The sequence below is a fragment of the Gobius niger genome (genome assembly GCF_951799975.1).
Source record: "Gobius niger genome assembly, chromosome: 1".
Taxonomy (NCBI): domain Eukaryota; kingdom Metazoa; phylum Chordata; class Actinopteri; order Gobiiformes; family Gobiidae; genus Gobius; species Gobius niger.
In genome coordinates this window covers 47,306,555-47,378,643 of record NC_136852.1, presented here as the reverse complement: position 1 = coordinate 47,378,643, position 72,089 = coordinate 47,306,555, and the positions used below count along the sequence as shown (strand labels likewise).

Genomic DNA, 72,089 nt, shown 5'->3' with positions numbered 1-72,089 from the left:
TTATTCCACAAAACCGGAGCTTTTTAGCTAAAGGCTCTGCCTCCTACAGTGATTTTGGAGACTCGAGGAATCACTAGTTGCCCTGAGTTTTGAGAGCGGAGAGCTCTGGTTGGCTGATGTGGAATGACAGCGTCTTGGAGATAGAGTGGAGCTAAACCCTTTATGGATTTAAATGTGAGGAGCAGGATTTTAAATTTTAATCTAAACTCAACAGGAAGCCAAAGGAGAGACTTTAGCACAGGTGTAATGTGTTCTCTTCTCATTGTCCGCGTTAACAATCTTGCAGCTGCATTTTGAACTAATTGAAAACTTTTCAGGGAGCTTTTAGGGCACGCTGCCAGCAGGCTGTTGCAGTAATCCAGCCTTGAAGAGACAAATGCATGAATACGTTTTTCTGCATCGCTCTTAGTTAGGATATTTCGTATTTTAGCAATGTTGCGCAGGTGAAAGAACGCTACTTTACAAGCCTGGTTTATATGTGTTTTAAAAGAGAGGTCTTGGTCAAACAGAACTCCGAGGTTTTTTACTGTTGTGCTCGTTGATATGCTAACATTATCCAGGGAGATGATCTGTTGAGATAAAGACTCTCTCAGTTTTTGAGGGCCTAATATAATAACCTCGGTTTTGTCCGGGTTAAGAAGGAGGTAATTTGCTGTCATCCATGTCTTAATGGCTTTTACGCAGGAGCTAAGTGTTTCTAATTTATCTGTCTGACCTGGTTTTATTGATAAATACAGCTGTGTGTCGTCAGCATAACAGTAAAAATTTATATTATGATTTCGGATTATGTTACCAAATGGAAGAACGTATAGTATAAATAAAATTGGCCCGAGCACTGAACCTTGTGGCACCCCATAGCACACTTTGGAACACGGTGAAAACTTTTGGTTTACATTAACGAATTGTTGCCTGTCAGATAAGTAAGATTTAAACCAGGAGAGGGCTGTTCCCCTGATGCCCACGTCACATTCTAACCTTTGCAGGAGAATATTGTGGTCCATTGTGTCAAAGGCTGCGCTGAGGTCCAACAAAACTAGGATTGAAGCTAGTCCGGCATCAGCTGCTAATAACAGGTCGTTGGTAACTTTGACTAAGGCGGTCTCTGTGCTATGATAACTTCTGTACCCTGACTGAAATTTCTCAAATAAGTTATTGTCCCGTAGGTGACGGCAAAGCTGCTTAGCCACTACTTTTTCAAGGACTTTTGAAATGAAAGGGAGATTAGATATGGGCATATAGTTGGCTAAAATGTCAGGATCAAGACTAGGTTTTTTCAAAAGTGGTTTGATAACAGCATATTTAAAGGGCTTTGGCACATAACCGTTTTCTAAAGACGAGTTAATTATTTTCAATATGGTATCCGAGATTTCAGGAGTAATTTCTTTAAGGAGTTTAATTGGAATTGGATCTAGAAGACAAGTTGAAGGTTTTGAGGACATAATGATTGATAATACCTCAGCCTCATCTACAGTTATAAACCTGTCTAAGACTTCAGATGGAGTCAATGATTCAACTGGGTTTAGATCGGGGCGAGATGAGGGAAGCTTATCATTTATTTTATCTCTAATGGTTTTGATTTTGAAAAGGTAAAGTAGGTGCAACATGCCCACAGATATTATGTGCTATTTTCCAGTTTGCACTCACTATTTAGCACATGTCTTGATAAATGATCTGCACTCTTAGTTCAGTTTATTTTATTTATTTGAACAGGGACAGTGTACAATATGCATTAACCTCAAAAGGGAGAGATGCATTGTAGCAGGTTGTAGCAAATACAGAATAATACATTTCCCCAAAACAGCATTAAAATCCACTCACACTTCATTCCAAAGCATTAATTTGCACACTCTTGCATACACACCAATTACCGTACATTATGTGAACAAGTTTGTTTTAAAATAAGCAATTTTTTGGCTGGTGTGAAAAAGTGTTAACATTTACACATGTGGTCAGCTCTGTTGGCAACATATTCCACTGTTTGATGGCCACACTGGAGAAAGCTCTGTTTTACAGAGTGAAATAAGCTTTTTTAACGGAGGAGCTGCAGTGCCATTAATTATCAGACAGAGATTTGAATATATGATTATGTTTTCAAAACTTACTATGTTTTTTAAGAATATGACAGTGGTGATACAGCCGAGATTTCTTGTCATGAACTTGAAGAGAACTTTTGCACAATGATGGGCTGTAATGCTGTTTTATAGGCCTGCGACCATCTCGTCATGCAATAACGAAAGTGCGGGATCATCATTGCATTTAGATATAAATTAGAAGCATCTATGGTCATCATAAAATTTGCTATGTTAAATTTCAACGTATTGGTTGATTTTTAAATGTTTTTTCAAATTTAAATTTGGGTCAAGAATGAAGAATGAATATTTAATTTGGTCGACATTTGAGATTTCCTGACCTTCATGATGATTTTTGGTCCAGTCTCACATAGCGAGAACTTACAGTAATTTGTGACAAAACAGAGAAACAGTTTGTCAACATTCAAAGTTAAATAAGAGAATTTCATCTTCCTTCTTGTTGTTGCAATTCTCCTACAAGTTGTATGGCAATTGTGCTGGGCTGCGTAATAAATGATGTAATGCCATCAATCACCACTAGAGGGCAACACAAATCCTACATACAATGCCCTGCCTGGTTGCCACATCTCTGTTCACCTCTTCTGGCCCAGAGCAGCTGAGGCACCAAACTGTGAAACAACTGTAATCTATGCAATGCATGTATTTTTTTAAATTCTGATTTCAAGATGAATTGTCTGCCTGAGGGATGAGAAAATTGCTGCAGAAATTAAGGCTTATTGTATTCCTGGATTGCTGGACAGTCTTTGGTAGTTGAGGTCGAAAACTGAGCTATTTCTTGTTGACGTCTTGCCGGTCTCTGTCATGAACTGGATCCTTTGTGAACATGTTGACACTCGTTCAATAAACTCCCTTCTCAATGGCACTTTAGAGAGAACGGTCCACACCAAAAACAAGCCAATAACAACTCAGACATTTCTTCTCCTGTTTTTCGAAGAGAAAGTGGTCTTTTCCGTTTGGACCGGATCGGGAGCTCTTTGAACGTCTGTCCGTTTCCGGCACATTTCCTGTTCCTCTGCCGGAGTCGTGTTGAAACTCTCAGCTCCTCGTGAGGCCCTTCGTGAGACACCTGCAGCTTCCAGCCTGGGTCCGACGCCAAAACAAACCTCGGCGGAGCATCAGAGCTGAGCGAGAGAAGGATCAAGAGCTGGGAGTGGGATGTGGAAAGAGAGGGCCTTCGCATGTGGCCTATGACTGGGGTTCTCAAACGTTTCACACAAGCGCCACCAAAACTACTGACTACGAACCTACTAACTTTAGCCATAAGATCTGGCAACCCAAAGCATGGAACAATTGGCGATGGGTGTGCTTGGAAACCAAAGCATAAATGTACGTTTACATCATGTACACATGTTAAATGAAAATGAAAGATGTTAGTAAAATCATTGTTTAATCGAAACATGTTTACCTCAGATCTGGGGACACGACAATGTTTGTAAAATATCTGAAAAGAATTCTACGTACGCTGCTCAACTGCATAAAGGTAGAGCACTTGAAGCCTGCAGCACAGTGGTTCTCAATATCAGCAGGTGACTCAAGAGATAAAAAGTGTGTCCCGAGCATTTTTCATTTGTTTGAATATCTAAAGAAAATCGTGATCATGATTGTATTCCTTATTCAACCTGGATAGACTCAGACAGACACAAGCAGCGATTAGGAAGATTTATTGACATGTGTATTAGTTTTGGCGATCAGACCCCGGCGGTAACATCGATGTATGTAAGTCAGTGTGGATGAACAGCTTGGAGTTAGGGATGTCTCCCCCGGAGCCTGGACACTGGTGGTGGTATAGGAGACCAGTGAAGGAAGCAGCAGGGAGAAGCCGCGGGCAGAAGAGGTGGAGACGGGGCGGAGGTGGGTCGCAGCATAACTTGGAAGCAAATGAGCCATGATTGCTGTGGCTTAAAAGCAGGACAGAGGGCGATGATTGGCTGCTACAGAGGTGCGGCTCTTACGCTGACAGCTGAGGTGGAGGTGTGGCCCTCTGAGAAGCGATCATTGGTTGGAGGTATGTGATGCTGAAATTAGTCTCCCAGGTTGAATTAACGCCAAGGCTTCTTTAGGCTTATTCACACTAATTTGTGGGGAAATTGTTGGAGGAATTTCATTATATATAGTTACATTTACTCAAGTACATACATGCAACTTTTTGAAGTAGTTTGCAAGTTTTCACACAGTACTTTTTACTTCTACTTCTACTTACAATAAAGTATCTGTACGTGAGTTAAAAATAGTAACTTGCGTGTAAAAAAGATGTATTCTGTGTTTTGTTTCTTAATTCTTCATAATGATTCCTTTTTATTTGTTTTTATGGTATTTTCTTTGAAAATATGAAATGTGTTGCATTATTTCATGTTTTATGTTTCATCATTTATGCCACTACTGAAACATGAATCAAATGAGTAAATGTCTTGAGTAAATATGTTACTATACCCACCTCTGTATATGACAAATCAAGTCTTATTAATCATCATCATTCTTTATTCAGACTCTAGGTCCATAGTATAAAAAGACATATATATAGACAAGACTCACATAAACAATCTATAACAGAAACCGCCATCTCAATGGCCGCCGCCTGGGCGCCGCCATGTTTATTTCCCATACCGACTTTGAAGCTAAGCAGGGACGGGCCTGGTTAGGACTGGGATGGGAGACCGTTCCTCGGAAGCTAAGCAGGGAAGGGCCTGGTTAGGACTGGGATGGGAGACCGTTTGGGAACACCTGGAAGCCTGACGACAGTACTGAGTTTGTGCGTGGTTGGTGCTGACCATATTCCGTCTCCAAAGCTTTGTCTCAGAAAAAAAGTACACGCAAAACATTGCCCAAAACCTGCTCAAACACGAGCCTCTAATCAAACGCGCTGCTCCGAGTGATTTATCCTCCGTGTGAGTAAAAGCGAAAATTAAACTACCGCTTAACGAGCGCATGGCCTGCACTGCGTAGTTTTTTTCTTTTTTTTTACTTTGCTGCTGTACCATTTGTTTTCTATTTTGCTTTCACGTATTGTGAGCCCAGAGGTACATTTGATTCTAAAGCAGCTTTGAAAGCATTGCCAATTTTATTGTAAGGTTATGAATACTGTCTAACAACGATCATTAGGCTATTTCATTTCAAAACCTACTCATTATTTTTTAGATTGCACACTACCGTGATGCACCAAACCGCGGGTCCTGCACCGTGACACAAACCGTTAGAGCTGAACCCCTAATATTATAATTATTCCACTGTCTCTTGAATTCTATTCCCTGAGTTTAGCGAACATATTGTCGTTGTAGTTTATAAGAAAGGAGTACGGGTGCATCAAACACTCCAATTGCTGTTTGTTTGAAATTATTTTTAGCATTCATTATTTTACACATTTGTAGTGGCCATAGTTTTTGGAATGGGTTGGGAACCACTGGTCTACAGCTGAACTGTGTGACGGGTTGGACATTTCTTTGTAATCACTCATAATCTCAGAATATCAAATGTGGAGACTAGCGAGGCCCGGCCGAAGGCCGGGTCTCAGCTAGTACATACAAGATTATAAAAGACAGCTATACCAATGTTCCCATAAAGGAGACTGGTACTGCGCAGCACAAGACCTGGGGTTCACCAGAGCCACCACCAAAGAGTTCACAGTCGTTGAGGCGACAAATGAATTTAAAATACAAAGTTCTCATTAGTGCCTGAAAGCTGTTGACACGAGCCTGGCAGAACAGCAGACTGGCACTACTGGACCTAGGCTTTTTTAGTAGCATCCTAAAAGCATCATTAAATGAGACTTTGAGCTTCTGTAACGTGGCTTTTTTATATTTACACCACAGAGGAGCTGTGTACAGAGGTGTGCAGAAACTTGTAAACAGATTAATTTTCACACTGTCAGAGCACATGGGAAATTTCCTGACAAGAATATTTGCTTGGGCATAAATTCTACGACACTGCCGATTAATATCATCATCGTCACTAAGGCGGTCTGTAATAAAGTGACCCAAGTATTTTGTCCTGTTGCACACAATAAGACTTTGCCCTGACAAGTAGAAATGTGGGAAACAAAGGTCCTTATCTCCTTTAGACCGACATATCAGCACAGCGCTCTTTTTCGCATTGTACTGTATATGATGTCATGTTTGAGTCCATATTCCGGGCAAACAGCAGTTGTTGTTGAAAGCCAGCACTGCTGGGAGACACAATGGCCAGATCATCAGCGTACATGAAATGATTGACCAGTGTATCACCGACCACACATCCTGTTTTACAGTGGTTTAGTTGATGGGACAGTTCATCCATGTACAGATTAAATAGAGCCGGGGACAGAAGCCCACCCTGGCACACTCCATCGCTGACCCCAAAGGAGGCGGAGATGGTATTCCCCCATTTGACCTGCCTCTTCTGCTTAGAGTACCAGTAGGCCAGGAATCTTGTAATGCTGTCAGGTACACCCCTCTGCTTAAGTTTGACAAAAAGCGCATGGTGGTTTACTCACAATGTCATGTTGTCTTAGGTCGTGACACCATATTAGCTGAGACCCACCAGTGGTGCCTGTACCATCGTGTGAGAAACACTGGTCTACGGATGAATCAACGCTGTTAAAAGAAGACCATATATAAAGCTTTCAGATCCATCCTGTCAAAAGAGAAATCAAACCAATTATGAAGTTTCACGCAGGGCACCTGAAGAGCTCATGCCACTGACGACGGTGCATTATGCAACTTCTTATGTGGAAAAAAAAGTTGACATGTGTGTGTATTTGACATGGCGTATGCATCAATACGAAGCTTAAAGTATATAATTGTCATGGATGCAATAATCACAGCCTGCAAATATTTAGGCAGCATTAAGAGCTACACTGATTTTAGTTTTTGGGTTAAATGTTTTGGTTATAACTGCCCCCTAGTTACTCAAGTGTCCCCAAAGCCTAAGTATTTGTTTGCCTTTTTTTTCTTTTTCATGAAGTAGCTCACTTCAGTAAAAGGTTCACCCGCTCTTTGCTGAAATGCTGAGTTGGCATCACGCTCAACACAAGGACAAACAGTATTTTAAGTGCCCTAAATTGCACCAAATTACCCAAACAACTCACTGTGAAACCAAAATGTTCTCACGTCACGACACAGCACCTGCGACCAACAGTTCAAAGACAAACAGCGTCGTTTGAGAGCCACTTTGTCCCGGGGCAGAGAGTGACGAAAGCAGAGGCATTAGTCTCTGTGCGCTGTGTGCTCAGGGGCTGCTGTGTGGCGGTCGAACAGGGCAAGAATCCACCAGGACTGACGGAGGACGCTGCTGAAAACTACCTTAGTTGCTATAGGTAAATGTGCAAAACCCACAGGCATTTCGTTTTCTCAGTATTGTGGCTGTTATGTGATTATAGTTGTGTATAGTTGGTTTCGGTCCAATTTGCTCTCTTAATGTTTAAAAACTTGTAAAATACTATAAAACTATTAAAAAAAACTATAAAAATCATCTTATATGTTGATAAGAAAACCAAAGAAATGATGCAAATGCAATGAAAAGGACAAAACAAACCTTCCCATTCGTTAGTGTGGGTGCCGGGCTTTCCTATTGATTTGTGTGGTATTCCCTGATCTGTGTGTTTTCCTAAGAATAAGCTACTAACAACAATACTTGAGCTGTCTCCTTTTTATCACTTTCTAAAGTTGCATGTTATATTGTTTGTGACAGCAGGGAGTTTGTGTGTTTTCTTTGTACTTTATCAGCCCATCATTGACCTTTCAACGAATTCTCAAAAGATGCGTGTTTGAGTGATGATACACACAGTGCCAGTAAGAACAAAACCTGGCTGACAGAGGAAGTAATGAGTCACGTTTGGGTGGACAATTTGCTTTGGAAATCAGTGTTTGTTTTACGCCTGTACCAATTCATTGGAAAAGAGATTGGGAAAAACGTGAATCATGGTCATTCTACTAAAAACTAAAAACATGTGCAATAGGTGAATCCTCCAGCCAGGTGATTCTGACCATCAGCCTGGCTCCACATCATGGAGATGGGTCCCCGGGCGCGGCAGTGCCGTCGACCACTGCTCCTTACGGGTCGCCCCAGCGGCACCGAAGGATGGGTTAAATGCAGAGGACAAATTTCCCTACGGGGACAATAAAGTATACAAACAAACAAACAAACAAACATTCACATACTGACTGAATTTTCTTCAAATACCTGTTATTTTTCACTTTTTAAATTTGCTTTTATCTAACGATTTGTTATTCTTTTTTTGGCTGGGTAAATGCATGACTGATGAGGCAGCCTGGAGTTTGCGTGTTTTCCACTGCCACAGCTGCTTCCTCTCATGTACTTTGCTTAATTGGCTACTTGAAATTATGCTAACGTACGGTTTAAGTCAGCATTTTCAAAGGATTTCGTATTTACTTTCAAGTATAGAATGGAATAAAACCAGAGGTGGGTAGAGTCAAAATACATACAGTGCTACTAGCACTACTTATCAGTAGCGGCAACGCTGGTGGTGTTGCGTGGCGACCATGGGGACATGTCCCCACCAATATTTCAGGATGGCCAAGTTGTCCCCACCTACTTCATGTGGAGATCTTCACATTCTTTCACAAAGACTTGACTCAGATGTAGCACTTTAGGGGGCGGGGTAAAGTGTCCTCACCTTAGTAACACCAAACCTACGCCCTTACCTACCTTATATATACAAAGGTGCAACATTTTGATTGTGCAGTGTTCCAAATCCTCACACCAATTATAAATCTATGGCCCAAACAGATCCAGAGATTCTCAGTGGGCCCCACCCTCGTCTGTCGTCCCCCAGACCCTGGATATTCTCAGTACGGGCTAACTCTGGCATTTCATGTGCAGTGATCAAGTCAACCTCTCGCTGCTGCAGCCGGTAATAAACACTCAATTTATTATCATTATAGTATTAGCATCATTAACTAAAAAACTCCATTCTAGGCCTTAATGTAAATCTGTCCTTTATGCAGACCAAGTCAAAGACTTTAATCAACACTCTTTTTACATATTTCTTTTATCACTTTTAGGCTATTCAAAAATACACTCCCTGTCCTGTCTTTAACCGATGATTGTGGCTTTTGTTCTAAATCAAGATTAAATTGCGTGCAAAAGTAGCATCTTTTCAAACTAATGAGTGGTTGATGCTCTTGTCATGCAAGAAGAAGGCTTAATTCATAGATTCATGGAGACTTTCTTCATTTTTATATGATATTGAAATGATGTGCTTCAGTAAAGCATTGGTGTTTTCCTGCTTTGTACATGCTTTACACACTTAAAAACATAATTGATGGCCCTCGTAAAACTATGAATTAACCAATTGAAGTTCATCTTTGATTTGTGCTATTGGAATAAAGAATGGGCTCTATGCACAGTGACACCACGTGATTTCCGCCTGGACAGTAAACCAGACTCTGTCCTTCCTGTCCGTTATCTCTATTAAAAATGAGCAGGGTCCCACAGAAATGAAGCGATAGCTCAAGAAGGACAGCGAGTAAAAGCGAGTAAAATTTCGGACGTGACTGGAGCAGGATAGAAAGTATTACGTGAGACGTAACGACTTCACTGGAGGAAACCTCCGTGTTCATAACGGTGGATGTTTTTGTCTTGAGGCTAACGCGGCTAACAAAATAAAAATTAAATCAAGTTTTGAATGAGCCAGCGCAAAAAAGGATCGTCCTGTTAGTAGTTTAAATAATATTTACTTGTTTACATGTTACATTATCATTTTTTAACACTAGCCTTTAGCTAGTGCTTTAGCTAGTGCTCTGCCCTTAAGACAGCTGGCGTTTCCTTTTGGTGCTGGTTTCACAGTGAACATGATGTTTGTAACACGTTTCTATGACTGTCCATCAGTAACTCGTTGTCCTTAACCAAATCCTGAGCTATCTCTTTATTTGTGTGGGACCCTGCTAGTTGTGAATGTAAACGATCGGCGACAGGAAGTACAGCGTCTGGCTGACTGTCCAGGAAGAAGTCACATGGTAAAACTGTGCATATAGCCTATAAGACAGATTTCTCGTGACATATAAGATAAAAACATTTTCATTAGCTTTATCTGATGTAATAAATCAAAATAAGTGTAGATGCCCATTTGCTCTTGATAGAAAACAAAATGCAGGACACTGGTCTACTGATTACAGCTGGAAACCAGGGTTCTTGAAGTTTACTATTTAACCACTATCCTACACAGACTGTGTTTATGCTGCTCTGACCATAACATTAGCTGCCATCTCTGTCTGTGCCTGGTGACTTCAGTCAAAATCAGCTGGAGTTTGCATGCATCATGTCCACGATATAAAAAATGACAACATGAGGCAGGTCAGACAGGCCCGGAGCGGCCACAGACACCAGCGGGATTCGAACCGCCGACCCTCCGGTCATAAGACGACCCGCTCTACTTTCCGCGCCACTGTCACTGTTAGGTCTCGCTGTTTTGAAGTGGAAGCCGCCATGAAAGGAACATTAAAAATAAAGGTATAACATAAGTAAATATAGCATAAGTAGATCATAGCATCAGTGTTTGATAACTTGAATGAGCCTGCATGAGAAATCAACATCAACAAACATTAATATTCATACAGTGTTATGTTAAGTGGTTTTGACAGGAGACAGGGCTGAGGACATTTCAGTCTTGACAACAGAGCAACTAAAAGGTGATGTGAAACTTCTTAAGCAAAGGGAAAGGGGTGAAAGACTGGGGAAAAAACATATGGACACAAAAAGGGAGCAAACCCTTTTCAGCAAGAAATGCACAGTTCAAATGGAGTGCGCTCGGTCTTGCTGGTTAGAGGGGGAAGCTACCAGGGGTGGACAGGCGATGGCCGAAACGGTGCCCAGATGAAAGTCTGTGGGCAGAAGCTCGACGCACCAACAGGTCTCTGGGACTAATTTTCTGATGCAGCACACAGTGTCTGCGTGGGCGTGCGTGTCGCTGGTTCAGCCAGGTCGGTTGCACCGTGACTTTAGGCTATGAGGCTACACTGTGAGGACACCTAAGAGTCAGGAGCGCCCACAGACAGCAGAGGCTGGTCAGGATCGAGGGCAGAGAGCAGAGGCAGGTACAGCAGGTCAGAAGCGCGTCAGACATTAGAGGCAGGTCCCGGAGGTCAGGAGCGCCAGTAGATAGCAGATGCTAATCTGGAGCGCCCGCAGAGAGCAGAGCCAGGTCAGGCAGGTCAGGAGTGAGGGCAGACAGCAGAGGCAGCTCAGGAAGTTCATGAGCGCCCAAATAGTGCAGAGGCAGGTACGCAGCTTCTATTGACGGAAGTGAGCGGGGGAAGTCTTTAGGAGTTACTGCGCGGACGTTTTGCTCCTCGTATCATTACGCCTCACAATATAGTCCCCCTTTTTATCTGCTTATAAAATCGACATGTTACATTTCTGTGTAAATATACTTCGCATAAAAACACTTCACGTAACTTTATTTAAATAGGGAACACGTGGAAGAGCTTGGTAGCTTCTATCGTGAGCTTTTTTGGAGCTATATGACATGTGGGAGAGGCTGCGTATGTGCTCCGTTTGCGTGACAGAGCGCACGGAAAAAGACCAGACGGGGATATATTAACTCGGCTAAGGTTAGGTAAGAACATATCTTATTATGTAAAAATGGTGGCCTTTTCCTTTAAATGGTAGAAGATTATTTAAATGTTGGTTGAAAAAACCTCCCAGTTATAACAGTATTTTTTTTCAAAAATAAATATAGTAAAAAAGTCCAAATCTACTGTTCCAAATTATTATGCAACTCATCGTTTCAATACATTTTAAAGCTTGTAATTAACTGAAAATGGTCATTTGTTGAATTTGTAGCATTAGGAGGTCATATTTACTGAAATCAAAAGCTATTTAAAAAAAAATCTTCGTAGGTCAAGTTATATTTGATAGCAGCTTCAAAATTCTTAAATCCATTAAACTTGTGAGTTTTTGGACAGTTTCTGCTTGGATTTCTTTGCAGGATGTTAGAATAGCCTCCCAGAGCTGCTGTTTGGATGAAAACTGCCTCCCACCCTCATAGATGTTTCGCTTTTTGAGGCTCCAAAGGTTCTCAATAGGGTTGTTGTCAGGGGAGGAGGGGGTCCACATCATGAGTTTCTCTCCTTTTATGCCCAAAGCAGCCAGTGATGCAGAGGTTTTCTTTACAGGAGGACATGGTGCGTTGTCATGTATGAAGAGGATTTTGTTTTGGAAAGCATGGCTCCTCGTCATTTTCACACCTTCAGGAATCCTAAAGGGGCCAACCAACTCTCTCACCGTGATTCTGGCCCAAAACATGACTCCGCCCCCTCCTTGCTGATGTCACAGCCTTGTTGACCATCCAGGGTCACACGGCCTCATCAGTGAACAAGACTGAAAATGAGTCTTCATGTATTTCTGAGCCACTGCAGCCATTTCTGCTCGTCAGCTTCAATTATCAGTTTAGGGGAGGCCCGGATAGAAGGTTTATGCACAACTGCAGCCTCTGGAGGGTCCTACACCTTGATGTTTGGGAGACTCCAGAGGCACCAGCAGCTTCAAATACCTGTATGCTGCTTTGTAGCATCTGTGCTCTTAATCTGATATATTTGTCTGGCAGAAACCGTCCTCATTGTGCCTTTATCTGCACAAACCCGAGTGTGCTCTGAATCATCCACAAATCTCTTATCAGTACGATGATTACGGTTAATCTTTCATGAAATATCGAAGGTTTTTCAACCATTTCACGCTTTTCAGCAGCAGAGAGATCCTTTTTCTTTCTCATATTGTTTGAAAAATGATGATCTGCTTAATAATGTGGAATGCCCTTTTTCAGTAGTTTTTCCTTTAACTGGGCTCAACCTGAAAACTAATCATCCCAGGTGTCTGACATTGATGTCAGTGATTCAAAGAGCCCTGAGACACAACACCATCCATTTCATTTTCAGGACCTGATCTTACATTTCTAAATACAGACTGTAGACTAGACTTTAGCGCAGAGGCTCTGTGAGATATTCAGCTTCATACCTGCCGCAGTAATTGGGCGATGTTATGCACAGCAGTGGCCCTTCTCCAAGCTTTTCCGCCTGTGACGTACGTACCGGACTGGAATATTTCCGCTTCTGTGATTGTGGTGCTGGTGTTTTGACCACATTTCGGCGGCATAGAGTCTCTTTAATACTGGTGCTAGAGCACGACAATCAATATTTTCTCTCTCGGGACACGGACAGTGTTTAACTCACAGTGGGCGATGTTAATGTAAAGAAGAGGAGAGTGAAGGGGACACAACAAGTGCTCGTTGTAGTCAGCACTGCTTTGTAGCACACCGACCTCATATTTGAGTGATGATACACACAGTGCCAGCCAGAACAAAACCTCGCTGATAGAGGAAGTAATGAGTCACGTTTGGGTGGACATTTTGCTTTGAAAATTAGTGTTTGTTTTACACTGTGTGTCATATATATCTTGTCCCAAATGCCTCCACCAATTCAGTGGAAGAGATTGGAAAAAACATTAATCATTCATTGAACTCAACAGTAATGGGGTAGCACAGTAGCACAGTGGTGAGCGCTCGTGCTTCACAGCTGGAAGGTTCAGGTTCGATCCTCGGCCAGACGGGGCTTTTCTGTGTGGAGTTTGCATGTTCTTCCCGTGTCTGCCTAGGCTTCCACCGGGTATACTCCGGCTTCCCCTACCACTAACATACATACAATTGGCCAGAATTAATGTAGTGAGTAAGTGGTTGGTGGTGGTCGGAGGAGCCAGTGGCACAAACTGGTTGCCTCGCTTCTATCAGTTTACCCCAGGGCAGCAGTGGCTACATTGGTAGCTTACCACCACAGAGAATGGATTGACTGAATAGTAGTAGTAGTAGTAGTTTATTTTCTTCGGTCATTATGCACATTTAGATCTTAGGTCACATGTTTTCCAAAGATCCATTATTATTATCGTTTTACTTTTTAGATTTGTTTTTAATCTCACACTATATATTTTTTGTCTGGATAAATGCATGACTTATTGGGCAGCCTGGAGTTTGCGTGTTTTCCACTGCCACAGCTGCTTCCTCTCGGGTCAAGTACTTTGCGAAATTGGCCACTTGAAATTACACTTACGGTTTGTTTAAGTCAGCATTTTCAAAGGATTTATTTATGTTTTTAAGTACAGGGATAGAATAGCACCTGTACCTGTACTCCTGAGCAACAGCAGTTTAATGGGTGAGAAATAAATACCTTAAATCATGGGGAAATATTCATACCACATGTTGACTTTTATTCATATGTTATTTCTTTCATAATCTGACACTGATTCCCCCAAGTATTTCTAAATCTACAGGAACAAAAAAAAAACGTATAACGCACTGTTTTAAAGTAACGTATTTGCAATTTCCGGATGGTTCAGCCAACCAGAGCTCGTCCCTCAAAGGAGACAGAGGCTGGAGTGAGGAATTTAGTATTCTGTCGTGATGTTTGAGCTACAGCGCTGTCGAAAGCAGCAGCAAGACTGCCCCGACACAACAGGCGGATGGAGACAGAACGACCCAGGCATAGAAAATGCTCAGTTACATCACTCTTGTACATTTACTTGACAAACCTTTTGGAGAGTAGTTTTATCACACAGTATGATTTTTTTTAATGTATCAATACTCGTATGTGAGTCAAAAATAAGTCACTCTTTCCACTTTGATGTATTTTTATAATGTATTCTTTGGAAGAATCAGAATTATTTCATCGATGGACCAGACTCAGACAGAAACAATAGTTGCAATTAAAAAGCTTTATTTCTACATGAATATAGCCTAGGCTTTGGCGCGCAAACCCCAACATGCATGAGCAGGTTTAGATGAGCATGAGGGGTGTCTTCTCCAGGAGCCTGGACGCTGGGGCTGGAATGGGGGGTTGGAGAAGGATGAGGGACAGTTGCTTGACGGGCAGAGGCGGTGATGGGGCGGAGGTGGGTTGCAGCACAGCTGGCAAGAGGCCGAGGCCACGGAGGAGAAGGGTTGAATTCGGAATCCGAGGCGATGATTGGATGAAGGCGGGTGACACTGTAATGAGTCCGAAGCAGTGGTTCTCAAATGGTGGGTCGGGGAACAATTTTCAATGGGCCGCAAGGAACATTTCATTCAATACCTATCGTTGTAAAGATGACAAAAATACTACCCGTCTGTTAAATGACACTGCTGAGATGTTTTGATTATTATTTCAGATTTATAGGTTAATTTAATGCTTATTTAACAACTATTTGTGGAAAAAATTACAGTATTTTACATGTTGTTGATTAACCCAACATCTGATCTACGCAACTTGGTTGTACACTGATTAATTGTATAATTGTAAAGTTCTCGAAGTCACACCAGTGGAGAACCACAGGTCTAAAGGATTGAATTTACAGTTATGTTTCATTGCTACTAGACTCTGGTGCTTAAACAGTTACTCAGCACTCAAGTACTTTTTTTTGTTTTACTGATTATCTGAATGACTGTGTTCACTTCTAATTAAGGAAAACAAAAATTAAAGTAATGTTAGGCCTGGGTAATATTTAGGTAATGTCTATGTTTCTTCTAAATCACATTTACTTGGAAAGCCCAATGTGCTTTACAGCACTCTACCTCTGGAAAAGCTCCATATAGAAAAGTTAATAAAATAAAAATAAGCAGATTTAACTTGTAGAATTGTTTTATTACATGCAGTGACTTAAAACATAAAAAATAATACCTTAAATATATAGAAAGTTTACATTCATCCATCAATAAGGCACTATTTACACTAAAACAACACAAAAAAATCACACCCCGTAAAATGAGGTGATCCTAAATTTCCACTCCACAAACAAGAGTGAAGTTTTAAAGTATTTCACTATCGTTGGAAGTTTAATGTACAGTTTGTACATTTGTCTGAAGGTTTCTGTCTTAATCTAACATTGATTTGTGATGAAGAAATGTTATAATATCAAAACCTTTCCTCAAAATGAAGAAAAAAAAAAGAGTCTATATCTCGCTCTACATCGCCTCCTGTCAACATGGAGGGCTGTCGCAAATAAATAATAGTAGTTTGAGTCATTTTGTGCCATCATAGTCCTCGGTAAAGCCCTTAAATTGGATACATCTCTTGTCTGGGCTCACTGAGTTTGTGGCAGTAAACGTAAAGTGCAAGCAAACGTATTTTGTTGTTGTTTTTGGATGGAGTAACGTCGAAAATCCCCATATTGTCTCACTCAAACCTGGTGCATTGGTTTAAAGTGGACGTATCATGCAAAACTGAGGCTTAAAAACATTATTTTGGATGCCTCTGCATAGTCATTTTACGCATGAAATTGTAAAACTGTCCTGGAGCACCCTCTGAAGGCAGCAGGGAGAAGGAAACTTGATAGAACAGTGAGAACAAGCTTTCTCTTTTAGCCAACAGGCTATCGATAGTGTCTTCATGAACACACATTTAATTGTTCAGGTCCGGTGTCTAACTATGGGCTTTAAACAGAATCATGTTCCAACAATGAATATGAAATCCAGGAAATACAGATCTTCAGCTGCAGAAGAAACAAGCAAAGTGAACCAGGTTTGTTTGTCTGACGTTGCAACATGGGTAAAAGCTCAAAAGGCTGTTTTTTTTTTTTTTGCATGATACGTCTCCACTAAAGCATTTCCCAGACAGATCCTTCCTCAGTGAGTGAAACTGTGGATGTCGTTGTAGATGCTGAGTAAGGGGATGCCGGGGCGGGGGTGTGAGCACTTGCAGCGTAGGATCCACATGACGTTTTGGTAGAAGTCCTCTCCGTCGGGACACTGGAAGCGCAGGCGGACAGTGCGGGACAGAGACGGGGTACAGCAGCGCCCGTCCACGCACGACCCGCAGGAGCGCGGCCGGTAACGCTCAGCTGTGGAGCAACCGGCGAACGTCAGGCTCACCGGGTCCTGGGGGCGGCTCGTTCGCTGGCACTTCTTCCCTCTCTGGGAAAATAAAAAAATACGGCATTTAAAATACAGTAAAACAACGTTAATGGCACTGAATTTGATTTGCTGCTGTCTATGTAAATCCCATTAAAGCACTTTTGGATTGGTATTTGGTGCAAAATTGTGTGTGTGTGTTTTTTTTTTCTTTTTCAATCGCAAGGATTTTGGTTGCTCTGCCAGAAGGAGTAGACACTGTGCATAAATCATTTTGCCACAAGACACAAGTAGGCACTGGTTCAAGCTGTGCTGCCTCTGGCATAAAGGCCACCTGTTTTCACACCTGCACAACTCATCCATGTCGCTATCACTGTCAGGTCTGGCAAAGTTATTTCCTTCCTTTGCACAGACTTTTTACGGACGAATAATTTGCTTGACTGTTTATCAGTTTACATTAGTCTATGAAGTCATGTGATCTCAGTCTTTTAAGTATCTAAAGATTGGTTCAGTTTTGTAAGCAGAACTGACACGGACCAGACTTATCCTTCTTATTGATGAACAAAGTAGAACACAAATGTAAACATATATCTTCAGCATCTTGGACTTCGTACCTTGACGGCAGTGGGGGGCTGGTCACAGGGCCTGATTTGGCAGAGCCGGGTCTCTCTCAGCGGCTGGCACTCAGGGCTTTGGTTGGAGACTCTCGAGGACAGGCCCATCCCACAGGTCACAGAGCACTCGCTCCACTGGGACGTCTGCGGGAAACACCTGGATTCAGCCGCCACCTCTGACACCGGGAAGGACAGCATCTCTGCAGGGGACAGACACACATGGTCAAATCTGGGCATTTGACTGAAATATACGGCATTGTGCTTCTTGCGGGTAATTGGTAATATTTAATGTTTAAAAGGTTTGAAATAATGTCAATGTAAAGAAAAAGAGTAAGAATTGGTTTGTGTCCAGGTGAAAGCTAGCATGTTTAGAGACCTGTTTGGCCCCAAAGCTAAAAATGTAAAAATAAAGAAATTGCCGTTATCCCTGGGTGGACATCAGTGTTCAGGGGACAGGGAACAGGTTAAACAGCGTGAGGATTGACTGGTAGGACACATTTTGGTCACAAACAGGTTTGAACGGGACGTGATCCAGACCGACTTCTCGTAAACGACTTTGACTTTGGCCTGAACAGTTTTGATGTCTTTTCCTGTCTTTTGTACACAAACATAAAACGTTGTGGTGGCCCATTAAGGCTTAGCAAACATACACTGTGGTAGACTTGGTATTTGATGTACCTTTGTAAGTCTTGCCCCCGGGCAGCCTCAGCGGGGCCTGGTCGTGCCCCAGTGGACTGATGTGGTTGGGCAGGGGCAGTGCGTCTGGCAGAGTGGTTAGCCCCGGCCCGTCTGGCTCCTCACTGATGTGGTTGTCGTCCTCACAGACCCACTGGTCGCAGCAGCTGCCCTCGGGCCGGAGCAGCTGGGGCCGGAAGCAACGCCAGTTGGGCAGCGGCACTTGGTGCGGGCACAGGGGCATGCAGCCCACCACGCGGTTCATGCAGGTGCACTGATGCAGGCAGCTCGGCTGGAAGTGCTCCCCGTGTTGGTACATGCGCCCGTCGAACTCGCAGGGCAAACCCAGGGCCTCCGCTATCAGTCACAAGGCACGATGCAAAAGAGAGAAACAAAAGCAGAGTCAGGGAGGATCAGGAGAGACAAACAGTGCTGACGCTGCAGTAAATGTTGCCTCTGTGAACGTGTTTTAAAGCAGTACTAAGTAACTCATGCCCCTAGAGGCCATAAACGCCACTGCAGGTGTCGTAGCAATGTAGCAGTATTTTACTCATTAATTGTCCGTGAGAGTTAATACTACGCTGACAGAAAAGACAAAGGGAGAGAAGGATATTGTTCATCCAATTACACAATGGAGATCATTTTTTTCACTCAAACTTAGCTGTAAACACTGCTAAAGTGGCGCTAGCCCACAATTAGCTTTGCCCGTTAGCCTGTTAGCTTCTTCTTTGTGATTCCAATAGTGTGTATTGCGCCTCCAACCCAGAGGCAGGAAAGTTGCAATTGGGGTTTTCTGGACAGAGACACCAGAGGGAGATGAAAGACCCCCAATCATCCCATCAACACTTGTATTACCCCCAGAGAGACTACGGAAAGGATTTATTAAGGTAAACTTACTTTATTATTCTTTAAATATATTGGTTCAAATTCGCAATCTATCGCCAGATGATTGTTATTGAAACATTCGGAGACACAATATCCACTTAAGAATGTACAGAAGTTTAGTTTTAATCCTAATTTTCCTAATTTACTTCCATTTTCTTGATCCTGGTTTAGATGTTTGTTTTCACACAATTTGATGAATAAGAAAATGTAAAAATTAGTTGTTTTAGAAAGGGGCTAGTTTGCACATCCCTTGCTTGGAAGTGAAGTTAGATAGACCAAAACTCTCAAACACAGTGATTATAATGATTATAATGTAATCATTGCGTGGGCTAGTAGTTCCTGCACTGTCTGAAGCATTGTTAACTCAAGTCAAACAAAAGTCTATGTATAGCCTACTAGTTTGAGCCACTCTGAAACCATTTAAATTCTACGCCATGTGTCACCATTGTTACCGCACTCCAAATGGTATCAATGAAAAAAAAATTGCATGATGAGGAGACTGACCTCTGCAGAGGCCTCTGTGGGGGTCTCCTCCGGCCCCCAGGTGGCAGCGCAGCCCCTTGATGTGGTCGCAGGGCTCGGAGGTGCTGCAGTCCTCGTTGAACTGTTTGGCGCAGACTTTACAGCAGCCGCAGTGGTCCAGCACCCAGCTGACGCCCCGCGCACAGAGGGGTGGCGAGGGCGAGCAGGAGCACTCCGCGGGACATGCGCTCTCGGCCTGTGGACATGCAGGAGGTGGACCATGAGGAAAGTCACAGTGATAAAAGATAGTTTACAGCTTGGTACAGTATATAGGGCACCTCAATACATTTCATAACTCAACATTGACACTCATTTAGTTTCTGTTGCCTTAGTAACTGTGACATCATCGCTCACAATGAAGAAAAAGTGGGACTAGTTGAGCAATTTGGTGGGTCTTGGACATACAGGCATGAGAAAGTAAAGCATTACATATCAAACTAACTGAGTGCAATAGGTAAAGATTCGCTTAGCAACTGGTCAAAAACACATTTCAATTACAATTATTTGCTAGAATAGCAAAAAGGTCGAGAGACATTATTGAATCGATCAGTCAGGAGCCAAAAAAGGGTATAGTTCATAAAAAGAAGGCACATTTCTTGTTTCAACTAGAGTTTGAAGGGAACTAATGAAAAAGTGTGACATCGTCTGAATGGGAGTGGGAGGAGGGATACAGGCCTAAAGTAACGGCTGCAACATCCCAAATGGGTTTGTCACATTGGTTGTGAGATAATGAGATTGACTTAAATTGAAGGCAATTAAAAGGATTATATAATTTTGCCTATGGACATACAATTAGCATTAGTAAACAACAACAATAATTATAATCTATCTATCTATCTATCTATCTATCTATCTATCTATCTATCTATCTATCTATCTATCTATCTATCTATCTATCTATCTATCTATCTATCTATCTATCTATCTATCTATTATAATATAGATATTACAGTCAAATACGTGTTCAAATACAAGTGTAAAGCAGTCCTCCATAGTAATTAAGTACCTGTATGGATATAATATAATAATAAAGGTTTGTGTTGTGAAATTGAACTAATGTCAAGCTAAAACACGTCATTACAAATAATTACATAAATATAACCCACCCTGATTATGAATTCTCGCCAATGTACAGGCAGTAGAACAGGGACAGTACAGTTCACGATACCCCTTTGCTGCATCGCAACACTTCGATACCTCATATTGTAATACATGCAAATATACTGTCAATGAATACATGTGATATATTATCATAATGTCATAGCACAAAGGTTGTTATTGCTGTTGGTGACTGACACAGAGACAAAACAAATCAAATGTTTATGACTTTAAGGGGAGACACTGCAAACCTCAATAGTCAGTATCAGTCTTGTTAAAACTGACTGAGGCTTGTATTACCAATTTCTTATGAAAATGCTATACTTATTTGCAATATGAATCATATCGGCCTATGTACAGTATTGTGATACATACTGCATTGTGGCAAAAGCTTATTGTGCCAGTCCTAATAGAAAATACGTGAAACTAAAAATGTTACCCAAATAGCATCGTGGATTCAAAAAGTATTATGTCTACAGAATAGAATGGAGCAGCGTTTGGTTCAGTTAATTCAGGAAGTTAAAGTGAATGTAAATAAACTTACCAGAACTGCTGCGCTGCACAAGACAACCAGAGATGAAAGTATCCTCTGCAATGTCAGAGAGAGCAGCATTTTGCTATGAAGGCAAAAAAAAGTTTCTTTTTCTTTTTCAAAGTTAAATCCGTCACTGCTTTCTTGTGAGGAGAGATGTTTATTTTTTGTTGATTTTAGCAGCAGGATGAAAGTATCCAGAGTGGAGCGCCCGTGCTCTGAGAGGAAGCACACCGGTCTGGTTTGTAAAGTTTGTCAGTGTCAGCGCGGCTCTAAGCTCCACTTCACAGAGAGGTTTACCTACAGCCTCCTCTTATGGGCACACAGGCCCTGCCCACACATGACATCAACACATGCACAGCGCTCAAGAAGGAAAGTTGAGTAATAACCTACAAATGGTATTTAACCTCCAGACTAACATTTTGGGTTAGCTGCACGCGCCGGTGCACTTTCATGAACAAACTAACAACACTTCAGCTCAAAAACACCCTAAAAACAGGCTCCAAAACTTCATCATGTGGTTTGACAATCAATCTCCAATTTTACATAATAATATACTCTGACTATTAACTTATGAACGTATGGAAGTTATTCCAGGTGTATCAGGTTTTTAATACATTTAACACCAAGTTTTTACCTTAAACTCAGGTTCAGATCATTTTATTTTATTTTTGTTGTTGACATCTTTTGCAAGTTCTGTCTCTCTAAAGCCATAGAGCATTATCAACACAAGAACTCTGATCCTCTCTACAAAGTAGTAAGTGGCAGGGTTGAGGGCAACGTATCACATAAGTAATGAGTTACAAAAATAAAACATATGACTAAGGAATATAACATATTATTTTAACAAAATTCAGGAATATATTAGTCATTACAATTCAAGTAACTTGAGTCACAAGTGCAGTCAGATAAAATGCATCACCAAATCAACACTGTGTGACACTGGTTATAAGATCTGCAGTTGTGTAGCTAACGTTGTCAAAACAAAACACGAGACAGTGGGAAAGCAAAGGAAAGGGACATCTTTGACTCTACTTTTGCTCGATAGCATTATTACGATGCTCAGTTTTGTCAAAAGTAACAAGTAACTCAAAGTAGTGTAACTGAGTTACATTTTTGAAATAGTAATATGTAATACAAACATTTTTTAAAACTGTAATTACTAATATAGATTACATTACAATTTTAAAGTAGTAGTACTTATTTGAAATTAAGAATTAATTAAAATAGTAGCAAATCATTATTCATTCACTAGTCATATGCAACTAACAACCGTGAGTCTCTCTGACCTCAATTACCACAGAAGTGAAGCGTCTTGCTCAAAGACACAACAGCAGGATTCAAGCCACTGTCACCTGTCACACTAAAAGATTCATGGCCCAGCAACTAAAATAAAAGACAGTGTAGAAAACATTTTCTATGATGGATTTTACTGAGAGAAACATCATACATTCAGGTCTGTATTTCTATAGCAAGAGGTACTTGACCGCTGTCTTGAAATACGGTACATTGTGTAATTTTCAGGAGAAAAAAAGCGTCTCTCACATCTGAATAGTATAAATAATTATAATCCTAAATAAACAAATGAAAGATCTCCTCTGAGGGTTTACTCTCGGTTACACAAACAGCACTGGGACAATCACCCTCATTGCACAGCAGGTGTCACGGAGCTGCTGAGAAGGGAATCCCGTCCATTACTCTGGTGTTTGAACAGGGGAAGTGGCGCTCTGTTGTGGGGCACTGTACTCAGGACGTCCTGTTTCTCTCCATGTCTTTCCTCTTCGGCCGCGGTCCAGGAAATACAGGCTTCAGCTGGGATTCTCAGGATTGGTTGGAAAACACTGCACTGCCATTGTCGACCCGGGGACGTGTTTAGTGTGCAGGGAAACCTCGACTTAAGGAGATGAAGGATGTTGTTTTGATAAACATGACCATGAGTTTTCTCCCAGATGACTCATAATCAAATACATTTTTGAATAGTTGCAATTAGCAAATCGCAAATGCTGATCAGGCTGTGAAAATACATTTCGGAAACAATCATTTATCCTGTCTCATTAGTGCCCTGTTACTTAAGAAAACCTGTCGACCCTACTTTCGGAAACATGATTTGAAATGCACGTGATTGTCCTTAAATATGCACATACAGAAACATTCCAATTAACTATTAGACCCTAAACAATGAACATATGCAAATGCTATGAGCGTATCTGGATCATGTTTAAACATGCATGAACCCATTACAAATAAAAGCAAGGAGTCTCTAACATAATTTGGACCCTGTTGATGATGTCCAACTGTCTATGCATTTGCCTTTTTTCCTGATATATCTTTTCAATATAGCTAAAAGATTTCATTAAATTAGCCATTTCAACACCCAAACATAAGGTATTACGTATATCAAGCCCTAAATTACTATATATACGACCAGGAGAAGTTTGATAACAGAGGCTTTGTTCCACTTTGATTCTTTTCCATATTACATTCAGCTATATATGACATGTTGAAAGCACAAGGTCAAAGTTTAACCAAAGCACGCTCTTCCCAGAAGCAGGTGCTGCATGTGCACTTATACATTGGGTGGAGGGTGGGTGGTGGTGGTGGTGGGGGGGGGGGTTGTGTGCACCTTGTCGGGGCAGCGGCAGCGGGGCAGAGTCGGAGCGCGGAGCAGCAGTCTGGATTCCTGGGATTCCTGGCCCACAAAGGCAGGATGTGTGCACTGGCTGCGTCGGACTCTGATGGAGGAGTGGAAGGGGGGGTGGGCGAAGGGGCGGTGCTGGTAGGGGTGGTGTCTGGGGGGTTGCCAGATTGGACGGTTGCCAGTCATTGTTTGTGCGCCAGGCAAACACTTCCAAAACACGCGGAGGTCAGAAGTCTCCCAATGATCCATCACGCTCACACTGTTTGTTTTTGGAGCTAGGTGTCCGTCAGCGGCTATCGCTCAAACGACCATCGAGAAACCTATATCATAATAATTACTTTTCCTTTTCTCTGAATGTAGTCCTTTCAGCATCAGGCCAAATATTTTGCCCAGTTCCCCAATTAGTTGCACTTCTTGAATGCATCCAATCGAACAAACTGCAGATTTCATAACAGAATCATTCCTTCATAACTGACAAAAATGCACTCGAATTAAATACTATTAATAATATTATTAAGTGATCAAGATATACACTACTGGTCAAAAGTTTGGAAACAGTTTTTAGTTTCTATGGGTTAATATGCATCTGTCGCCCCCTACTCGCAAACACACTCTCATACACACCCCGCTGGAATGTAGCAATTGTTTGACTTCCATCTGTTCCATCTGCACTCAGACTCACAAGCTCTTTTATCCTGTATTCTATATGTTTTAGTGATAGGGCAAACCAAAAAACAGGGAATAACCTACATAGATTGGGAGAAAATGCAAACTCCACACAGGCCCTTTCTGACCAGTGGAGTGAATCTGGGACCTTGTTGGTGAGAGTTGACAGTGCTTTATATAGAAATATCTTTTTATCACAACAGACTTGAAACTTGTGGACTTCTACACGAGTCGTAACAGTCAGCACTTTCAGCCATCAACAAGCAAACAAGCAGATCTTTAAAGAAAAGAAAATGTTAAATGTAGACAGAAAACAAATGCCTAAAATCTAGAGTGATACGTATATAATTTAAAGTATGAATTGTACTGACAGACACAACAAGAACTGCACAATGAAACCAAAAGAAGCAAATAATAACCCTTGCAATTTGATCCTATCTCTCCACATCGAGCAATAATCCCAGCCATATCCCGGAGCTCAGAGGATAAAGCCCAATTATTATAATGACATGTGCGTTAGTTTCCCCTTGACCATCACCTCAAAAACATTCCTCTTTTGTCCTGACCCCCAGCGTTTCCGATAATCACAGCCTGGATACAGTTTCACAAGGACTTTACCGTACACTTACAAAGAGATTTCACAGAGTTACGATAAATGAGGCTCACACTACACATTTTCATACCAGACAGTGTTGACACAGACTGAGTCCTCTACATTTGACCTGTCCTTTCAATGCCACTTGTAGCAGAGGGAAAGCGCAGAGCAGCATCCAGAGACGCACCTGACCCTGGATCTTGGTCTGGAGTCCCCAGCTGGAGGAGGAGTGCATGTGTCATGTGCCCGAGTATTTAAAGGAAAAATCACAAACTCATAGGCCAACACTGAAAGGCCAGACTAGGTATTAAATCAGTGGGCGAGGAAAACGTTTCTCTTTGGTCCTCATGGTGGCAGGGGGTGACTCCAACAGACACTTGTTAAACAGCATTCCTATGTAGCTTTGGACCTTGTTTGCACTGCTTAAAAGCCTGACTCCAAAGAGTTTCTTCTCTATAATCAAGGGTTAGCAATGTCTACAATTATAACCAATGAGACGACAATCTGTACAGTCTTGAGAGGAAGGCAGTGGATTTGTGAACTTCTTGCCAGGAACCATCATGTGCAGCAGAACCCAATCACTGGACAAACTCTGATGGTCTATGGCGGCCTGCTGGTGGGTGTTTTTTGTTTTGCTTTTTACCACAGCTGAACCTTGCGCGCATGCCGTTAAATAACCAATGAGTGAAAGCCAGAGTGCGAGTCCTGATAGCCCCCCTCTCCTGGTTACGTCTGCCCTGCATTCCTCATACAAGTGTGTGCCTATGGTGCTACGGTACACTTTGCTCATCATTCATCCCACAGCACGCACACCAGCCTATCCAGTTCACCCCCTTATAACAAACTGTTCAGGTATAGGATTTCATAGAGAAGTGCGAGGGGATTATGTCATGCTCCCTGGTGCGTTCGGATACCCCTGACTGGCTACAGGCATCTGCAATAGGCCCTGATGGTTAAAGAAACAAGGATCAATTACAAAAGACTATGGCACTGCTCCTATGATTCCAAACTATCAAATAAAAGTAAACGATACAGTACTGTTGCATAAAAACCTGATTTAATACACTTTAAACATTTATCACAGCAGAGAGTTGAACAGTGTCTTAAAAATCATCATTGCAGTACAAGACTGCCAGGTTTGCAGAGGGCAGTGTGTTAGGTAAATGGCCAGTACCAAAAAGGCCTTTTGGAAAGGGATAGACTCATTCCATTGCTGTATCCACCTGGTGTAGAGTCACTATTGCAGCATTATACAGAGTGATGATTAATGCATCTATTCTCAAACACACAGCATCTACTTTTCTCCATCCATGAGTGACTGCCTGGTGAGTTTAACCATCAATATGAGCCTATATCATGGAATATAGGCCGGTTTCCTCCTGCAAGACCCTTTGGACCAAAGATCTGAAATAGGGGCATGGAGAAACCCTGCACTAGAGTTGTCTAGAACTACACATCTTATTACATCAAAAGAAGTCACCACCCTCCTGCTTTAACGACTACTGCCCAGTAGCACTCATTCTAATTCTCTAATGAAGTGCTTTGAGCGGCTCATCATGGACCACATCAAGTCGGTTTTCCCACCCACCCTGGACCCATACCAGTTTGCTTATCGGTCCAATCGCTCAATTGATTATGCCATCTCCCATGCGCTTCATACAGCCCTCACTTACCTTGAAACAAAGGACTCCTACTAGGGCTGAAACAACTAATCGATTAATCGACAACTAATCGATTACTAAAATAGTTGTCAACTATTCCAGTAATCGATTAATCGTTTTCTAGTAAACACAGACTAAAATAGAGCAAAAAAGACATGACAATTATGTATTTTGGATGAAAACCTACTTTGTTTTTTAAAGTTAGGGTCTGCAGTGTTTTGTACATCGTAAATTTCATAAATATCTGTCTTTGTCTCGTCCAATCAAAGCAGAATTAGCATAAAGAGCCTCCCACAAACGTTTACTTTAAGTTTACTCCATCCGCGTGTCCTCAAGCCGTGCCACTTTAGCTTTATGTGATAAAAAAATTGAAAAAAATACAATTTCCATGCACCTTTCACAGCCAAGCGATTAATCGATTAATCGTAAAAATAATCGGTTGATTAATCGATTACCAAAATAATCGTTAGTTGCAGCCCTAACTCCTACGTTAACTTTAGCTTAGCATTCAACACTATAATCCCACAGCAGCTAATACACAAACTGCTCCACCTGGGGATCAACACATCACTGTGCAACTGGCTGCAGGACTTTCTGACAGGGAGACCACAGGCTGTACGCGTGGGTGGCAAGTTCTCCAGAACCATCATGCTGAACACGGGGGCTCGCCAAGGCTGTGTGCTGAGCCCCCTCCTGTTCACTCTGCTGACCCATGACTGCACTCCAAAGTAGTGCAGTCAAAACTCTTCATCAAGTTTGCAGACGACAGTGGTGGGTTTCATCAGCAACAAAGACGAGTCAAACTACAGGAGTGAGGTGAGCAGTCTGGCCATGTGGTGCACACAATCTCAGAACAATCTCTCTCTAAATGTGGGGAGGGTGTCCAGCACTAAGTTCCTGTGTGTGCAGCTCACAGAGAACCTCTCCTGGACCATGCACACTACATCACTGGTCAAGAAAAGTAATCAGCGTCCTGATCAGCTGCATCACTGTGTGGCACGGCGCCAGCACTGCCTCCTGCCAAAGGAGCCTCCAGTGCAACGTGGGAGCAGCAGAGAAGATCCTCCATTAAGGACATGTACTCCACCCCTCTCACCCACAAAGGGGACCCTACACACCCATCACGCAGTCTCTTCAGGGAGGAGATTGCGAAATCCACGGACCAGTCCAGTCGACTGAAGAACAGTTTCATACACCAGGCTATCAGGAAGCTGAACTCCCTCCCTTCCCTGCCCTCCCTGTGCTTCCAACCCTTTACTGCTTACCCCCTGCTCCATACCGAGGACGAGAGAATGAGCAATTTCGTCCCTCTAGGGCCAGGACTACCCTATAAATAAGATTCTTAATCTCAGTGGGACTATCCTGGTTACATAAAGGTCAAATAAAATAAAATAAAATAAATAAATAAATAAATAGTCTCTGGATGAATGTATTGAGCAGCTCAGGTGCTAGATTATTGAGACATTTTAATATTATTTTGAAAAAGCATAAATTGCTAAAGCTTTCAAAGCTAAGCAGTTTATAACTTCTCAAGAATATTACAGTGATGTTTTTTTGTCCATAATTTTTATTGCTTGACATGCATAATGATCCAATTCGCTTAATGGCTGATGGGCACATGCTGTCCTGCACTATAACATGTGTGAAAACTGTACAGGAAGGCGGCCTGGTTTGGGATGTTTATCAAATTTTAATTGAGGGTCAATCCAATCCAAGATCTACAAAATCCAGGTACAGATTGTATGTTTTGTTTTGAAAATGTAAAGTAAAAACAGTACCTGAGATTCACTGCATAAAGAACAGACTTAAACAATATCACAATGGGTTATGACTTACAGTAGCTATAACAGATGTGGGGATACTGGGCGTGACAGCCATTTGTAAGCACACTTCATTCCCCAAAATTGCAACAACAAACCTATTAAAAACACTCTGGACAAAGCCATTCGTGTTCCCAGAGAAGAGACATTTTTAGAACGGTAAAAATAGTATTCCCAATTTAGGATGTGTGGACATAGCATAAGTAAATCCGGGGTGAACTTTTGGGCGTGGGGGAGAGGAGCATCCCACATTGATAACAGCTCCACCAAAGCAAAACTAACACAAACACATCACCCTGAAAACCGGAGGAGAGGTCGGATTAAACTGGAAATGACAGAGGGGCGAGAGGAGCGCACATAGATGCAGTCAGACCTGTGGCTCGGTAAACTGTGCGCCGCATATTTAGCAGCGTAGGATAAACAAACTGGTATTTCAAAGGGACTTTAGTGTGGGGGCTGCGCTGACAGAGGGCGTCCTGTTTGCGGGCCGGAGGAAGGTGGCACCGCTACAGAGCGATGCCTGTGATTCAGAGGGGAAAATGTTATCGCAGTCGGGTCGTAAACAGAAAACGTTCCAGGGCTCTCCGACGGGAACTGGGACGCTTACACATTCGAGCCACTGTGCCTGAACTCGACACTGCATGGAAAAGAAGGCAAGACTGAAAAGCATGGGAGTCACTTAATGATACAGCATTTATATTGCAGGCCTATGTGAGAACGAACCAGCTCCGGTAGGTGTGTGAGGGTAATCAAGGGGAAGCACGAAAATAAAGTGATAGCGATTTTACCCTAAAATACCAAATCATTTTTACAAGTGACCACATGCTAAATTAATGCTAACTCAGGTCAATGTTGTGTGTGTGTTCAATTTGTACCAAAAAGAGGTGGAACTAAGTGACTTTGAGTGTCAGGAAAAGATTAATGCATTTCTGTGAACACGGTTGTTCAATTAAGTGTCTTACCAGCAATTAGCCAGGTCAAAACAAATACTAATCAACTGAAACTAAACTACCGTAAAACCAGTGTTTACTGAATTTTTTTGTCATCAGTCTCAACAACCGTATTCTCACCTATGTTTCTATATCAACGGCCCTACACCGAGCGCATCACTTCTCGTTACCTGTCTACTGATCTGCTCTGCATCTCAGCCTCATTAGCATGACAGAGCCCTCCAGGCCTGAGGCGAAGGAGGCTGCAGTACACATGGGCCAGATTAAATCTTAGTCCTCTATTTCTGTCCTGTAAAGGGTTTTGTTTCTTTACAAAAATTGCTTCTTTGACCCCTCTTTCAAACCATCTTTTTTCTTTAACTAAACTATTTGAGCCTCACTGGCATCAGTCGCTAGACCTTTCTCTGCAGTGCTGGTAAAGTCTTTTCTGTAGCTGTTGTTTTGTTTCTCCAATATAATGCTATTTGCACTCTTCTTTGCGCCGAATAGAATAAACCACACTGCTCTGTTTGTGGCCAGAAGTTTTGACTTTCGGATGCACTAATGTGTGTTCACTGGTTTGAAGTACACTGAGATTCTAATGTTGTCTAAAGATTCTCTGAAGTTTTTCCGAAACGCCAGCTACATAAGGTAAAGAAACCCCTTTACTTATGGGCTCTGTAGTCTGTCCAGTTCTTTACTTCTTCCAGGCCTTCAAACTGTTGTAGGGACCAATGTGGGTCGTTGAGACTGATAACAACAAAGATTGTTTGCCTACAGCAGGGGTCCCCAACTGGCAGACCTGGGTCCAGATCCGGACCTCCAGAGGTTTTAGTCTGGACCCCAAAGTCTTTTCATCCTCTCAATATACTTAATTTCTAAGGCTGAATTAAAAATTATCTAAACAATTGAAATAACATTGAAATAAGATGGCAACATTTTTGATTCATGAATCTGTTCTGCTTTGTAAATAGACAACCTGCGTTCATGTTTTAACATTTTCAAGAGCAATGACTGCATATGTCCGGACATATATCGAAAGTAGTTGATCTCGAGCTGATTTAGTTGGGGGGACCCCTGATCTACAGATGGAGGGTAGCTTTTGAATAAAGAGGAGAGAGACCCCTTCCAGTGGTCTTTTCTAGCCCACCTGTGAGCTGAATTGTCCTACACTTCAACTACAGAGTACAGACGTTGATTCAGAGACTTTCATCTAGGATGGACTCCTTTACTCAGATCATTTTAGTCTAATTAATATTTTTGCGGACTAAAATTAGATACAACTATATCGAACATAGTTAAATATGGCTACAACTAAAAGTAAAATCTCTACATACTTAAGTCAACTGATAAAGGCTAAATAAAAATGAAAAGACAGGACAACAAACATTTTAAAAATTAATGCTGCTGAATCATGGGTTCAATTCCTGGGCTGGAGCCTGCCTCTGTGAATTTTGCATGTTCTCCAAGTCTCTGGGGACCCCCACACACCAATCACTGCCTTCTGGGCCAGGTCCAACTGACACAAGGACAGTTTCAGGTTGAAGCTCCTCCCTCCTTCAACCAGCATTCACTCCAGGCCATCCCACCTCACTTATGCACATATAGTATTTTCAGATGTTAGATCTTTCTCCGTGTAGTTTTTGCACTGAGGGTTTGATAAATAACATAAATTGTCTAGTATTTCAAATCCCTCACTTTGACTTCTTCAGGTTAATATTTGTAACTTGATGGCAAATGAACGTGTTTTATCAACCTCATATCATTTCAATTTAGTATCACCACGAGAACTTCTTACACTTACTTGCTTATTTCAGTTAGCCTCATTACAACATCATCTGGCCCCGCGGCCTGTAAAAACCAATGCGTAACTAAAACAACGTCTGAGATCAGCAGGTAGAAAACTACATCACCGTTGACCACAGCAACAGACACATCAACAGCAAAACTCATCCATTATCCCACTTGACAGCTCCTATATGTTTATATGTGTTTCTGCCAAGCCATGGGTCCAACTGCTTTTATATAGGCTACTAGGCAACAAGATACTAATTAGATACTAAAATGTGTTACTTATGCTAAAGCCTATGTGAGTAATTCAGGAACACCATCCACAGCAACGCCATTAGCCTTTATTCTATCTATCTGTTCATCCATAGAAAAAAGTGCCTGTTCTCCCCAAGGGTTTACACATGCTTACTAGGTCAATCCTCCAGCCAGGCGATTCTGACCATTTGCCCAGCTCAACATTTGGAGATGGACCTCTGCGCACTGTATGCAGCAGCCCACTGCTCCTCATGGGCTCCAGCAGTATCAAAACATGGGTCAAAGGCAGAGGACAAATTTCAACGTACAACAGTATGATGACAAATCAGCGCGTCACCTTTACCTTATTTGCTAACATGTGCTTTAAATGTTATGCAGAAGACCGATCAAAGCCTCACTGAGTTTAATTCCACAGTGCTCGATGCCAGGGAGCTCTGTTTGGAGTTTTGAGGTGGAGTGATGCCTCTGATGAATAGCTCTGCGTTATTTTGATCCTGTGAAGGGTAATATGTTTCACTGAACTGTGGAACATCTCTTGAGAATAAAGCTTTGGGGGGAAAGGTAACTTACCAGTCGTCTGGGACTTTGGAAAATCTGTCTCGAAAGTCTGGTATCAGTCTTCTTGAAAGCTCTGCGTTTTAATATTGGGTCCTCATGATCTTTTGTAGAAAACGAAAAGAGACATTACTTGTAGTTTATGGGCTTTTACGACAGGTTAGACCATTTCACAAAAATCCTAGTTTTCCCTGGTTTTACATTTTTTGTGATGTTTATCATTTAATTTCCTGATTGAAAACATTATGTAATTGCAATCATACTGTACAAAAGGGCCATGAGCAAGTCCCAGTTGTATCCATGTAATCTTCCCTTTTCCAAATTCCCTTCTTATTTAACTTTTATCCATAAAATTGCCATATACCACACACATTATTCGATCAATTTAATGTAACGTGTCTAATTAGAGAATCAAGAAAACATGTCATGTGCGCTTTAATGCTCCTACTGTATAGCGCTTTATTTGGACACTTTTGGAGCTTCCTGGATAGAGTAAAAGGCAGAAATCAGTTTCTGTTAAGCGAGGACCTCCACCTGTTGCTGCTTGAGCCGAGCTGCTGCGTGGGCTTGAGCTGGGCGTTGGGGAGTGTGTCTCTACAGGTGAGCGAGGGGGCATCCAGTCTTCAGAAGGAAACACCTGAATGGACAGGTTTTCCTGGGCCACTGCATCCACTGCAGCCTGTACACAGCCCATATTAAGCACACGACTGATGAACCAGGCTGAACACTGACTGTATATTTACTCAGCTTCAACAAATCCCCAGCATTAAATGAAATTTCTCTCAATTCAAATAACATTATTTATCCTCTGTGGGGCAATTTAAGTACAATGAGCTGTTAAAAAGTAAGAGTATGATCAATAGTAGGGGGTAATTCATTCATAATAAGTGCATTTTTTGTAATCAAATTTATGAGGTCATGTTTTTAATCCCAGGTACCTGGTTCAATTCCATGGAAGAGTCAAGTGCTTTGAGAATTGTCTCTGTGCATAACCTCAAATCATAAATATGCCACCCAAGAAGTGACTTCCTGTTTCAATTGAGTATGCCAAAATAAAAGCACATAGCTCGTCTCATTGATTAGTTCAGCAGGTGCTTGCAACATTACAAGAATATAATTCAATACACACTGTTAATAGTTAGGCAGAGTTGAACTAGTGAACTGCTGAACTAATGAATAAGATGGTGCTTTTATTTTGGCGTGCTGGATTGAAACAGGAAGTCACTTCTTGGGCGGCGTTTTTATGATTTGAAGTTATGCAAAGAGTCAATTCAATAAAAGTACCATTCATAAAGCAACAACTGACCTTTGCTGTCTTTTTGTTCTGGTTCATTTGTGCTGGCCTTTGTTCAGTGTTGGGAAGAGGTTTCCTGAAATGAGAGAAAGAGAATTTGCTAAATATGGCTATTCGCTCAGAGTTACAGTAAAACCTGAAACTATCAGAACTTGGGGGTAACTTGGAATCATTTGGTTGGACAAGTTCACGCACCAGTTTCTAGTCGCTTTCTGTGTAAATGCTGCCATCTTCTGTTCACAATAAGGAATGACTAAAGTAAAAGCAACTTAGAAACACAGCTAATAAGGCATCATTTCAGTAACCTGTAATGTAATGTGATGTAATCTATACTATTTGACATTGTGCAATATAGTATCACTGTACATCTTGACATTAAATCCACCTACTGTGATAATGTTTCCCTGGATAAAGCCATCCAGCTGATGAAGCCCTCTTCAATCCAGTTTGTCGCATCGACTAAAGTAAAGACCGGAAATCTGCATTCTGAGAGAAAAGATTGTTGTTTAAAACGGTAACTTCAGCCCTTTCCAAACATGCATCACCCAGACTCAAGGTGGCCCTGATGAAGAGTGTCTGGGCAGGTACACAATCACTCCATGTGCTGGAATCTCAGTAATAACAGATTTAGAAGTACAATGACCAGCGCCAAAAATAATCTACGTAATACAAAAAACTTGGACTGGAACTCAATAAAGTAAACGTATTTAAGTTTTCCCTAACTCACTCTGATAAACATTTAATTTTGTTATTTTGATAAACATTTTACCAAATATCATTACAGATATTTTAATGAGGCAGCTCAAAATATTTCAAATAAAGAATATACTTCTTTCTTCAGTAACTCTCAGCAAAATCAAGTGGAACATTCTTGTTAAAGCTTAAAATATCAGGATAGCACAACCGTGAGAACAGGGCTGTTGTTTTTAAATAATTACTAATAATCTTTACGGCTGACTGAAAAGGTTTGAAAATGTATTTCAAGAATTGAGAAAAAAAAAAAAACGCTTTTTTCCAACTCAAAGATAAAATGTCACACTTTCGATGTCAGGTCGTACAACCAATGTAAATATTGGAAAAAAATATTTTATTATAAAAGTATTTAATTAGTTTTAAAACTAAATGTTGCCCATGCTTACAAATGTTAATGCTAATGTAAGAGTCCACACAAAAGCCAAATTAATTTGAAATTAGTTGCTATTGTCAGGTGGTGCAACCAGACAGTCAAGTGGTGCAACTGCAAAATATGTAAAATTACCATCTAAAAATTGTAGGGACGCACTGATGGTATAAGTCATCAGAGTCAATGTGAGAAAGAAATATCAGATATCAGTTTAAAACATCCGATGCTGTTTGGGGCTGACACGAGCACTCCGTCTGTGGTCCTCTGGTTTTATTGCTGATTAAAGCATCAGTCAGTTACAAATTATAGATGAATTGTTCAGAGGAGAAAGGCTGTCTAAGATATACTTGGCAAAGATTTTACTTTGAACACATTTTTTGAAACTATTTAAATTGTAGAAAAAACTGCGACACCTGACACTTTTTATATAGAGAAGCTACAAATACAAAAAAACTACATTTAGATACTTTTAAATGTTATTTAACAAACCTAACTTTTCACATAACTATCGACTAAAAAATATGCACGCAATTAGTTTTGAAAAAAACTTTTTGAAAGTATGTTTTTAGACCCCTTATTGAGCCAAATACAGCAGATGGTCACCTTTCTGGGGTACAGGCGTGTTTACCTGTGCATGACTGCTTGAGGGGCTTGTTATTGGGGCCTGTCTTCAGTGTTTTGGGGTGTCCCTCTCGGATGCGCTGCTCGGACTGCCAGCAGCAGGAGTGACTGCACGAGGGCCACAGACAGTGCACCTCATCCAGGACCACGGCGCCAGACATCCTTTAAAACACAGCGTGGCTTTGAAGACTATGTTCCGATAGTCAGATCCTACACCAACCACCAGAGACAAGTGAATTTAAATTGTCAATCCATCCACAACTTATGATTTTAATTCAATGCAGTCTTACCGTACCTTAATGTGGGCTTATTTAAAGTTTAGCAACTTATTTCTTCTGTCTCCATCCTGAACTGACATATTTGTGTTGCTTGGCGACCAAATCAACTTCATCGTGGCTGCACTACAGTCCAATGGCGCTCTAGCGCCCCCTGCTGCTTACACACTCACATTGTGTTGTTAAATGACAATAATTCGAGATTTGAGAACATGTTTGGAGTTGAGATAGCAGCTTTTCTTCATACAAACAATGACTGAGGGAGCGTGTGTAATGTATATTAGTGCTGGTCCAAACTAGAGCAGGGCGATACTGCCCAAAATTAATATTTCAACAATTGTGGGGACTTTCTGGATAGTTTGTTTTTCATGATAGTACTTGGATGTTTTATTAAATTTTCCCTTCATGTCTGGTTCCAAATTCTTAAAAACAAAACAAAAAAAAACTCAAAAGCAAAAAAAGTATGTTTTGCATTATTTTCTGTACTGTCCCAATCCACACGCTAATACATACATAACAAGATATCACATTTAATTCATTTCAAATGAATGCTTGAGTGATAATACATGTTTTTGAGCCAAAATTTTATGCTGCTAATATTTTGTATATTTTTCAAACAATAAAATCAGACAGCAGATTTTGCAGTACATTTTTGTTAAAAATATGTAAAAAAATATATATATAATTGTGACCACCTAGCTTCCCCCCAAAAAAACGAAAACAGCCCACATTTTCTGATTTTATTTGCAATTAATGTCATAATAGCAAATCTGTGTAAAAGAGAATTTTAAAGCAGCAAGATTACACATAAAAAGACATTGTACAGATTGGAACGTATGCTCAATGTTTGACAAGTAATTAAAGAAACCATCAGCTACAGCGGCATGTACAAAGTTTCCAATTCAGAATATACATAATTATTTATCTAGCTCTTTTGTTTACCTCCTTTAGTCACCGCTTGTTTTGAAAGGGATAGCTCAGTATTTTTAAAGTGGTGTAGATTGAGGCACTTAAGGAATCGTTTGTCTCGTGAAATATTAAGTTGCATTTTTATTTTTGCTACTTTACGAAAATCATCTTCACTGTGTGTTTATGTTGTCGATGGTGAGTTTTAAACACCAAGCTATCCCTTTCCAAATAAATATGTTGCTTTGTTCTTAATTTCTAAGGCAGCAATTTCTTTCCCGTTTTCTGACTTCATGTTGAAAGTTCATGATCAGGAGCAGGTCTTCAGAATCAGCAAATATTTTAAGTCCAAATGAATGTTTCATAGTGTTAATGTTTCGTCTTAGTTTAGCCAGTCCAAATCATCGTCCTCGTCGTCTTCACCGAACAGTGGAGCAGGAGGAGGGCGCCCCTTCAGGCTCTGGACACAGATAAGAGACAAAGTTATTCAGGGCGATGAACGTGACAAAATCCTCAGAACACAAACCACTTCACAGCAGACTGAAAGAACGTTTGAGAATAAATGAAAAGCTGACAAACATTGTGAGGCGGTTACAGAGGCCATGTTCTCACGTGTTGGTCCGAATCGGTCCTTAACGCGTTCACAAGGACAGTTGTTGGTTGGAAACATGGAAGTGGACCTTAATATCATGGCTGACTCTTTCAAATAATGTATAGATCTATTATAAAGTTTAATAGAAACTTGGTAGCGTTTAAAGTTCGTTGTTACTGTTAGCAATAATACATCGAGACTAAAACATATTTAATCTGCACTATATCCACTCGTTTGTCATCTAATTTTCACTTACAAGCTGATGTTTATTTATTGCTATTAATAGACCCCCATTAGTTATTACTGCAGCAACAACAATTCTTCCTATATGTGTTTTATGTATCCTACATCAGTGGTTGTCAATTTTCAGCAGGTTGCCATCCTTTCAGAAAAACACAAAAACACAAGCAGAGTCTGTTAAAATGACTAGTTCTGAGTTCTCATACTTAAAGTGTCATGGGCTTATTCAATGCTCATATCCACATATAATGTAAAATACTGTATTATCCCACAGATTTATACTGTATTCTCGTGGCTTGTCATTCAAGGGTGATGGTGGGTCCTGATGCTTCCCATTAAAAGTGCCAGGAATTTGTTTCAAGTGGAGCCAGTGCGAACACGGCCAGAGTTGGTGATTACCGTGAGGGGTTGTGTTCAGAGTTTGACTGAACTCTGCAGATCCGTCTCTTACCAGTTCGTCCTCCTCTTCCTCCTCGTGGGCCGGTTCAGGGGGTTTAACGGGAGCACCGAAAAATGGCTCGTCCCCATTTTCCTCCTGCATTCTCCCAGACAGACTGAGAGAATAGCACAGACAGGGGACAGACACATGTGGGGGTTACAGGGGGATGTTAGCAGGTGGGAGTAGGACATAAGTAAGTTAGATGAACAGGGAATGCATGCAAAAGTTTATCGAATACTTGCGACAGGTCAAATAACAAGCGACTTACAAGCGAAGGTCAAATCAAACTTTACATAATCTTGATTTTATAAATGATGGTCAATTAAAAGGAGACATATCATGCAAAATAGAGCTGCTTTTTTAATTTTTTAAGGCCAAAAAAATCTATAATATTTCCATGTGGGATTCAATGTGGGAATGCAACCATTCCGGTCCGGCAAAATGTAGTAGCTTTAAGAGAGAAAACTAGCTTAAAAAACTCTAAATTTACTCCATCTGAACTCACATAGCATGATGCATGATATGTCCACTTCAAAAGATTAGACGAATAGATTTTAAATTCAACTCAATAATTTCACTTGAGCTCTGTATGGAATAATTACAAGATAAAAGTTATACATAGCAGCAAGATAGCAATTTGACTTTGAATGAAATATCCAACACAAAAATAGTGTCTTTTTTTTAGCAGTATTAGCATGTAATTGTCAATGATTAGGTTATATGCTTTCAAAAACATAGTGATTGTTCTGTTGCGTAGCCGTTTCTCTGTCAAAAAGGAAAGCAGTGTTTATTCATGGCTCGGTCCGTACAACTCTTTAGATGTTTACACCCACCTTGTGTCCTCTGCGGGGTCATCCTGCAGTGGGTTTGGAGGCGGAGGGGGGTTGGCCGGGGGTCCGAAAGACTTTGGAGAGTCCGTTTCTTGCGCAGGCGTTTCCTCTTTCTCAGTCTCCGCCTCCGTCGCGGCTTCAGTCTCCGCCTCCGTCGCAGCTTCAGTCCCCGCCTCCGTCACGGGTTCTGCATTTTCAATCGAAGCTGCCTCGATAGTAACGTCATTTGATTCGCTTTGAGACTTTGTTTCTCTTTCTGACGGTTTAGCAGCTTCTTCCTCCTCCGTTTTTGTTTCGCTTACAGGACAAATCTCTGCCTCTTGCTGCGTCTCTCCAGGTCCTTCCTTTTTCTCAGATGCCACAGACTCTGTAGATATTGAGTTTTCCGTGGCATCGTCTGTAAGCGCTTCTAAAGGTTTTTCCGTAACCAGAGCCTTCTCTACTAAAACTTTCTCATCTTTCTGAACATCACCGTCTTGGGCCAACTCTGCTTCATCGACTTTCTCTTCCTCATGTGCCACTTGCTTGTCCACTTCACTGACTTCTCTCTCTCCGTTCATTTGAACATTTCCTTCTTGCACTTTTTCTTCATCGGCCATTTCTTCAGATTCTCTCTCTTTCTCTTCTTTTTTACCGGAGGTCACTGAAGGCCTCTCAATGCCACTGAGCAGCTGCAGCGTTACATTCTGCAAATCAAGAAATCCTCGTCACTATTTGAGTAATTCATGTTCATTAGGAAAAAAAAAAACAGCTTACAAAATAACTCCAGTCTATGGAGATATCGGATTTTCAAACTGTTCCTTTGCACTTTCTGTGATATTGGTTTGTGTAAAAAATAAACTTTTACTGTAATTGAAATGAAACATGCTTGTAGTCTTTTCTTTACGAATTCTAAACTGCAAAACATCTTGTTGACCTCTTTACTTACTTTAATGGTGGTGACAATGACCCCCAGAACGGCCTGTCCGCTGTACGACTCACTGAGGTCAAACTCTGCTCGAAGCGACTGGAAAACGCCATTCATCACACGCTTCACCTGGAGGAACAGATATACACACTTTTACCACAACGCCACCCAATTAGTAATAGTAATTTTAGGCCATGCTTGACTTTACAGCGTAGAAACAGCAAGGAACAAATTTCAAATCAGCTACTATGCCATTTCTATCCAACTACCGTGCGGCAACGTTGCTACAGCCTTTGTTTTATTCTTGGCCAAACATGGCGGCTAAGACTTGCCTCTGCGGCTGTATCTGTTGAACTCCCCTTCTCCTCTTGTTGCTCTTCCAGTTCAGTCACTCTCCTCAGTAGTTTGTCCTGAGCCGCTGCCGCCCGTCTCTCCAGAACGGTGTACTGTACAAATGAAAAACAAGAACCACACATCAAATCATTCATAATCAACACATCGGGTTCATTCAAACACTAACTTCAGAAAAAGACGTGCAAATGGCAAGCAATGAATCCACTTCTCACTTTGGCTCAGTAATGAGCAGATCAATATAAATCATGTTCCATATAAAACTATTTTATTTTACTTTTTCTTGAAGAGCGTGGAGTTCCTCTGCTTGACCCTGATGTTGGAGCAAAGTCTGTTCTTCGGACCCTTTGGACTGCTTCATAAGTGAAAACTGGGAGAAAAATAAGCAATTTTTAGGGCGTTTTTTGAGTTGTAAATGATCGTTTCCCTAAATATTTTGCCAGTACAAGCCTTTTTAGCGTACTGTTGAGACATTTGTCCAGCTTACCTTCTCCTGTAGCTGTCTGAGCTGGTCCTGCAGTGCGTCTCTCTGCTCTGTGACTTCGCTCATCTCTCGGTTGTGCTGCTGTTTGGCCAAAGTCAGCGCCTGCTCACTCTTCCCCCTCCACTCCTCCTCCAGCTCTGTCTGCAGCTGGGACAACTACACACAGGCACAAAAAGAGTATGTTGTTGGCGACCCATATGTGTACAGAAGGTCCGCAAACCGGTGTTACTAACCTGTTCAGAAGCCGCGTTGTTGTTGTTGGTTCGTGTCTTTCGGAGCTGAGTGCGGAGCGCGTCCAGGTCCTGCTGACTGCTCCTGCGCAGCTCCTCCAGCTCCTCGTCTCTGCGCTGACGCTCGGCCTGCCACTTCTTCTTACGCTCAGAGAGAGTCTACACAGCCACAAAGAAATGATGCACATGGATCTTTTTTTTTTCACTGTAATCATCAGTCTGGCTGAAACTCACTCTCTCCAGACTGTCCTTGTCGGTCTTCAGGTCCTGCAGTTCCTCCTCCAGGTTGGTCAGTCTGAGCTCCAGTTCTTTGCGTTTCTGTTTCTCTGAGCGATACTGAGCCTGGTGTCTCTCCGCCTCCTCCTTCAGCTCTGAAACACATGCAGTAATGTCAAAATATACCAGGGAAACAGATCTTCTTATTTTTTTTACGATAATCGAGCAGCCCTAGTATATGCACAATAATAATGAACGGAAATACTATTTGTATTTTTGGTTCTTAATCAATTTAACGATGTTCTAGCACCACTTTCCAGAGCCTCAATCTGTCCACTAAGATTTAATAAAGATTAAGATTTGTTCCAGACAAACCTTCCAGTTGCGTCTGCAGAGTGGCGACTCGTTGTCCATGGTTCTCGTTTTCTTGCAGCGCCGAGTTTAATTTTGTTTGCAGCTCCGCGGACTTCTGTTGATGGGCCGACGCCTCCAACTGCAGCTGAGCTAAACGCGCCGTGGATGCAGCCAAATCCTCCGTGAGACGAACCTAAACAGAGAATTAAGGAGAGCGGGAGGGTGAGATAGAGAGAAACCCTCAGGCCCTGAGCAGAGATGAGAAAAGATCTAGGCAATTTAAAGACGGTTAAAAAGAAGTGGCCAAGATGAGTGAAGCGAGTGATGAGATGGTCCTGTGAAGAGGTTATAGTGAGTGAACGACAAAAGGAGAAAAAGAAAAAGAGAAATCAAAGTTAGTTAAATTTGTTAATGAACGTGATGGAAGCAAAGATGAGTAGCTTTAGCAGCAGGCAGACTGGGGTCACCGAGATTAAAAATTCCTGCTAAATGGCAGCCACTGCATTTAAAAGTAAAAACAAAACTTATATGGATGCTGTTGGTTTTCAAAGCATCGTTTCATTTTTTTTTCTACCTCTACCTCATCTTGTATTTTAGGTATTTCAACCCTTTCTAATCCCAGCCTGACCACAGTCTGGCCGCCAAACACGCGCAGAGTCGGGGCTCACCTGGTCCGAGCCCAGGTCCAGGGGCAAAGGCTGAGAACAGAGGGCAATGAAAAAAGAAAAAAAAAAAGCTAGATTTCTCCAAAGCAGCAAAGCAATAGCAGCAAGTCACAGCAGTTCAGCATCAGATTAGAGACATGTCAAAGCAAATACAGCCATTACCCATACACTTTATATAGCCAGATTAAACCATAAGTCAAGGGATCGAAGCATAAAATCGGGCATATAAAGTTGCTAAAGTTAGAAGGAGGGGACAAGAAATGTACAGCATAAAATCAGTGTGTCAAGTCTGTGTTGCCGCCAAGAAAGATCAGGGGGTAAAGTAAAGCACAAGACGGTATGCAAGGATAATCCAGTTACATTTATCAACCAGACCCTTTTACTATTTGGAATATATTGCTATCACATTATCTATATATTTGATAGAAAAGAGAGATCTGCCCAGCGGTTCAGCAGCTGATAAGAGCAACGTCATGGAAAATAAACACTGCATGACTACAATTAAAGCTGAAGTAAAAAAAAATATTGAGTGCTCTGACCTTCTCCTGCTCGGCCTGCAGCAGTCGTTGCGAGTTGTGTTCACTGGACGATTTGAGCGAGTCGTTCCTCTGTTCCAGCAGCACGTGGCTCTGCTCCATGTATCTGAGAACGTCACCAAGTCAAACACATGATTTCTTCTTTCGTGTCTTTAAGAAAACGTCACCGCTTACCTCTGGTTCTGGTTGATGAGCTCGCCAATTTTGTGATTTTGCTCCTCGATTCGAGAACTTTTGTCAAAAACTTCCTTCTTCAGACATTCATTCTCCTAAAAAAATACAGAAAGAAAGAAGGAAATACATCACTTCTTTCTAATATGATACAACTTCAGAGTCATACCTGGACAATTCTCTGGATGCTCTGCATGATCATAGAGGTTTCCATTGACAGCGCAGGAACAGCAAGCATCGGGTTTCCCTGTCTGTGCAGCTCATCGATCTGTGGGAAGCAGAATTTGTGTTAAGAGGATTTGTTGGAAATAAAGTAACAAATCACAGACATGTAAATAGCAAGATCAAGAACAAACAGAAGCACTTAACAATTGCACAAGGAAAGGGGGAATATTTACATCAAATGCATTAAAAAAGCCTCCCGTGGTCTAGAATGTGGCCAAAAAATTCAAATACAACTATCAGAATACAAAATGTACCTTCGTGGTCAGTTGATCCACTTTATCTCCCACTTTTGAAACAGCCAAACGTATCTCTGTGTTGTGCTGCCGAGCCTCGGTCATCAGGAAAGACGTCACATCACCAGAACCTAAAAGACAGCAGGCATTAAACTACTTTTTCTACACTGACGGTATGTAAAACAACTTGTAACGAGAATTATGCCTTACCCATGTAGGGCACCGTCTGAGGAGGATAGACTTGGCCCACAGGCTGCATTTGGGACGCGGGCGTAGAGGTCTGTGTGTAGGGGTAAGGCTTTGACAAAACAAGACAAACAACAGAATTGAGATTAAGAAAGTTCAGCTATTACTATTTTATGTATTAGTTTTAAAATCATTCATTTTATGAGTTGAAAAGTAAATTTTCATACCTGGAAGGCGTGGACTGTCCCCGGAGGTGCGTGCGAGGGGACAGCGCTCACTGGCAGCAGGGCAGAGTGGGGGTGAGGGTGGACCGTGTGGAGACCAGGCCCAGACGCAGCCGTGGTGATCTGAACCGGGGACGGCACAGCGGGGCGTTCCTTCAGTCTCGAACCGCTGGTGTCCTGGAGGGAGATAGGAAACGATGTCTCAGTGACAAGACTGCACCTCGATGTTTGTGCGGTACAAGCTCAACTGTCCTTTTACACGGTCGCTTGACTGGACATCCACTGGGGAAAACTTTAATTGATGCCGGTGGGTGGAATAAAAACACAGATTCATAGCTTATGTGAGAAATAGAAAACTGAAGTATTCTAGATCTTAACTATGAGCACCTGCATAAGAGAAGAGAGAACTTACCTGAAATAAAAAAGGTCTCTGTTTGATGAAGGTCCGTGGGACTAAAACTAGGGATGCACCAATCTGATATTGATATTGGATATCGGAGCCGATACTTGGAAAAATACAACATTGAGTATCGGCTTCAATATCCAATACTGAACCGATACCCGTTTTGGCTCTCACCGCCTTAAAAACACAACTTTCACCAATTAAATCTCAGTAAATATGGACATGCTGGAATAAGAACTACGAACTGGACTAAGAATCTGTCGTCTTGTTATTTAACTGTGCCTGGCTTCCTGCTGCATTATTTTCATCACATGTGCCTGTCTTGGAAGGACTGAATGACCATGACAAAACTAGGTCTCCAAAACTTACAATATGATCAGAGCTATTGGCCATTCTTCTCAAATTATGGCTCCTTCTTTAAAGTTCTAAAACAACTTTATTCTTGGTGGTTCTTGTATTTAAAATAGGGCATTTCAAATGTCTTATTTTGAATCAACTTTGTGCTGTGTGTTTTTGCTTCTCACCTCCAGTTCAGAGTCGCTGGATTCGGGCTGGCTGTTCACTCCTGTTATAAAAGGTAACATTGGCTGCCCCATCTTCGCCATTCGAGAGATCAGCTTGGCTTTTGTAGCATCTGGGTGCTATAAAGTAATTGGGTGCTTAAAATTATCTAAACAAATCAGCTTAATTAATGGAAAAACAACAAAAATGGCTGCTTTACCGCCAGCTGTTCACTGAGCGAGTTTGACTTGGCGCGTAGCGGCGGCTCCCTGGAACAAATTGTGAAAAGCAAATGAGTTTTTTTAATCTTAAAAGCTTCATGGTGTTTAGTATTAGTAGTTTAGTCTTACGCAGGTCTCCCTGGTCCCGTGGGAGTCGGTTGAGGTTGGGCGGTGGTTTCGGAGGGCGTACTCTCCACACTGGGGGCAGGTGACGGGGCCGGAGAGGGGGCAGCAGAGTCCCTACTACTGCCCCGGTCTGAACCACTGTCCTTAGAAAACTTCACCTACAGAACAATCAAGATGAGGACGTGTAAGAGGGAATGTGGTTATCCTTAGTACAAGAATATTGATTTTTGAAACAGGCATCTCTCAAAATAAAGCAAAGGTTTTGAAAAGTTACCCGTCGGAGCTCTGCCTCGAATATGAGCGTGCTGTCGGCGGGCACTCGGTTCGGGACGCCTTTGGAGCCGTAGGCGAGGCTCGGGGGGATGATGATGAGGCGACGGCCCGACTTTTTCATCCCCTGCATCCCCTCCTCCCAGCCCTGAACACAGACAGACACGATCACTGCTACACAAACAGGTTTCAAGTCATTTTCTAACCTTTTTACTTTTCTTATCTAATCGTTTACGACCTACATTCACTGCGTCCTACACAAAGAAGTTTATAGGGCTGTTAAACAGTTAATTTTAATGGTTTCAACTGGCTCATTGCAAAGTCTGTAATTATTTAAAACCATAACAAAAGCACCTTGATAAATAGAACACTGATTTATGATTATACTAATTCTACTTTTCACACTCACCTTAATAACTTTTCCAGCTCCGAGTTTGAGCCGAAGCAATTTGTCCTTGTTCTGGTTGGTGTCAAACATCTACAAAAGGGAAATGAATATAATATAGTCAAAAGATGGTTAAAATGTATGATAAAATACTGAAACGCAAATGGTCAACCTGTCCAGTGACGTGGTTTTGCAGGAGCCAGCCTGTGTAGACCACCTCTATAGAATCCCCTGTCTCCACCCCCTGCCCCTCTCCCAAACACAGGTCCTGGGTCACCACGGAGTCCAGAGACGAGGGGCTGTTCGCTTTGGCCAGACATACCTGAAATATGGTCAAAACTTCAGTGACTGGAGTTGATGTTTGAAAAATAAAGGCTAACTTACTCATTTATCACTAGTCAGAAAGAAAAAGCTCAAAAGTAATTCAAATGAGTTAAAGCTGACACTAAAGCTCACCTCTTTGCAGAAGTCGGATGAAGCCTTTTCAGACTCAAACATTAAGGACCAGTTTTGTCGCTGGTCGTCATAGAAAGTGCAGTAGTTATTGGGCTGGACCTGCAACACAAGAGGACAAAAGTGTTCAACTCGAGATTGACAAAGTGTCTTACAGATTCAGTGTCATTGCTGCAGACAGGCGAGCCAACTTCACACACTTTCTTTTGAAAACTGTGTCTGTGTCTGTGGCCCATATATTCTTTGAAGTTGGAGCAAATTTTGCGAGTCTCTCAAATCAGAAATCGTTTTCGGTAACACTTTAGATCACAGCCCATGAGTTTTTTGTGTAGGTACAGGGAATAGGAATTAGTTATAACACATGTAAGTACCGGCATTTACACATTAAAGTGCAAGGTTTAACCCCTTAACCCCCACCTTAACTGAGCACATGTTCTCCAGTTTTACCCAAACTTCTCGACTGGAGCTTACAGCCTATAGGCCAGTGTAATGCCTCATTTGAAAGCTAAGGACTGCAAAACTCATCTAAGCTTCTTCCTTGTTTGTGTTATCTTGTTTTAGTCGCTTTGTTGCGCTTTTGTCATGTTTTTGCCAAATTTTTGTCATGTTTTTGTTGCTTTTTTGTCACATTTTTGTTGCTTTTTCCCCCTCTCATTTTTTGCATTTTAATCGTTTTGTCGTGGTTTTTTTGCCACATTTGTTTTGTAGTGTAATGTAACTGATCAAGCCACAAAAATGTAACCAAACCTGTCAAAAAAGCAACAAAAAGGCGATGAAAACAAAACCGAATCATACTGAGGAAGAAGCATGGACCAGTTTTGTAGGTCTTAGCTTTCAAATGAGGGGTTACACTGGAGAAAATGTGCTCGGTTAAGGCGTCAAAAAAGTGTAACATGAAGTACGAAGTGAACCGAAGCTGTACAGCGTGTGGTTGTACAGCAGTTGCACAGGTGTTTTGGCCGTCATATAGATGTGGCAGCTTTTTTTCTTAAATTGAGGAAAATGACCGCATAACTAATGAGCAAATACACTGTACCTAATGCGTAACTACACATGAGCCTGGACACTATGAGACACCTAACTGTTGTACACCTTTTATGCACTTTAACGTGTAATTACCTGTACTTAACATGTGTAATTACTTCCTTATTACCAGTACCTACACACAGAACTTGCGGGCTGTAATATTAAGTGTTTCTCTTCTGTAAGATTCAGCGTGTGTGCTTTGTCTCAAACATGTCTTTGTCTTCTCATAAGCCATCATATTTGTTTTGAAACTGATATAAATTGAAAACAGCGTCCTGAACTTCAACTACAGAGGACAGATGATGACTCTTCGGGAGATATGCCCAACTTCTAGCACGCAAGCTGGAAAAGATTTAAATTAAAAAAAGAGTTTATCTGGTTTAGTCAATTAGTTTACAAATGATTTAGTCCAATTTAGGGCAATTTAGACCCTGTTTAGTCTTGACTTGATCTTATCTGGACCAATTGGTTCTTCGCAAGTCAAATTGAAAATACTTCTTTGTACAGAATAGGAGAAAAGTGGGTAGTCCTAACTGCACATTCCCTCCTTACATTTTAAGATGTTTACTCACCGTGAACAGAAAGCCTGCATGGATCTTGGCGGAGGTCACTGGCTTCTGTTGGCTCATGTACAGAAGCAGCTTGTACTAAAGACAAAGAGGAAAAAAAAAAGTGGATTATTGTTAAAAATCTAAAAAGTCTGTAATCTGAAAGTAGTGACCGCTCAAAGCTGAGACCTCTTTTGTTGTGTGGGTTCCGAGTATCGCGGCACCGAGCTTCCCCTGGTTGACATATTGGCCGTTTATACTGCAAAAAAGTAAGAACAAAAGGTCTTACTATGTTGTGTAGTAAACCACTTTCTCTGTGTTGTAGACAGCATAGGATTTAGAATGCCGGGTTTTAATGCAGGATGGACGCAGCATTATTGTTGATCAAGAGACACCTAAAGAGCTCTAAAACAGCTCTAAAAACAAAGAATGTGTCCATACACATGTACTCACTATTTGAAAGCTTGTACTGCTGTGGCGGATAACACTGCAGGGGCTCCGGGTGTCGACGCTTGCTTCTGAGAGGCAGGTGCTGCAAAAGAATATTCACTTATAGCTTCATACCACATTGTAGTAGCCACTAGTTTATCTGTGTTGTCTCACACTCGCAAACAAACCTCATTCATTCATACAACGGCGCACACAAGACACTGGACACAAGGCAGAGGAAATGTCTTATTACCTCAGGACACTACACTATTATGTGCGGTCAGAGCCAAATGACAAGTCTGATTAAAAGCTGCTCCCAACATGATCATGGCTTCGTATTGCAAATATTTCAAGAAGTAAAATACAGTTTGTTTTGCCCTCCGGTGCATAATTAGTAAAGAATTTGTCCTTAATGTTTTACCTGATAAAATAATAATAAATATTCTAAAAACAGACATCTATGTGTTGATCCTTTTTACCAATCAAGAACTGGGAGCTAGTTATCGTACCGTGATAGTGTTGCTTCCCTGTGAAGAATCGGGATTAGAAATGATCTGTTGTTTGTACATAGGATACATCAGGTACAAGGCCTTTAAGGTTTCCCTTCTTAGGTTCAAAGTGGCTGCTGCACAATGTCTGAGCCCTTATATCCAATTCAAAGGGATAAAACCACACATAAGGTTAGGAAAGTCAAAACAGATATTAAAACATATAGACACAGACTTATTATTTGATTCGTTTTAGAAATGCATTGTGGATCTGTATTTGAATCCAGTTTGTGATTCTGATATACATACATTTACAGACAATTACAGTATATAAAGACCAAAATGATCTCCTGTCTGTACCTGCGTTGGAGTTCTTCCTGGGCTGCTTGGGGGCGGTGTATTGGAAGGATTCGTTGCCCTGACTGGTCTGCTGGTCTAGACCGAACAGTGACGCCAACTTGGCCCTGCGAAATAAACACGGTGTAAAGATCATCGAGATAAACCCATGATGCGCTGCCTAAAGCTGTAGGGTCCGTTTTTGAGAGTCCGGTCTGGTCTTTTAGTTACAGTTTCAGATATGCATAAAGTTTTAATGTGAAAGTCAAGCTTGTGTAGCCAGTGCAAACAGAGGTGCGCTTTCATTTTCAAGGGGGTTTCTATATCACTTGCCACACACTTAATCCTGCATTAACTCTCAAAAAGTCTGAGAAGTCATGACTTTGTGAGTGAAAGTCTGATAAGTATAGATCTCTTAGGATCTGTGTCGACATTGCAACATAAAATCAATCACTTTACCACATTATTCTACATTATTTTCACAATTTCAAGTCCGAAAATAAATAGTATTAGTTTTATATATATCACTCTACCCTGAGCATCCAAGTATAAAGCATTTTCATTCTTGAGAGTCTGAACAACAACTAACAAGTTTAAACTTTCATTGTAAACAAAGAAACCCAGGAGAGCACCTTTCAATTTCACAACCCTTTGAATGCACAACCGATGGAAAAACATAATATTCATTCAATAAGTCTTGGTGCCAAATCATTTGATATCCTTAAAATTCCTCAGATTTTTCACTCAGCCTAAAGCAATTTTGAGCATTTTACAACAATCTGATTCCGTTCAAGACAGAAAATCTTTTGTCACAGAATTTTTAACAGTAAACACTTTCCTCGAGAAGAAGAAAAAAGCTTCCTTTAAATGACTGGTGTTAGTGATTTCTGCTTTTCCCAAGTTCACAATGTTACCAAGTTGAATAGATGATTGACTGAATTAACTATGTGGATGTAGCATTAACAATTGAGCCGTGAACCACCCTAAAAATAACAAAATCTGCATCAATTCATGACCGATGACAGATTGACAATGGACATTTTTAATAAAGTCCACAAAATCCTGAAAGAGTTAAACATAATGGATAAAATCTGAAATAAGAAATACAAACTTCTCAAATTCATGATATATTAAAGACAACACTGTGCTGAGAAACTTGTCTTACTGACCCCTGAAACTCCTTCCACAGGTAATCGTTGGCATCTCCCAAAACCGACATGTTAAAAGCCTTGAGCCCCTCATCTCCGATTTTAAAGCACTGTAGTGATGTTTGCATGTGGACATCCAAATCCGCCTTATTGTAAGCTCCAGGACGCCTGTTTTTCAGCCCGCAGTCCTCCAAAACAGCGCCTCAACTTCAACAGCATAGCAAGACGTACTTGGAGAAAGTCTGGTGCTTCTTTGCTGGGGAATCTTAAACTGCATGGAAACAGGCCGCGGTAGACGCATTTACCTACATTACTAACAGGCAGCATGTGAGAAGAATTAGCCGCCATATTAGGCCTCCTCCCCTCCCTCCCTCCCTCCTTCCTTCGCTCCTCGTCGATACCAGGAGCCCATTCACACCGCGCTGCTATCATACAATGGTCATGCAGTGCGGAGTTGCATGCCACTCGCAACGATATGTGAGAGACATGGGGCAAAAATAGAAGAGCGCCGGAGACAGTGGGTCCTCAGTGTGGGTCTGCATAGTTTCAACTTGTTTGTCAGATGCAGGAAAGGCCACCTCCGTGTAAATAAAAGTGCAAGAAAACGTAGATCAACAATGTAACGCTATGTCTCATCCTCCATTTTTGGAAATCTTTATGTCAAATACTTGGCTCTCTCCAAACCGTATGGTCACAACACACACTCCTTTCGGCCCAAGAGACAAAATATAATGTTACACAAATGCTTCAGTAGATATGAGGTTGTTCATTTATTCATTTTACCAGGAAAGAGTCACTGAGGGTACGTCTCCATGGACATGTGGCTAAAGTCAGCAGTATTTAAGATTTCAGTAGGTTAGTTCCTCATCCAAATCCATTCTTTGATTACCCACAGCAGAAACAGCCTTTTCTGTGTCGAGCTTCTCATGAGCTGCATGTTTTGTATTGATGACAACAGTATAGTCCAAAATGCTACACAGTGTGCCTTTAAATACTCACTTTATGTCTCACTCAATATGACATTTACAGCCAACAATGAGGAGGAATATTTAATAGTTGCCCAATCCCCATCATTTCTGCAGTTTCAGTGATTTTTTAAACCATCGGCAAATATCATGATAATATCGTTAATCGCAATTATTTTGGCCAAGATAATCGTGACTCCAAATTTCATTATCGTCCCATCTCTACTCCAGACTGGAACCTACTGTCCATGATTTTGGTAGTGAGGAAACCAGAGCAACTAGAGTAAACCTACGCAGACACGGGGGGAACATGCAAAGTCCTAAAAGTGGGCAATATATCGTCTAGGGCTCGTTTCGTATCGCATTATTTTATGCTGCAATACCAAGTAATAATGATACTTCATCAAGTATCGCAATATTTTCAATACTTGTGTTTGGAGATATTTATATTATGCACTCCTCCAGCTACACAGCACTTTGTGTTAATGCACTTTTCTAGGGCTGAAACAACTAATCGATTATTGAAATAGTCGACAACTATTTTAGTAATCGACAGATCGTTTTCTGGTTCACAGACTCAAATAGAGCAAAAATGGCATGAAAATGTAGTATTTTTGATGCAAACCTTCTTTGTTTTTATAGTTAGTGTATGTAGTGTTTTGTACATTGTAATTGTAACTCCAGGTGGGAATCGAACCCAGGACCTTCTAGCTGTGAAGCACGAGCGCTAACTGCTGCGCTACTGTGCCGCCCCAAACTCCACACAGGAAAGGAATCAAACCCAGGACCTTCTTGCTGTACGGCAAGACCACTGTGCCATCAATTTGCTGCAATAATACTAGAATATAAAATGAAGTGTAAAAGTGTTTAGGTTTGCACTGGGATTTAATAAAGTGAGATTCAAAAAGCATTTAGGAACTTTATTTCATGACAGCCTAATACTATATGTTGTTTATGTCACGACTTCAAGGTTAATATGGTCAGCAGTACATAGTTGCCAGAGAACTAACCTATTGCACCTTTTTGTTTTCTCAGTCAGACTGACTTTGAGAACTGGCAACACATTAACCAGAGCTTATACAGCAGTAGTAGGAACTTTAGTGAAATCCCGATCTTACTCATCATCTTTCACTTAACACTGCAGAGTCTTGTGTTTTTGAATAAACCTACAACGACTCATACTACACTGAGAGATGACTGCCTTGGGGCCAGTGTAAACAACATGTGATCCTTCCACAGCCCACAGCACAATGCGGGACAGAGGATATTTTACGATGAAAGAATTGTAGCTTTCATGCTCCCTTCAGCTGACAAGAGGTGTGCTGATGAATTGAAGCAACCTTTGGGCTTTTGTGGATGATCATTTGTGACACAGCCTTACTCTACAAGTCAATCAAGTCCGGAAGGCAGTAGAAGTCAATAATCCCTTTAATCCCTCACAAAAAAAAGGTTAAAGGTAAAAGACGGCCTCTAATTATAAAGCGTCTATAGCAGTCCAGTTGCTTCTAGCATTACTGCCACAGTAAAGCACCACGCTGCTCCTTGAAAGGTGTGAAACATGATTAGAAATTCCTCCGTGTGAAGAACTGGGACCTTGGAAATGTGATTTGAAAGTGAGGAAAGAGTTTGTCTCTTACCAAAATAAAGCACAGGGCCTTAAACACTGGGCATTGAGTTTGACACAGTATCATAACGCCACTCAATGTGAACAGTCTGGAGTCAAGAGAGCTTCTGAACAGCCACTTAAACGCCTGGAAAATCAATACAATGCTAAGTAGTCTGTTATTGTATCTCAAGACCATACATACATCCCACAAATGTACTTGTTTAAAATATATCTGACAGGACATGACTTTAACTATGCTGCCTGCTAAACCCTCATCCCTCTAAATCCACTTTGTCGTCACAACCAGACACCCCATCATCCATTTCCTGACTCTTAAAATGAAAATACACAAAGAGATGGATCTAAAACGACTTCTTTCTTCATTCATCTGCTACACCAAGAACTATTAAGCCTGCACTTGTGGAAAAGGGGTGTTTTCCACAGAAGAAGAGAGCACTAAAGGCATAATTGAATCAGTGAAGTTAGCTTTCGTGTTCACACGCTTTCATTTTACGCACAAGGAAGCTGCAAAAAAAAAAAAAAAAAGTTACATTATTTATCCAAATTTGAGGCTAGTTTGGAAAGATAACGCCACAATGGTTTAAAAGTTCACACGTAGTTTGCTTTGGCCTCAGATAACCCCACCCACGGGACCATCAAACCCGTGGATGCCAAAGCTCGTTAGTAAGTAAGGGTTAGCAAACACAAACTGGAGGACTATGAGCGTTTAAGGCGAGAATAAACTCACCCTCCGCTGGGCGATAAGAAATCTCCATCTTCGTCGTCACCACCAAACATGTTTTGAACGCGACGGTGTGTTTATACGGTTAAATTAAGTATAAAAAAGTGGGCTATTGTGACATGACTGTGATGATTAAACTGTGGCGGCTTCCCCTTCCTGTTTGTGGGGGGATCAGCTGACTCGCCACGTGACCGCACTTTGCCCCCGCCTCTCCTGGGATCACCGCTAGAGGGAGCTACACACCAACAAGACGCAAAAACAACGCGTTTTGGGAGATTTCTGCAGGCATTTTTGGATGTTTTCATTTATTTGTTTTACTTCAGTGGGCCTTGCAATTTTGGAACTTGAATATAAAGAAATACAACAGTTCAAGACATTGGGGAAATGCGAGTTTTTGGCGCAGTCTTCCTGAAAATGTGGGGAAAACGCAGTTCTTTTTTCTTCTTCTTTTTACCTAACTGGGCGTATGACAACTGAACACAGGTGAGTAGAGTAGCCAAAATAGGTTGCATTTTCAAGGTACTTTAATGCAATTTCACTCAAGTAGAAGTCAAAAGTGATGATTTAAATAGATACAAAAAGTACCTTACTTGAGTGCTGGGAAACTGAGTAAAATAATGATTGAAGTTTTAGTCTTGAAAAAGAAAAGGCATGGGGCATTAAATATTGAAAATGATGATGAAAATGATATTTAAAATTTAAAATTCTTACCCCAATGAAAAATGATGAAATAGAAAATTAATCAAGTTTAAATGAATCAAAATTTGAAGTAAAAACTTGAGTAAATGTAACTGATTTCTACGTCACTGCCACTGAAAGTAAATTATCTGCACACTCCTTGGCTTTTAATTGTTAAAATGTGTACAAAATAACTTGTACGATTATTGTTTTATTGATTTCGATGCTTTTTGTCATGTAATTGTCTGTACTTTGTTTTTCCAGTTTTGTAAAGCGCTTTGAATGACCTTGTGTACAAACGGTGACCCCAACGAATAAATAGCCAATGTGTGGGCATGCAGGTATAAACTACGACAACTTATTTTTTCACGTATATGTCTTTTAATTTACAACTTATTTGAACGATGGAATGATTGCTAAATTTTTTGTAGCCCATTGTTTTTCAATTGTATCATTATAGAACCAGGAAAGTGCCACTGAGATTCAGAGATCGGCTCCAGAGAGGGGCGACTCAAATGGGACAAGAAGATGAAGATGCTGCACATGTATCAGGTAGGGAAGAACCAGAGAACATACTTTTTTATTGTATTGCACATGAGTTCAATAGAGACATTGCTTGCAGTTTATAATACCAGATTTTGTCTTGACTTTGCAAAAAACCTTTTGGGATGCCTTTATTGTTTGTATAAGGACTATTTTTTTGTATATCCACATTTGAATCCTGTATCATTAACAGGTCACATCCAGGTTAACCCACTGTATTAATTGTTTATTCATCAATAAGGTCTATTATGTCGCCATAAGTGGTAATCGTTTAGTAGCTTTGTCTGACTCTAGCATCTGTGACAATGGTACTCCACATGAAAGCTTCTAAGATCAAATTTCTGCAAACCTACCACCAGGTACAACATTTTCCCCTTCATGTTCGACCCTCCGTCTCCCCAATTTAGCCCTAGTCCAGCTTGATTTCTGACAGCAAAAGGCACGAGACGTGGCCAGTTTCATGGTGCACCGTTTTCCAGGAATGACCCGACCTTTCCAACACCCTTCACCCCTCACCTTACATCTCCCTAATATGGCGCTACAGTTTTATAATAGGCCCAAAGGCAAGTCATGTTGAACGTAAATCTGTCCTTAAACTTCAAATCCGGCTGCCTACTGCTGAGATTACCACGGAGAGGGTGAACAGCCAACGTAGACAGCCATGACTTAGTTAAAATTAAAAAGTCAGTGTCCGGTTACGACTTGAGGAGAGGTCCACAGCTTTGTGGGGTTTTGAAACTCTGATTTGGTTATTTCTGAACTCGTTTGGTTACAAGTACTCGCAAGTAGCATCTTATTGAAAGCCGGATAAACTGAAGGTAGGGCTGCACAGTTTTTTGCAAATCTAATTGCAATTGCAGTGCTAAAATTGGATACCAACATTTTGCAACAGCAATGGCAATCTGTACAGGAGCTTAACACTCTTGACAACTCTTGATTTATATGTTTAGTTTTCCAGGTTTGAAGAGAAGTTGTTGTAATCACACATTGCACATATAGCAGTGTTTGTGCGGCAATAGTTTTCTGATGGCTCAAACAAAGTGTTGTCTTATAGGAGGGCTGCAAAATATATCGCACAAATATGTATTGCAATTTTAGGTGATTAAATATTCCATATTGCAAAAGTCTTCCATCTGACTGGGAACACATATTTCGTGACTCATCCAAAACAAAAAAATGCATGAAAGGTTTATGTGACCGGTGTGAAGAGGCCCCGGACATGACCTGATCTGACGTCCCTGTTACATTTTCAAATTAAAGTCTATGTAAAAAATGTAGGAAAACATGCCACCAAGTATAAATGTGCAAAAGTTCAGTTTTAGTTATAGATAGGGCGGGTCCCGTTAAATGATACCAGTTTGGTATAAAAAAAAATATTGTAACTTTAGAAACCAAGTCTTGATGCCTGTTGGGTCCAGGCACTGCATTAAAGGACGTTACTGGTTGTTTCAGCTCAAATAAATGATACAAATTTCGGATAAATTGTCTTTTATGGAAAACATTAACATTGTTCTGTTTTATGGTTCTACATGACAAAGATAAACCCATAAAGTATCGATTAAAGTTCAGGTATCGGTATCGAAAACCAAGTGTTGTTAAAGTACTGAAATAATGTAACAATACTCAGCCCTATAGTTATAAATAATCCCAATTCGGTTTTCCTAATTCAGTTCCTGTTTAGCCTCGTATTGGTCCTGATTTCTTGTTCTTTGAAGTCTTGTTTTGAAGTTGCTGTAAAACAAACTGCTACTACTACTACTACTACTACTACTACTACTACTACTACTACTGGAACATACAGTGTTGAAACGGTTTAGTAAAAATGTCACAATAATATAGTTATCGCATCATTGAACACCCGTAACTGGTAAAGTTGGCGGTTTGAATCCCTCCTCTCTCTGCCGTGTCATTGTGTCCTTGGGCAAGACACTTCACCACATTGCCCCATGTGTGAACGTGGTGGTCCGTGGGGCTGGTCGTGTAGACTGGCAGCCTCCCCTCTGTCAGTCTCCCCCAAGGGCAGCTGTGGCTTCAATAATAGTGTGATAGGATAGGAGTGAATAAATAATGACTACGCGATAATTCCTCTGGCTATAATATGCTTTATAGAATAACGTGACTGTGCATGAGAAAAACAGTTTTTAAATATGTCTAAATTTGTAGGGGTTTAAGCACGAGCATCGTTACATCACCGCTGCACAAAAGCCCGAGCCGCCATTGTTTTTCCATCTACTCGTCCAAAATAGATCTCATTAGATTTAAATATAAACCACTTTCTAATTATTTCTATTAGGGCTAATTCAGTCTAATGCACGAGACTTAGTGTTTCCAAGTTTAAGGGGACACTCATTGTTTGACTTAGCTCTGAATAGCCTTTTGATCTGCCATAATACACCGACCGTCAGTCTGCAGGGAGGCACTGGGGGAGAGTATCCAATGATCTCCCAACAAAATAACAAGAAACAACAAGTGTTTTGCTTTTTAAAGGACACATCCAAAAGCTGCAAATTACAAAAGGAACTGTTTTATTGAATGCTTTATCATTTGAACTAAAATCACACCCGTTACTGCTGAGTCTCTCCAACACCTAAACCAAGGAAAGTTATAAGAAACTTCCTGTTTTGAAAGAGTTTCAATCGGAAACAGATTACAGTGGGATTGATATGCAAACGACTGATTAGATGTGATTTGACTGGTTGACGTGTACTTAGGCAAAACCATCAATATACAAACTCCCCGACACCTCCCTGCAGTGACTACTGTGTTTTTAAAGCATGTCTGGTTTCCCTGCTGTCTGAGCACTCCCAGAAACTTTACACTATAATCTACATTTTTTTTTTTAAAGTCAATCAGTAGTGTCTATATTTGTCTTGTAAATCTTAATTTAGATCAGTGGTTTGACATTTAAGACGACTTAGGGAACTATTTGGCTCTTGCACCACCAGATATAGGTCAAATTTGGACTGAATCTGGCCTAAACTAGTAAGGGACAAACCATACGAGCGAACGCTGTTATTGTTTACTTCCGCAATTTTCGCCGGATGTTTTGGTGAATGGTAGGCAACAGCTGATGCATCCAGGCCTTATAGGTTTTATAAAATGATCGATCTGCTACAGCGCAAGAGAAGCAATGCCCTGTTTATGAACATTGTTTTTTGCAACGCTCCAGGATCAATTGTTTTGTAGGTTTTCTGGTCCCATCAGTAAAGAAAACCTTCCAAACAATCGATCCTAGAGCGTCCTAGAGACCACTGTGATGGAAAGTAAAGGCGACATGCAGACCACTCATTCGGCTGCCGGGTCACTGCAAGCTCAAATATCAAGTTTCTTTTTTCACATAAAAAATTGCGTAACGCACCTTCAACACTGACATTTTGAATGGGAATGGGACGGTAAAAATGAATGTCAAAAGTAAATGGTAAACATTTGACGTATTATTGTTGATCAATTTTGTACTGCCAATGTTGCCAGTCTGATATTTGATATATTGTCTGAATTATTTGTGTTATTTATGTATTTTTGTATTCCCCTTTCAAGTTCTTTATTCATTGTTCACAACATACCACTATTAACTGTTACTTGTTTGCACATTATCCTGTACTTCTTTGATTGCACATTTTATCTTAATTTCATATAACAATTCATATAAACAAGTATAAAAGTAACGAACAAGTCCCATTGCAGCAAATCGTCTCAAAAACCAAATGATGAAGCCAGGTCTTGCAATAATGATAATGTCTTGATCTATTGTGCTGTCCTGAACCCTAGCCGCGCCGCTGACCGGAGAGAGGGGCGCACAGAGGGCATTCACACCTTGTTAAGTTTTACAACGGGTGCATTTGTCGGTCCCGGGACACTTTTGCCCCTTTGACTCGGAGCGGGGCTTTGATGTGACCTGCTCCACAGACCAAGGTGCTGAGGAAATTTAGGGTTTTCTCTGTTGAATGTGAAGCTTTTGGGGCAGTTGTCATTTTTAAGGCACACCAGTAAACGGCATTAGGTTTAATTTGATCCAGTCGCATTTATATTTGTGGATCAGACAGTAATTATTGGTCAGTGTTTTCGAGGTAATGACTGATATTAGGGCTAAAGATTAAAGTGTGATGTACATTTTCTTTGAAGAGTATTCATTGCAGGCTTATTCAATCACCTCTGGACATTGATGAACATTGGTCCGTCGGTCTATAAGGCTTGTCAACTTAAATACATTATGAAAGACGTTTTATGCAATGAATAAGACAGCACTGTCTGAACATTCCGTCACCTTTTTTCCTCATAGTTAAATAAAAGCTATAAGCAATCCATGAACATTTATTTTTTTTAATGAATTACGTGACATTCAGTTCATTCTTGTTAGTATTTGGACCAGTATAGCATAGTCACTATTGTCCTCACCTCATGAAAAAGTTGACCTTCCAAGTGCCACCAGATTTAGATCAAGATCAAATCAGGACCGAGTATAATAATGCTTAAAGGAGACTTAAATTTGAGAAAGTTTCGTCTAAACTGGATGTAGAAAATGAGAAAATGCAACTTGAGCATAAAATCTGATTTTAGTGAGACAGTAAATTATGAGAAACAAAACATGAAATCATTTGAAAATGTTACTGTTTCCCCCCAAAAATGCAAAAAAATAATAATTAATAATTCTGATGAATATGGTATATGTCAACATTAAGGTTATTGGGGGGCCGGGTCATCTCCCCCTGGTGCCTCTGTCCAGAAAACCACACTTGCAACTTTCCCTGCACCAACCCGGAGGCGCAATACACACTAATAGAATCACGAAGAAGAAGCTAACAGGCTAATGGGCAAAGCTAATCCCTCTCTCCCTTTGTCTTTTCTGTCAGCGTAGTGTTCTCTCACGGACAATTAATGAGTAAAAAATCCTAACATGCTATGACACCTGCAGTGGCGCTTATGGCCTCTAGGGGCATGAGTTACTTAGTTCTGCTTTATGTGTAACTGCTATGCGTTCTTATGGGGTCCCTTGGGGATGCACGCTAAAAAATCATCCTCTCCACACCATTCTGAGCAAAGCAAAAGCCACTGGCATCGTCTCAGACATGTACACATTATTAGTTTGTTCTTCACAAAAAATATTGCAGATTGAACAACTTTGCAAAACGGAATTGAGGGATCACTTGGAGTGCGATTGGAATCACATTTGGTCAAATATTTCTCTCTCATCAAGAAATCCCAATCACCAAATGATCCATTCTAAAATTATTCAACAAGCTTAGGAGACTGCATCTAATGAAATTAAAAGATAATCAATACTGAGATTTCTGTCCAGACAATACCATTGGCACTTTTCTTCATATGGTGTGGCAATGCCCTGAGGTTTTACATTTTTGGGAAAACATTACAAAGATGCTCTCAAACATCATGGACAGAGCCATACCTTGCACTCCGAGGCTTCTTTAGTTAGGTGATACTTCTAGCTTAAATCTGACAATTAATAATCGTAGAATTTTATTAGCCGGCCTTACTGCTGCTCAAAAGATGGTGGTTTGCCGATGGAAGGGAGGGAGTGGCTCCTGTCCTACAGAGGTATCATTCAGTTGGAGCTCTCTGCCGCTCGAATGCATGGAGCAAAAACTGAAAATATCTCATGCTGGTCCAATCTATTAAATGCATTCAAACTGGATAGATTTTGAGATATAAACTACAGTGTTGCAATGAACATGTCTTCATGTACTGTGTGTTGAGAGAAAGTTTATTACATAATTATACGTACTGTGTGAATTGATTGATGTATTGTACATAGCCATAAATATACTGCTATTTCTGTGGATGTCTTGGACGGAGGAAATTAGCACCTTGTATTGCTCAACTGTACACTTTGCTTCACTTATGTATGTCAACCTGGACAGGGTGTTATTCTTTGTTATATTTCATTTTTTACTATTATTATTAATATATATATATATATATATATATATATATATATATATATATATTTTTTTTTTTTTTTTTTTTTTAAGGGACTGCTTTTATGCAATTTTGAGTTTCTCTGCCCATCATAAGGGAAATGGGGATGTGGGTAAAAGGTATAAAATGAAAGTGTTACGCATGCAAAAAAAAAAGTGCAAAATGCAAATGCAATTTAACAATTCATTCAATAAAAAATTGATCACAAAAAAAAGCATTCAACTGAATTCAAGAATATCTTGGCATTGTTCGGCTATTATTACTGCTGACTTTTTTTTAAGAATTTGGATTCATTAATTACATAAAGCTAAGCGTGATTAAAAATAATAATCGAAATTAATCACACTTTCCATGAGCAGCACAAACACTTTTTCTGCTCCAAAAACACTACCATTGTGCCCGAATTCACCTGCTGTACGGCAACTCGACCGGGACAAAACTTTCTTCCTTGGCGTGTATCAGTGTGATTTGACCGTACATCTGCACAGCGCCACCTACTGTTGTGGAGTGTGAATTATTAGGCTCTGAGATGAACCAAAACACGTGGACAAATTCCGCTTTTTAATATGGAGCCTTTATATAATTGTAGCGGAGTAGAAAGTATCATATGCATCTCTCAAATTTAGTGGGGTAAAAGTATGAAGTTCTCAGTTGGATTTGTTCCTTGACGGACCGCTGTAAACTGCATGAAGGAATGCCGTTGGGGCGATTAAAGGCCCAGGTGATATTTAAGAGTAGAGCGAGGGGGATCTGGTATGTGCTCCAAGAAAGAAAAAAGGAAGAAGAGCTGAAATCCCAGTCTCATCCTTTTACACGCACGGACTACTGTTATTTGTGTCAACCTCTCATCACTCACACGCAGCGGCCGAGGAATGGGTCCGCCGGTTCTCTGCGAAAAAGCCCCTCCATTCACAAACGGAGCGGCGCGTATCAGGTTTCTCCCTTTTCCGCAATTGGAAAGCACGGAGTATCCTAATTTTTTTTCCTCCCCCCCCCTGAGGATTAGAGTCGGAGGCACCTGAAACAGTGTTGTGCCCACCTTTTTCAATATGAATGACTTTTCTTGTCAGGTTCTGAATGCCGGATTAAGCCTTGTCCCGGGATAAAGGTACCTATTGTGGCTTTTTTTTTTTTTTTTTTACTCCCTTAGGGGCGCACGCAACCTCCTCTCACACACACACATACACACACACACACTATCCCAAAGCCCGAACCGGCAATTATACGCTCAAATCAAGACCCTAGCACTCTGGACTAATTGTTTCTATAGTGCTCCATTGTAAAGGGGGCGACTTGTTGTTCCCCTGCTGCCTCCTTGTGTGTCGCACTGGGGAGGGCATCATTCCAAGCCTACATGGGGGGAGATAAGCCCTGTATGGGACTTTTTTTTTTTTTTTTTTTTTAATGGGTCCCAAGTAAAAGCAGACTTAATTTTCACCTTCCTTTCACGGTTCAGGTGCGCTTGTGTATTGAGGCGGATACAGTACCTCACAGGACGTCATTCATCGATGGCTTCCGGAATGCGTAAGGAGGCGGGTGTCCGTCTACTCCCCCTTTTCCCTCATATAGTGCCGTGCTGCAGTGTGTGGCTGCAGCAACTGTCCGGACACGAAGGGCGATGTTTAAAACGACACATGTAGTTGTTAGACGAGCCGTTATTACAGTCATCGGGTTCAGGTCTCGACGGATACGGCTTGCTTCAAAATGCACGGAAAATGCCTGATAATTTTGGGCTAAAGTGCAAAGACTGACATGTCAGTGGAAGACCTTTCCTTATACAGCAATATATGTTCTGTTTTTGTTTTGTTTTTGTAGCTATAAGATTCATGGCTATTTAAATTGTAATTTTGATCATGCATATGGTGGTCGAGTGACCCCTGGGGGTACTTGAGCACTTAACAGGGGGTTCTTGGAATTATTTCAGATTAAAAAAGAAAGTGAAACTTTCTTAGTAAAAAAGAAATCATAAGCGAATGTCATAGTGTCCATGGGTAAGCCAGTCCACCTGAACTTCATCCACTTTGGCCTCCAGTGTCTGTGTACATTGGTGGATGAATGAGAGAGTGAGTGAGTGAGTGGTTCCTTGATGCAAAGCCCTATATAAATAGAGACCATTTACCATTTCTTTTGTTTAAGTTCTCCAGTACCTCCATGGGTCCCTTTACCCCTGGTTGGGAAACACTGGTCTAGAGGTTAAGGCCGTTGCGTCATGGGTTGGAGTCCTGGCTCTAGTTTAAACATGATTTCGGTCTATATAGACCAGTGGTTCTCGACTGGTAAAATACTGTATTTTTCCCACACATTAATGTTGAATAAACATTAGATAAACCTATAAATTATGACCATAACAACAGTCTTTTTTTGGGGGGGTTTGTTTTTGTTTCTACACTTTTATAGAAAATACATATTGAAAGAACTGAATTGAATTGAAAGACAATTGAAAAGACTCATGATCAAATATCAAGTATCACTGACTGGACTGGGTTGATTGAATTGTAGATGTGTCACATCTATCTTCAGAAGCTTCTTCTCTTTTCTGTGTAAGACACTTTGTAGACACATACTGGACCTGATTTGATCTTGCTTGATTTTTTACATTACTCTATACAAACAACTAAATGTCGTGGGGTCCTTTTTCTAAAACTGAGTGGAGTAGCCTATCAAAAAATTGTAATAGATGTTTTCCGATATGTGTATTACATCAGACGTGTTACGATATATTGCAAAACAATATTTTGTCCCAGCCCTGCAGTTTAGACCTTCTTATATCAGGACTAATGCCATGGCTCAGTGGTCTCACTTGACTACTTGTCCCAGCCGTGCACAATTCTCATTGGGACAGGGCAGGGGGGCAGGAGGGGAGCAGAGAAGGTGCTGAAGTGAAGTTTAGGCACTAGACTTTTTTTTCTTTTCTCAGGAATGTGGGGAGCTCTCACAAGTGACATGTAACCGTATCCTCTGTCAGATCTCGGCCTTATCTGCGCTCGGCTGTTGACTGCTGCTCCCGTTTGTGGATAACCCCCCTCCCTCCCTCCCTCCCTCCCTCCCTCCCGCTATACCGCTGCCCCCCCCCCCCTCGAGACACTGAAGGCCCGGTTTGATCGGGACATAGAGAGGAATAAACATTTGCAGAGCCCCTGTGGTTTCCTCGTAATTGTCTGGACCAAAGGGATATTTAAAGGCGATTAAGAGGCTTCAGGGAGTCCTTACGAGAACGGGACAAACTTAAGAGGAGACTTAAAGCCGTTAATGACACAGTAATGATATTAGGAAGATGCTTTTTACAGCTGTTTAAGGATGTGCCCAATGTTCACATTAACTTCACGTTGGAAAATATTTATTTTATGTGTCTTGTACCAATATATTTTGAGGAACTAGTCAGGGCTGTACAAGATTTTACTTTTATTTACTTTCATTCATTCCATGTTCAAAGGACATAAAAAGCTAAATCATTATCAAAATAAGGCTAAAATGAAACTAAATTTGGAAAACCATGGCTAAAACTGAACTTATGTGCGTTTTGAAGTGTAAAGTGTAAATCTCAGATGGAAGAGGTAAGTGATTTGCAATGTTGTGGCTTCTGGTGAACTAGGATTATCACGATAATAACTATAGCAGCTTACCTGGAGCTACCTCTTGGGCTTTGACATCCTTTCCATTAGGGCTGTGCAATTATTCGAAATTCGATTACAATTTCGATTATTCCACTAAACGATTACAAAATTAGCATAATCGTTTTTTTGTTTTTTTTTGCAAAGCCGACATGCATTATTTCATGGCCATCAGGCTGCGCTGCTCAGTTTACTTGCGCAGGTGTGAGGGCTGGCCAGCAGGGGGCAGGTGTGAAACAGAGACCTCTCTTTAATCGAGGCAAACTTGAAATCATTTGTACTTTTATGACTGTTCAGAAAACCGAACATTTTCATTTTTTTTTATCAATAAATATATAAATAAAATAAAGACATTTTTTTAAAGACAACAAATAATTGTATGAATAATCGTGATTTCAATTATGACTAAAATAATCTTGATTATTATTTTCCATTAAGTTATATTCTAGGTTTTGGTTTGAAAAGCGGAATGTCAAAAGAAAAATGCTTAAAATTAAGCTTTGGAAGTTTGGAGGTTTAACCTCTCATTGAGTGATATAATTTGGACTCTGGTTGAAGGACTTTGTAAAGCAGTGTCGCTACACACATTGCCTATAGGCTGTAAGCTCCAGTCGAGAAGCTTTTAGATTTGGGTAAAAGCGAACTAGAGAAAATGAATTCAGTTTAGGTGGGGATAAGAGGTTAATAAAGATTACCTAGAGCCCTCAGCCCTGTATCATTTCAACTCTTGACAATCCATCCTCTCCATTTCAAGAGGTGTTTGTCCTGCTATCAGCTCGCCTCATTAGGACATAATTAGAAGGTAATTATTTGCCGGCTAATAGCATGCTAACGGCCTTTTGAAGACGCAGTAGCCGCAGCCCTCAGTCCGTGCACTTGTGACCTGTTGGAGTGGGCTAATGGCATTAGAGCTAACGTCTTTGACCCCCAGCGGTGTTTGCTTTGCACTTGGGCCCGAACCACATCAAACGCTGTTATCAGAGGGGCACAGATAGGGGCCACTCCAGCCAGCTCCTGCAGCAGGAGTGAGGCCTGTCCTGTCAAGCACTTATAGCGCCACACTCACGAGGTTTTGCATGCATGAAGGAAAAAAAATAAAAAACTCATCACTGCTACTACCAGAGTACTCAGATTAAAAGGAAACATTGCATTGTTTCTCATCAAATGATTCGACATGTCATATTGTGACTTCTCTCTATCACTGTCATGGTGTGAAAACCACTTGAGTCTATTGTCTGCAGTAGTGGTAGTTGAACCTGTAACAACTTGTTGGGGTCAGCGGATAGAAATAAGACTCTTTCCCTACCTTAATCGAGCGCCTTTCCTCCAATTAAGTTTTACCCAAATCTAAAAGCTTTTGGAAAAGCTTCTATGACACATTTTTTGTTTCTTTTTTGTCACTTACTGGATGCATTTTTGTCGCTTTTTTATTGTGCTATTGTTGCTTTTCCGGCACTTTTTGTCTCTGGAGAAAATGTGCTCGGTTCCGGTGGGAGTTAAGAGATTAAAGGGACTATATGGAGTTTAAAGGGACTATAGGGAGTTTAAAAATGTTAAAATTGTGTATTTTCCTCCCCCTACATGGTCCAGCCATGTCCTAATGTGTAGAATGAGCTCAGACCTGTTCACCACAACTGCCTCTAAAATCCTGCACTCTCACTCAAAAAGGTGTCACTTCGGGTCCGAATTGCCGTCATGCATGTGATTAATATAGAAGCTGCAGTTACACATATGGCCTGAGATGGCAGTAGTGAGTATAAAATGGCCAACTTGCATCCAGCCCCTTTAAAAATGTTAAAACTAAGTATTTTATCCCCCTATATGTTCCAGCCATGTCCTAATGTGTGGAATAAGTTCAAACATGTTCACCACAACTGCCTAAAATCCTGCATTGTCACTCAAAAAGTTGTTAATTCGGGTTCGAAGTGCTGCCATGCACGAGCTTAATATAGAAGCTGCAGTTACGCATAAGACCTGAGGTGGCAGTAGTGGGTATAAAATGGCCAACTTGCATCTAGTCTCTAATTGTTCAAAAAAACATGGTGACTAGTGTCAATTTATACAGTGCTTTCCACCTACATTAAGCACTCAAAGAACCCCTCACCCTTTCACACACCAACATATGCGCTGAGTGAAGTGTCTTGCCCAAGAACACAACAACAGCGCGCCGGGCACCTGCGCCAACCTTCTGTTTATAAGACAACCTGCTCTACCATCTACGCTACTGTCACCCCAAACTAGGACGAAGCCTCTGCCTGTGACGAAACCTGTGAACGCTGTGGGAGTATGGTGTGAGAGTGAGTGCATGGTGGTGGTCGGAGGGGCCGCTGGCGCAGAATGGCAGTCTACCCCAGGGCAGCTGTGGCTACAACTGAAAAACACCTCACAGTTATGTATGAATCCGGCGTGGCGTGTTGTATGTATCCATGTATGTTCATTAGAGGAAGCCACTAAATGAAAAAGTTAGTGATCCAAACTAACTCTAACTTTCCTAACATATTAGCAACATATCGTAGAATCCCAGTTCTTCACGACGAGTTTGTCGGTGCTGTGGATTTGGACTTGACTAATGGCTTTGAGAGGCTCGTCAAGTACAAATGACATTTACATTAGCCACATTTTGAAAAGTCCAAGGAGAAACTTGAGTTACCGCCACAGATAAAACCCTCTGTCCACAGCAACTGAGTCATGGAAGTGGTCCTGAAATACCAGGCATGCTGTTGTGTCACCGGACAGTTTGGGCGTCCTGTCGCCGTCCTCCAAGTTGTCGGGCAGCGCTTGTGTTCGCGCCGCGTGCAGGGGGCGGAGGCGGCTTTAGCCCAGCGGAGAGAAAATAGAAAATGGAAAATTCCTGTGTGAAGTGCAGTCCGTGTTGATCAGGTGAGAGCTGCAGAGAGAGGGGAGGGGAAGCCGGGACACCAGCGGGGACAGAGGCGGGACAGAGGGACCAAAGGCAGCTGTAGTTCCCCCCGGACAAGGATGTTTTAGCAAGGTCCATTTTGGTGCTTTCAAACTTTGATTTAATTTCTTATTTACTATGTCAACCTTGGAAAGTCTGTCCGTAATCTCCTTTTACAGCTGAGTTTTGGCCACAAATGGGATGTTTTTAATGGGAGAGACGATCACCAAGAGGGAAACTACACACAGGGAGAACATGCAAACTCAACATCATTTTAATAGCTTTTTGGGAAACTTTTTTTCATTTGCTTGCACCTTTTTGAGCACGAAACAGCATGAACAAGAAATTTAATCGATTGTAAAATCTGATGTCATACAGAAATAAAGACACTTTTTAGCCGTGATGGTTTCCTGACAGTTTGCAGATGTGCACCCCGCATGTCAACCCACTTTACCTCCTGCGGGCTTGACTGATTTTGGGAATATGTTGATTTTTAGTCTGAACAAAATGATTGTGCCCTCAACAGGCAAGCCGGGGCCACAAACAGTGGTTCTCAATTGGTGGGTTGGGGCTCAAAAGTGGGTGGCCATTTTCAGTGGGTTAAAAGCCTTTCTCCTGGATTTTTTTTTTTTTTATCCAAAACAACTTTATTCCTATATCACATTTTATAAACATGAGTTTCCAAAGTGCTGCACAAGAATATACTGTAATATATTACTAAACCAGAAGCAATAAATGATTAAAACCAATAAAACATTAAAAGACAAAAAACACAGTAAAAAAAAATACACTTTGAAACCAATAGAAAAATAACATTGAATAAAAACATTAACAAGTTAATCAAAATACGGCTATAATTGAAGAAGTCAAGTCTAAGTTCAGCAACACTTGAGCCCAAAGAATGAGATCAGCTGACGACCTGAACATCCTGAATGACCAGGTTAGTCCATCAATGTATTTCTTCTTCCCTGATGACACAGGTATATTCCAAGATATGCCAGGATTCATAAAAGAATGGTTCAGGGAGGATTTTCATTTGCACACATGGATTGGCCACAACAGAGTCCATTGAGAATCTTTGGGGTGTGCTGGAGAAGGTATTGCACAGTGGTCACACTCTCCCATCATCAAAACAAGATCTTGATGGTAAATTACTGCAACACTGGATCTTGTGACTTTGCACAATCTAGGGCTGTCGCAAAAATTACTATATCGACTTATCGTTCAATGAATAACAGATAAACAATACATTTTTGGGCTCAATATTAATTAATTAGTAGCATTTTCCTCATATTTTTTCTATGTTAAACTTTGATGTTTAACTGACACAAATTGGGTTACATTATATTTCATGTTTATTGCAGCATGTGTGGGATTTGATCATTGACTTTTAGAACAAACGATTACTGTCCTTTTTATGCTTTAGAGTGGACAGTATCTTGTATGTTTATAGTCAATAATATCGTATATCGCGATATTTTCCTGCCTCAATATATCGAACTTCAGATATGCTGTTGTGACCGGCCGAGCAGAAGCTTATTGAAACAACACCACAGCGAATGCGAACTGTAATCAAAGTTAAAGGGAGTTAAACCAATTATTATAGTTTGACCTTTCTTTGTGGTGAGGTTTTATTTTGGTCAGGCGGTGTAAATTACCTTGGATTTCAGCATCTATTTCACACCATTGCTGGATCCTCTTATCCCCTATATTGTGCAGAGGTTCTTTCGATTGTGGACAAATTCCTCGGAGGTCTCGGACATGTTTTGACTGCGGGGCCCGTGACTTCGCCACACATATGTCTGACGTGCCGTTGTCGACCGATGACAGAATAAATCTTGGAAATGGCTATCAATGAGTGGCCGAGACCCCGGGCCGGTCAAATATAACGGTCCGGCGTGTCCTCTGGGAGCACGGGGTCACGTGTCTCTTCAGCCATAACTAATTTTTAATGAATGGCCACTTTCCCAATGCCAGCGTTCAAGGGTCAAATTGCTTGGATGCTTTGTTTTCTTCTACAGCTCGGCTTTTGTGGAGAATTTCTATCATTTTTTTTACTGTGTCACCAGTACTTTGAGTATTACGTCAGTTCATGGTTTAGTCCTACTTGGTTCAGATCTTGTGTCTTTCAGCGATTTCTATTTTTCTTCTCGTTGGTACTCGGCGTGTGAGAAGTTTAAAAAACCACGGACTTCGACGCAGCCCTGTGATCCGAAAGGTCATTACTGTGATGAACGAGGAAGAGTTAAAAGCGTGACAAAGCCAACCCCAAATGAATATAAATGAATTGTTGGACTTGTTTATCTTGGACTGTTTTGCCTAAACGTTGCCAAACAAAGTAAAGTTGCAGTAGCTTCTTGCATTTTAGGTGCATAGTATTGTGCATTATGACTCATTAACTCATTTTCTCAATTACACATCAGAGTTAGGGCGCTAAAACTGCAACACAGGCGATTTCAAATGGTAAATTGGGTGCCACATGCCTACAAAAAGTCTTTTGCTTTTTTCCAACTTGCACTCACTTTTTATCTTAATATAGGCCTAGTATGGAATTATTTTTTTTTGATAGCCAACAAGGTGATTTGGATGTAATACTTTTTCAGGGGTTTATCAAAGCAACTGGGAGCTTTTGGCGAGTTACATCTAGAACCGTGGATAGATACAGTTACTAACTTTGAAATTGATGAACGTTATCTGAAGTTAGGCCTGTCACAATGATTACTATTTCAACTTATTGTCCAATAAATGCCAGAAAAACAAAATATTTATCGTTGTTATATTAATTTTAATTTTTCCTTGTATTTCTTTATCCTATTTTTGTGTTTCATTGAGTTCAGTATGTTGAACTTCCACTGTTGTTATGGTGACCGGCCTATCTGGATTATACAGATGTCATATCATAACCTGGGAAAAACAGCTTTTATTACAAATTCAAAGTCAAAATGATATGATGATGCATTTTGTTGTTGCTGTCGTCATAAACATGCTCTATTAAGAAGGGTTTAGACAGTGTAGACTTTGCTTTCTGCGGTTAAACTTGTGTTTAACATGGGTCGTCACATCTGATTCTTAATCGACTAATTGTAAAAAAAAACATTTTTCCATTAGCTCAGTCATCATTAGGGCCTCTGTACCGTTAAATCGTTTTCAATTCCAGTGGTTTACGACAAAGGTGGGTAGTACTCAGTTACATTTAGGTTTTGAAGTAACTGTACTTTTCAATCAAAACAATCAATAACATTTATTTATAGAGCAATTTTACAACACTCAAGGCGACCAAAGTGCTTTACAATAAAATAACATAAAATCCATTAAAAACATTCATACAGCCAAACAATAAAAGAGTAAGTGTCACTGTGCTACTGAGGTACAATGCCAGTGCAAACCTTTGCAAGTAGTTTAGTATTTTTTACTTCTACTTGAGTAATATTATAATCAAGTATCTGTACTCTAGGTAAGTAAATCTTCACTGTGACAAATCTTCATTTTGATGCATAAAATAGATGTATTATGTGTTTTGTTAATTCTTAATTCTTCTTAATGATGTTATTATGGTATTTTCTTTGAAAATATTATTTTTTGTTGCATTATTTCATGTTTTATTTCTCATAATTTGTCACAGCTGAAACATTAATCAGACTTTTATGCTCAAACTGTTACTCAATACTCAAGTACAATATATATTTACTCTTACTTGAGTAAATATTTTGGTTACTCTACCCACCTCTGGTTTATGATACAGGTACCTGAACAATACTTTTTCCGATACCTAGGCCCTATACTAAAATATTTGTCAGAAAACCGTAATTGTATTCCATAAAAGACCATTTGAGCTAAAACATCCAAGTAACTACCTTTAATGCTGTCCCAAAGAAAAGGGCATCAAAACTTGGTCTAAAGATATATATATTTTCAGTGCCTGCTTTCGATACTTTTATTATTTTGATACCAGTAGTACCTAAACTTACCTACCTTACCTAAACGGCACCCAGCCCTAATCATCATTAGTTAATGCCTTATCCAGATCAGAGTTGTACCTGCCAGCGCCCTTAAAGTCTTTACGAATACCAGGCATAAGTTGCATGAGTTACTATGTGCTGCTTCAGGGACCACCAACAAACACCCCACATATTTGAAATGCACGCTTGTCCCGAGCCGCAGCCCTCAGTGGTTTCTTAATGCGCTCCTGGTCTTCTCCTGTTCACACTTCAAAGCCGCCGTATCACCATTTACAACAGTCTTTGTCTCCAGAAAGTGATCTGGCCGCGGCCTGACCTTGCGGCTCACCCTCATAGATATGCGCCTTGAGCATGTTCATCGCCCGGTGACATTTTGCTCCTTAAAAATAACACAGATGCTGGATGACCTGTCTGCCTCAGAGGAGCTGGGCAGTGCTGGGCTATTTGGATTAGTCTGTCCCTCCTGCTCCTCTCTGCGCTCTGAGAAGGGCACTTGTGTGAGTCACTTTATTAGTTTGGAAGCCTGACATGGTCCCAGCTCCTTGGCCCCTGCGCAGAGATGAAGCGGTCAGCGCCTGTCTGCAGCGGGCCGGTGTTAATCGCGGATCAGCAGCTTGAGTTTCACCTGTCGGACGTCCCAGCGCAGGGGGACTCGAGGGGATTTACACAGTCTGGGCACATGGCACTGTTTGTCTGTGGACTATTCGCAGTCCATTCATGTCGCCGAGCTCACACACGCAGCCAATCATAACATGTAGATAAGGCTCCACTCTTTTACTGCCTCTTCAAAAATTACAACGTTTAAACAATGAAAATGGGGATCTGGGCGTATATCAATTCCTAAATCAATGTTGTCGTCTATACACAAAACAGGGTCAAATTGTAAAACATTTCATTACAGGTCAAAATGAATAATTTTGTTTTGTTTTGTTGACAATGTCCTCAAATTTGATCATTTAATGTTGTAATTCAGTTTGTTATCGTTCGCACATTTCATCATCATTTTTGTCAACGTAATGATTTTTATGACTACAATTAGACTAAAACTAAATTTAAGTTTAAGGAAACAAAGAAGGGACAAACGAGGAGGTAGCCGGGAAAGACTCACAGCTGAGCTACACAAATCTTCTATCCCTACTATTGTTCTGACTAATATTCGTTCACTGGAGAATAAGACGGATTAAGTTCTTTCCTGAAGATGGTGAAAAACTGTTGTGGAGCAGAGGGAGCTGCGCAGCAGGAAGGAGGAGGTGGAGGAGCTGTCCAGTGCTCTTCATTGTAACAGAGGTTGTCATCTGAACATTACACTGTCATTAATGAGTGAAATTAGCTGAAGGTAAACAAGAACTAGATAAATATAACTCCTCCATCCAGCTTGATTACCAAAGGTTTGATCAGATGAAAGCGAAGAAGCATCTAGACAAGAAGCCAATATGACGCAAGGACAAGCGGCAGGAAGCCTTTTCACTAAACATTAAACAAGGAAGGGATGGCATGTCTGCCAGTACAACTCTGTTTCTTATATAAAACGGCCGAAAGTGTAGAAGAAAACAGTGTATGAGCATCCGCCCCCTCCATCTTTAATGTTTT

At 41.0% G+C, this 72,089-nt stretch overlaps 2 protein-coding genes across 2 annotated transcripts; both read right to left on the bottom strand.

The window, feature by feature from the left end:
* Window positions 1-16,457: 16,457 nt before the first annotated feature.
* On the bottom strand, window positions 16,458-35,323 carry ccn1l2 (cellular communication network factor 1, like 2). Its single transcript, XM_079568142.1, has 10 exons — window positions 35,172-35,323; window positions 33,810-33,906; window positions 33,433-33,496; window positions 32,661-32,805; window positions 32,142-32,230; window positions 31,970-32,065; window positions 19,569-19,782; window positions 18,183-18,536; window positions 17,505-17,704; window positions 16,458-16,953 (listed from the first exon to the last, which is right to left on the bottom strand). Exons 2-10 carry the CDS (start codon window positions 33,836-33,838, stop codon window positions 16,666-16,668), a joined length of 1,479 nt encoding a protein of 492 aa, XP_079424268.1. The 5' UTR covers window positions 33,839-33,906; window positions 35,172-35,323; the 3' UTR covers window positions 16,458-16,665.
* A 904-nt stretch (window positions 35,324-36,227) lies between these two features.
* fkbp15b (FKBP prolyl isomerase family member 15b) lies at window positions 36,228-53,036 on the bottom strand. Its single transcript, XM_079557828.1, has 29 exons — window positions 52,882-53,036; window positions 48,439-48,542; window positions 47,615-47,693; window positions 47,351-47,420; window positions 47,186-47,260; window positions 45,591-45,689; window positions 45,307-45,456; window positions 45,159-45,227; window positions 44,754-44,897; window positions 44,483-44,637; window positions 44,353-44,401; window positions 44,156-44,272; window positions 43,232-43,405; window positions 43,029-43,116; window positions 42,840-42,949; window positions 42,530-42,628; window positions 42,364-42,458; window positions 42,193-42,295; window positions 41,657-41,686; window positions 41,010-41,181; window positions 40,653-40,789; window positions 40,422-40,577; window positions 40,192-40,344; window positions 39,982-40,074; window positions 39,686-39,799; window positions 39,375-39,482; window positions 38,450-39,132; window positions 37,629-37,731; window positions 36,228-36,805 (listed from the first exon to the last, which is right to left on the bottom strand). The coding sequence occupies exons 1-29, from the start codon at window positions 52,929-52,931 to the stop codon at window positions 36,728-36,730; spliced, it is 3,657 nt and encodes a 1,218-aa protein (XP_079413954.1). The 5' UTR covers window positions 52,932-53,036; the 3' UTR covers window positions 36,228-36,727.
* Between the last annotated feature and the right edge of the window lie 19,053 nt (window positions 53,037-72,089).

What these genes read in the sequence shown, in the direction of transcription:
- ccn1l2 (XM_079568142.1), bottom strand. Translation starts at nt 33,838, where the DNA reads ATGGCTTTATCCAGGGAAACATTATCACA. An exon ending in CCACAGAGGCCTCTGCAGAG is followed by an intron (nt 18,537 to 19,568) that starts GTCAGTCTCCTC and finishes TGTGACTGATAG; the next exon opens with CGGAGGCCCTGGGTTTGCCC. An exon ending in AGCCCCCCACTGCCGTCAAG is followed by an intron (nt 16,954 to 17,504) that starts GTACGAAGTCCA and finishes TTATTTTCCCAG; the next exon opens with AGAGGGAAGAAGTGCCAGCG.
- fkbp15b (XM_079557828.1), bottom strand. Translation starts at nt 52,931, where the DNA reads ATGTTTGGTGGTGACGACGAAGATGGAGATTTCTTATCGCCCAGCGGA. An exon ending in TTCTTATCGCCCAGCGGAGG is followed by an intron (nt 48,543 to 52,881) that starts GTGAGTTTATTC and finishes TTTATTTCGCAG; the next exon opens with GGCCAAGTTGGCGTCACTGT. An exon ending in GCAGTACAAGCTTTCAAATA is followed by an intron (nt 47,421 to 47,614) that starts GTGAGTACATGT and finishes ACTTTTTTGCAG; the next exon opens with TATAAACGGCCAATATGTCA.